Genomic DNA, 70550 nt, shown 5'->3' on the forward strand with positions numbered 1-70550 from the left:
CCCACTTTTGCCCTCTTCTTTTCTTCTCATCATTCCTTGTTTATCATGAATTAAGTATCTCTGGTGCACTTTTGGCTTCGGAAATAAAGAAAAAAACATACGTTTTTTTTTCAAATTTGTGTGTTTCATTATGGAAATAATGTGAATGTTATATTATCCCCTTTTTTTAAACCAGATAATATTGACATTGGTCAGTCAGTTATCAGTAATTGATCAGCTCAGTTGTAAAATACTGGCATCATGGATATCAGCAGAGAAATACAGTACTGCCCATTCATGGTAAATACTAGCAAGTACATTTGCAAGTATTTAGTTTGATTAGTTGAAGCTAAAAAAGCCGAAAACACTGTACAGCAGGTGCAGGGGAAATGGTCTCTATCTCTTTCCACCGTATAATAACTTCTAGAATATTATGAGTTTGAATTTTTGATTATAATTTGTTTCTTGAGAGTTTTTTTTTTTAAATTAGAAGCTGAGTGCTCCAGAGCATTTACAAAAAGAAAGGTTCTAGAATATGTTTCAATCAGCTTTGTTCAAATCAGTTTCAATCACTTCACCATGAGGGCAGATATTTTGAAACTTGTTGTAATAATTTGATCGATTGTGGATTCAGAAACACGTCAAATCAGTGAGAGGGAGATTCTGGCCGTGCGCTGCAGCACTGAGTGCAAAAACCCTCTGCTGTCTGTCATTCTGTTGATAATGATAGATGACTCATAGGTCGAATAGATCCACAGTGTAATTACACATGAGAAGTGTGCTTGTGCATGCACACACACACACACACACACACACACACACACACACACACACACACACACACACACACACACACACACACAGAGTTGCAGAGTAATGCGAGTCCTCATTTATCTGCCCAAGCCATTTAGGGTAATAGAGCTTAATGGAGTATATTAACCCCGTCCCCGCCCCCTGTATGTGTGTGTGTGTGTGTGTGTGTGTGTGTGTGTGTGTGTGTGTGTGTGTGTGTGTGTGTGTGTGTGTGTGTTTTCATGCACAGGAGAGGGAAAACCTGCCAACTGTTTATCTGCAAGGGACACACACACACACACACCCCACACACACACGCACTGGGGGAGCAGAGATCTGGTTTCCCACTGTCACAGATGCTTACCCGCCTCTCCATTAGTGATGTGATTGGAGTGGACATAGAAAACCAGCAGCCTCGTTCCCACAGGGGCAGTCGGAGGAAATGATTGCCCCGCTCCTCTCCAGGGAACACCAGCAAGCAGCACTTAATCGACTGCTATCATATTCAACTCTTATCAATCGCAACAATCCTCCAGCATTTGCTGTGGATTAATACTTTGTGGAATAGTGTTTGATGGTACATGATCAGTCATGGCACACAGTCAGAGGCTCGAGGGAGACGTGGAAGCAGGAGATCAGACGCTCCGCAGCGTTCACTAGGAATGTGACAAATAGATGATCACTGGAGAACGGCGATGAATGGTCCAGATCTTTAGATGGTGTTTCACTTCTTTGATGAGAGAATCCCTCAGTGTGGGACGCTGGGGTGGACACTGCTGGTGGCCGTAAATTCTGGGAGGTCTGGTCAGAAATGTAACATGAAATCAGTAACCACACACACACACACACACACACACACACGCGCACACACGCACACACACACACACACACACACACACACACACGCAGACAAGCGGACCTACTGTGTTTCCTTAGGCTGGTCACAAAATTGTGGGCGACCTCTTCACCTCAGTCAATAACAACAGCAAGTTGAGCCCACTGCAGCCTGAGGCTAACACACACACACACACACACACACACATACACACATACACACACACACACACACACACACACACATACACGGAGTAGATGTATTTTTGTGGGGACCTGTCACTGATTTCTGGGTCATTCCACGATGCCTCCCACCTGGCCAGCTGGCTTTTTTTGTTTTTCACCATAATGGAAGTGTTTAACTTGATAAAGCGGGGACGACCTCATCCAATTGTCAGATATGAAAAATGCATATAATCTCTGTCAAAAAATGCAGTACAGTCAATTTTGCAGCCACTCCAGCGGTCACATGCTACACATCAAAACTTTGTTTTCTGGAATCAACTTTGAGGATCAATATGAAGGTAAAGGTTCCTCAGCAGAACTGCACTGTTTAGTGTCCATGACACAGAGGAACAGAAACAAGCACTGCTGTCTTTGTTTCATCTGTTATAATTACAACAACAATAATACAAATGAATAAAAAGCAGCTGCTTCTGAGGCATCAAGTGGAAACTTTTTAAAAAGTGGTTCATTTTATTTGGAATGACCCTTTAATTCCTGTTTTCTGCCTGAGCCCAAACCCATGGAATGACTACCAGCAGTCATCCATGGCTCTCACCCTACACAGGGAGCCAAACTTTCTCCTTTTAAATTGTGGGAATGGTCCACTCCACAAGTAGAGTGAGACCAGGTTCTCTCCCTCTCTCTCTTGCTCTCTCTCTCTCTGACACACACACGCACACACACACACACACACACACACACACACACACACACACACACACACAAACACACACGCACACACACACACACACACACACACACACACATATGGCTCATGAATGTTGTAGTTGCCTGAACCACCACAGGATGGCACCTGAGGTCTAACTACAGCAGCAGTGACTGCTTGTGGCTGGCAGGGGAGCTGGAAGGGGAGAACTATCCCCGCCTCCAGCTTCTAGGCTATTCCCGGGTCCTGGAATCTCACCTGGACGCTCATGCACTGCAGTGGGATTAAAAATGGTCACAAGATTTGGGATTATTTGTAAACTTGTGTTTTAATGATCTGTTACGTAGGTCTCAGGACACATTGGGAGCCCTGGTCCTCTTTTACAGCTGAATAAAATCTTTAAAAAAAAAACTAAGATTGTTGTTTATGGCTTGGTTGAAGCTATTTTTTTTTTTTCACAAAAGCAAAATATTTGCATTACCTCTGCCATACATCTACAAACACTGAAAGGCGACATCGGTTCTGGTTTTACCAAAGAAGTGGAGAAACAATGACATAAAAGAACAACACAATGTGTTTATTTCAGGGCCTTTGACTTCAAGTTTTTATTGTTCTTCTGTTCCTGCCCTCCTGGGTGTGAAGGTATTTCAAAGCAGATGTGATGAGAAGCAGGTGATGATGAGAGAAGTGCAGTCAAACTGAGAGACAGTAATCAGATATGGTAAGAGAGGGAGGATCATGGGAAGGTAGATTTAAGTGTTTGTTAAAGGCTGTATTGGTCCCTGCAGGCTGAGGCTTAAAGAGCTGAATAATGTATGTTGGCTCCCAGAGTAATGAAGTGGAAGTGATGGAGAGGAATACGGCTGGCCTCCCAGGGCTCAACGCAAACTGTACACACTCTTAAGAGCCGCCTGTAGCCTGAGCCTGTCTCCCTCTCTGCTTCTGTCTGTCCACCTCCTTCGCACACACACACACACACACACACACACACACACACACACACACACACACACACACACACACACACACACACACACACACACCGCGGTAGTTAAGAGGGTTAGCTTGTCTCTGTTCTCATATCCTACATCATTGATGAGGAAGTTCAGGGCATTTAAAGTATCCCACACAGCAGCACATCTCGATCCTCCGTCAAGCCGGTATTAGAGAGGAGCGGGCGTTAGCAGGTAGCCGGCCTGCCACCGCTGCTCGGTGGTCACGCAGCGTTGGCAGCCTTGTTTGTGGATCAGGTCCAGTCCGCTTTGCTCTTGTACTTGGTAGCCGCAACCGGGCCTAACAAGAGGTAGCTGCTGTAGGTCATGTCTTGTGGTGAAAAGCAAGTCCTATTTTCATCCCTCATGTTCCATTTATCGTGCGTCCTTCTCTCAGTGTCCCTCCTCTTCCTTACAGAGCAGATGCTTGAGAAAAAAGTCCCACTGTGTGGGACTGGGATGTCTTCTCTCATTTCTTCTCACTATAAATTTCAGTTTGTAAAATCTCAAAACACCTATTCCATTGTACACGACATCCAAACGTTTCTGCAATATTTTCTGATGCCCGCGCTTGCCTTTGGTTTCAGTACTGATCCAACACGAGTGCGTTAAAGTTCACCCAGAGAAATCTTGGCTTTATCATCGACTGTGGCACTTCCAGACTGCAGCCTTGACACTGGACAGGTCCATGTTTTATTGGTTTGGATTTTAAAATGCAAAAACTATTGACACACTGCTGATATTTGGTTTTCTCAGGCCACTGATGACCCCTACTGATCAGTTCTTTGTAACAGTCGCTGCCAAGAAAAGCTCAGCACAACTTCCAGCGGCCCTCCTGGCTTCAGCTTCGGCTTTGGAGCAATGAGGAAAGCCTGATGCTCTGCATGTCCTTGGCATGTAATGTTGCTAAGTTCATCAGGACTCACGTGTTTCAGTTTTGTTATCAGCCATAACTGAGTAGGTACGCAGACTTGATACCAATCTCACAATGTGAGACATTTCTGATTCTGATATCTGATATAAGGATCCAAACAACTCTAAAATAGTTTTGATGTATATTTTTTTTATTATCAGTACAGTTATTTTTTCTTTCTGAGAAATGAGGAAAATCTAATTTGGACTCAAACGGGGCCCCTATGACCAGTGCTCGCTAGCTGAATGGTTCACTCAGTTCTTGCCCTGTACATCCTGTATAATCCTCCATGTTGCCCATCTGGGCCCTGAAGCCAGCCAAGGTAAAAGCCCACTCTGAGCCCATGCCATGAAGCCCACCTGAGCCAGGTATGAGGGCCACACTTGAACCTGCTGACAATACGGTAACAGCAGCAGCCATTTAGCTTAGCTGAGCTTAGCTTAGCTTAGCGTACAGGGTGAAAGCAGGGGAAACTACCATTCTGGCTCCGTTTGTGGGTTTCTCTGCATGTTCAAACAAATAACCCACCGATCAGCTCCTCCACAGCGAATTAATTAACACACTCTATCTCATCAATAAAGAATAGTCATCACAGTGAGGTTGCTACTCATGGAGGGAACACCAGGAGGGGACTGCACCCAGCGGAGAGACACCCTTGGTTCATGGAAAGAAAGAAGGAGACTCTGCCGCTGAGTGTGTTTCCATCCAGCTCTTATGGGCGTTTGCAATTAGCGTTTGGTGATAAATGTAACGGAAATGGATTAAGAGAATAAACATGTGCTCGCGGTCATCAGGACTACCAGAACCTTCTTAGGACACAACATATGAATCGTTCAAACTATAACTTTCTGTGGTCCATCAATACATTTCGACTCAAACAATGCTTTCTTCATTTGAGGTTTGAGTGGCGCTCTTTAATTACATCATCTCACTGCGCCCTCTCCCTCTCCAGTCCTGGATGAGAGAAGTTAGTGTGACACCTCCTGTTTATCTTGGGGGGAACACCATGGCGGTTTGGAGTGTTTTTTCCAGTGGGATTTGCCCAAATAATGAAGACGTGTAAATAAATATTTGTAGAATTGAAAATGAAAAGCTGACATATTAATTAATAAAAAACAATGCAGGCTATTCAAAATGCACCTCTTCCTGAGATGAAGTGTAGAAGAAGTTATCTTTTTCACACTGTATGAGGCATTGTTGTGTTTTTCTTCCTGAAGGTGTGGGAACTGGGGGTGCGTCAGCCCGGTTGGGATATAGAAGGGGGTGCGCAGCCGAAAAAGTTTGGGAACGGCTGGTTTATGTCCATGACCTGCTGGTGAAGGACAAACAACACCACGCATTTGGAGAACTGGTTGAGGCTGGCACACAATGGCGTCGTGCGGCTCTAGTTGTCAGCTGACATCCAGCCAGCTTCTAAACTGGTAGAAGTAGTAACCCTGTCAGATGATTTGAGCCAATACAAGGCCTTCTGGTCCCTCACTTGCTCACAGTAGCACTGAGCGCAACCAACTGCCACACACGATGCATCTCGGAGTTTGTAACCAGACCCTTCGCTGTTGTTAGCGGTTAGCGTCAAGCTAACTATATGTGGCTGGCTCTTTCTGCATTCAGGTGTCGTTCAAAAAGCAATGAAGGAGGGGAAAAAACATGTTTGTGCGTTCAAGACAGCTGTTTGTGAGTACCTGAGAGGCAAAATATCCTTTTTGGTTGAATAGTCACTTTCAGTAGGAATGTCATCGGACACAAATACTATTTGAAGACTTTTAAGCCAGACTGATGAAGCGGATGTTTTTTTTTGTTGAAGCTGGACGCTGCAGGGACTGATTTCCTCTCTGAGAACAATTGCGCCACACGTTCTTCCCTCAGACCGGTAAAAGCATTCTCACTTCTGTTTGGGCTCCTGAGCACCACCCACTGAGGCCTGTTCTCAAGGTGAAGCAGCTGAAATCAAGATGAAGGCTCAAAAAGCATCTACATGTTAAACAGCGATTAAAATTGCATAGATTTCAGACGTTAAGGTAGGAAATATTCAAATGCTGCGCTTTGTGATTGAAGGAACTTGTGATTGGAGTTGTTTGGTCCGCTCTTCCAAACAACCGCAGAGCCTCGTCCTCCTTCCACTCTCACATTAACATGCTTCTATCATTAACCTCCGTGCCCCACCCACTGCATTATGGCTTGAGCAGGATGCAGGGAGGGTAAAATAGGAATGTGTTTCCCTTCTTTCTTTTTTTCTTGTGGAGCATCTTGAATGAATGATTGATGTAAGGGGAGCAAGATCAGAAAAATATAATCACGGTCTAACGAACGCACAGCCTTAAGAAATATATATACTGGAGGAATGCCATAAATTTATAAACACACCATATATTAATATATAAGTAGTCTATTGAATATTCAAAAAGAGGGAAATAACATAATCCAAGCCCTCCTGTGTGCGGTGCTTTGTGTTCATCCTTTGTGCTGGGAGCCCAGGCTCAGGCCATCTGAACCTCTCAACTTCTCTTCCCTCTAAACTACACCAAACCACTCGTGTTCTCTGTCACGGCCCAAACAAATTGCCGTTCTCTTTGAGTGGCACATGTTTTGTGTGAGGACACGCAATGGCAGCGCATGGAACTGATAACTTCATTTCCCAGCTTTGAGCACAGATGAGGGGGAGACAGTTAGCCCGTGTTCAGTATATGAGCACCTTTCCTGGGACAAATGGAATGTCAATCACGCGACAGTACACAGACGCCGTCCCCACGGTGGGCCAGAGATGCTTTCTGGTGATGCAGCTCTGTTGTTTGAGCCTTACTCTGGGTGCACGGGGAATATTCTGTCCTTGTACCCCTCCACATCCCCTCGCTCCATTTCAGGTCCCCCGACGATGAACAGTTTCTTCTGCTCCCCGTTTGCACCTTGAGGTTTTCCCTCTTCGGCGCACGCACGAGGAGCGTGCACGTTCTCCTCTTGACTTTTGATTCTTTTTCAACCACATAACTTCTGATGTCATTCCCATTTTCAGTCACTTCCTCCAGTTAAAGGGAGAGTATGACCATAGGGGGGGGGTCATCTTTTATCAGTGTTTTGTGATGCAGATTTTGAAATATCGATGGAAATGTTGAGATTTGAAAATAAACTGCTGAATTTTGCAAAAACATGTTTTATGCTCAGGTTGAGGTGAGCACTGCAGTTCACTTTAAATTTACTTTATAATGAAATGCAAATGTAGCAAGACCTTCCCTAAACTCATCTACGTTTCTCTGGTTCCTCTCCCCAACCTTAAAGAACTCCCCCTCCTCCTTAATGTGTATGGTGATGTGCTGCTGGAATGTGCTGAGAGACAGAGACATAGAGAGTCTTGACTTGAGCCCTGAAATGTTTCATGTCCAACTCAAACACCAAATTATGAGAATATGGATGAAACGGACCTGATGCTGATACACAGAAGTTTCCAAAGACAGTCAAATTTCAGTGAGAGCAGCTGCAATGTTGTTTCATATTTTGAAGTAAACGTTGAAATATTCCCCGAAAACAAGCAAGGCAAGGCAAGGCAGTTTTCTTTGTAGCCTGTTTTCACCACCAGTTTGTCTCCAGGCTTCATGGCATCATAACAACATCCTCTGCCCTCAGAGCCTCACATCGACTGAGGAGAAACTCCATAGAAAACCTTGAACAGGGAAAAATCTGAGAAACCTCAGGGTGAGGAGGGGAGGAGGATCCCTCACCAGGAGGGACAGACGGACAGGAGATGTTGGTACAGAGAAGACAACAGTTTATAACACAGAATGGAGGAAACATGGAAAAGAAAACAGTTTATAACACAGAATGGAGGAAACATGGAAATGTTAATAACAGTTGAAGAAGGAAGCTTCTGGAAGGGGAGGCAGGGAGAGCGAGCCAGCTTGATGGGGGACTGGATGGTAGACTGGTTCATGGGAGGGGAGGCAGGGAGAGCGAGCCAGCTTGATGGGGGACTGGATGGTAGACTGGTTCATGGGAGGGGAGGCAGGGAGAGCGAGCCAGCTTGATGGGGGACTGGATGGTAGACTGGTTCATGGGAGGGGAGGCAGGGAGAGCGAGCCAGCTTGATGGGGGACTGGATGGTAGACTGGTTCATGGGAGGGGAGGCAGGGAGAGCGAGCCAGCTTGATGGGGGACTGGATGGTAGACTGGTTCATGGGAGGGGAGGCAGGGAGAGCGAGCCAGCTTGATGGGGGACTGGATGGTAGACTGGTTCATGGGAGGGGAGGCAGGGAGAGCGAGCCAGCTTGATGGGGGACTGGATGGTAGACTGGTTCATGGGAGGGGAGGCAGGGAGAGCGAGCCAGCTTGATGGGGGACTGGATGGTAGACTGGTTCATGGGAGGGGAGGCAGGGAGAGCGAGCCAGCTTGATGGGGGACTGGATGGTAGACTGGTTCATGGAAGGGGAGGCAGGGAGAGCGAGCCAGCTTGATGGGGGACTGGATGGTAGACTGGTTCATGGGAGGGGAGGCAGGGAGAGCGAGCCAGCTTGATGGGGGACTGGATGGCAGACTGGTTCATGGGAGGGGAGGCAGGGAGAGCGAGCCAGCTTGATGGGGGACTGGATGGCAGACTGGTTCATGGGAGGGGAGGCAGAGAGAGCGAGCCAGCTTGATGGGGGACTGGATGGTAGACTGGTTCATGGGAGGGGAGGCAGAGAGAGCGAGCCAGCTTGATGGGGGACTGGATGGCAGACTGGTTCATGGGAGGGGAGGCAGGGAGAGCGAGCCAGCTTGATGGGGGACTGGATGGTAGACTGGTTCATGGAAGGGGAGCGCAGGGAGAGCGAGCCAGCTTGATGGGGGACTGGATGGCAGACTGGTTCATGGGAGGGGAGGCAGGGAGAGCGAGCCAGCTTGATGGGGGACTGGATGGCAGACTGGTTCATGGGAGGGGAGGCAGGGAGAGCAAGCCAGCTTGATGGGGGACTGGATGGCAGACTGGTTCATGGGAGGGGAGGCAGGGAGAGCAAGCCAGCTTGATGGGGGACTGGATGGTATAATAATAATTTGTTTCCAATCCCTAACTCCTCCCCCCTCTCTGTCTCTGTCTCACCCTTCCCTTCCCCAAAATTATATTCCACCATCTTCCTTTTTTGTTGTTGTTGGAGAAACGCATCCAAAGAAACCCAACAGCCGCTCCAACATGTTTAACCATTCCTGAGGTGGATTGAGAGGAAATGAGTCAATTTCCACTTCACCAGGACGGCTTATAAGCCTTTATTATGAAAAACATGACAGGCCATTCAGCTGGTAAAGGTGCTTACTCAGGGGAACGCGGCCAGTGTTTATTCTTTGATTAATTTGCTTGGAGGAGACCTGAAATTTCCCCACTCATGAATATGTGGGTGACAGGGAGATTTCTCCGTGGTGACAAGTTATCTAAACGACAGGGCAAAACGATTATGCTAATATCAGGTTGTAGTCATCAATCATCCCGTGTCAATGGGGTGTCAACGCATCAGATCCCCCCTCTGGCCATGGAGGAGTGTGTGTGTGTGTGTGTGTGTGTGTGTGTGTGTGTGTGTGTGTGTGTGTGTGTGTGTGTGTTTGGAAAGGAGAATTGATCACATTAAGCCTGGGGACTGTTGGGGGGTGGATGAAAAGCTGATAGAAAGTGGAAGGGAATTAATTAGGCGAGTTTCTTCATCTTGATATGAATATCGGGCAGCACGCACGGGGTCCTTCAATGACGTCACGGAGGCGCGCCTTAAAACCAAAGAGCGCATCAGCGTGAGAGTCAAGGTTTGATCCCGCTCGATCGCTTTTGGATCCTATGATCGCGGGAACCCCGTCAGCTGGTGAGCGGGAAGTGCGCGAGGGGGCAGGAAGTTAGTTTCAGCCCTGTCGTGGCGGGGACTGACCTGAAAGCGGTGCGTAAATGTCCCCGCGGTGCGTAAATGTCCGCGACCCGGGTTGGATCAGGTGCTAGGTTATATTATCCGTGGCCAGAGAAGTAGAACTAGTGTCCGAAGCAGGAGCCCAGCTTTGGCACGGATGCTGTTGGACGTCGCTCCCTCGCCTCTCCTCTGAGCCATGGCTTACTCTCAGCTGGGATACTCCTACTCCGCCGCTCCGCAGGTAAACAGTTGTTGGCACGTTGTTTTTAATTCAACATTTGATCTAGAAAGGGAAGGTAAGTTGTTTTTGTTTACGTTCTTGTTTTTTTTTTTTTTGGAAAATAAGGAAGAGTTTAGTTTTGCGAGCATGTTTTATTCATTTTATTTTAAAAAAATAACTGAGGACAGAAGCTCGTCTAGTTCTGTAAATGAAATGTAAATATAAGTAAAGGATTCTTGTTGTTATTTTAGGTTTTTTTCAGTTTTGTGTGTGAAAAAAAAAGTCTCTCTGACGGAGGACGGGTGTTTCCTCTCATGATTGTCTCTCAGTTTCTGATGACCTCAGGACCTCTGGCCGGTTGTCTGGAGCCCGGATCGCCTCAGTCCCACACGGTGCTGCGCTCCCCGGGCCACCAGCTCTCCCCTGGCCCGGGCATGGGTGTCTACAGCAGCGCGTACACCAAGCGTCAAAGTTACTACAACGCCTGCAGCAGCGACGCCGGCGCTCTCTACCCCCGGGTGAGTCCCGCAGTCTACCGTTCTACCGTCGTTGCCCTTTACTCACTCCTTGCGCGCAACTCTGCACGACTCCCCGATGACGCAGAGAGATAGAAAATGATGGGGTTTTGAAACCATAAATAAACTCACAAAGAATCTGTGGGAATATCTTCACCCTGATCATCTTTAATGATGTCAAATATTTCCAGGGGCCACTGGAACCCAAAGCTGCCTCTGTGCCGATGGGGGCATCGCAGGCTCCAGCCTATTATCCCTATGAATATACATTTGGACAGTATTCCTATGACCGCTATGGGTGAGTGTGCAGGTGCCTTTACTTCCCTTAAAATACACCTTATTTATAGATTCAAACCAGTCACATGTTAATATCAGATATCCTTCTCTTATACTGCTTTACGTGCCTGCTTTTCAGTGGAACGATTACTCTGGTAGCTCCTCACACTACAGTGGGGTTTTCTTTCTGCCACCAATGAAATTATTTTACTGTCAATATTCCTCCAGAAATGCTACAAACGGCTTCTTCTGTTTGCAACGACAAGCAGATTATGATGAGCTGCTCTTTTGTTCAGGTATACCTCATCTGAAGGCGCTTCACGCCGTAAAAATGCCACCCGGGAGACTACGGGCACCCTGAAGGCCTGGCTGCAGGAGCACCAGAAGAATCCCTACCCAACCAAGGGGGAGAAGATCATGCTTGCCATCATCACCAGGATGACCCTGACACAAGTAGGTTTCAGAGAAAGAGCCATGAACTTCAGCCAAAAGCTGCCAGTATTTGCTCCTCTGTCCTCTGGTGTGCATTTCCCTCGTCCTCATTACTATGTCTTCACTTCTTTCCTTTGTATCTTCCCTCCGTCTCCCATCTCTTTCATTCCGTCATCCCTCCTGACATCCACTCCCTCGCTCCCTCAGGTGTCGACATGGTTCGCCAATGCCCGCAGGAGGCTAAAGAAGGAGAACAAGGTGACATGGTCACCGCGGACCTGCAAAACCTCAGATGACCGAGGTTGTGATGAGGACAGCGATGAAGCGGAAAAGTCTCTGAAAAGTGACAAAGACATTCCAGGTAGACTTGAGTCCATCTGACCTTGGTTTAAATTAGCCGTGTGTGTTAGCATAGGTAAACTTAATCCTTCGCTCCTCAGATCAACAGTGTGGGGACCTGCAGAGTGATCTGGAAGACTTTGACCTGCTGGATTCTGACGCCTCTGACTGTGAGCCAAAGCCACCTTTTCCTACAGAGGACAATGAACCAAACGCCCCACACAGGCATCTCATGTACAGCTCAGAGCCACTGCGCGGGACAGACAGATTGTCTCCTGACTGCCCCAAACTTACACCGGCTCAAGACCAAAACACCACCTTCTATCCCATCCCAGATGTCCAAAACTCAGACACCAAGCCCAAAATCTGGTCCATTGCTCAAACTGCTGTGTCTTTGGATGCTAGTTTGCAGCCAGAATACCCGCCCTGTATGCTGTCATCAACCGGCACCTCCTCTCCTGGTTACCCATCAAATATGGCACTAACCAAGGCAGACAGGCAGCAGGAGTCACCAGTCGCCACTCTCCGAGAGTGGGTGGATGGAGTTTTCCACGGCCGCCCTTTCCAGCAGCCCAAACCAGCGGTGTTGTGGAAAGGTTTAGATGAAGCAGCGATGGACAGCAGAACGCCGGGACAATCCTTTGAACTGGTTCGGTCGTCTTTGTAGACCGACCAACGCACCGTTAAAGACTGCTGGACTGAGTACTTCAAAGTCTATATTTTGATGTTGACCAACTGACTGTTCACGAAGCCCACCTCCACGCTAGTTACTGTTGCTATCCAGCCTTCCATTCTCAGACCGAAAATGCCCACAGTGCTGATAGCAGTAGCAGGTATTTCACTTTGTAGTAATTAAAAGCATCCTTGGTTACAGAGGTAGACAAAGGGAGGATTTCTTGCTAGCAATTGTCCATTTTTTTCATCTGTAGTGAAAACTGTCGGTGGGAAATTTTATTAGCTCTAGCTAGCATGCTAATTAAGCTAGCACTAATGCCATGAGATTAAAAAAACACTGACTAGCTGTGACTTTTTAAAAAAATGTTTCCAGACTTTTAAAAACAAAAATCCTGTAAAAGGCATTTGATGGCCGCACTCACACGAAGGAACATCACCTAGCATCCCTCTGCACATCCCTGTCCAAACTGTTTGTGGCCCCCTAACCCCCCCCTCCCCCTTGCTTACTTACCATGCACTGACTTGTCCCCCCCCCCACACCTGGACTAGCTGTAGTGTTGACTCAAAGCTGTGTTCCTCCTCACTTCTCAGTCACTTTGGATGAACTCGATGCCAAAAGACGCACCTGTAAAATTGCGCTAAAAGACTGACACTTAAATTTCATGTCTCATGCCAGCAAAAAATGTCAGTAATAATTCTGGGCGAGGATGTGAGGGGTGTTAGGGTGGGGACTGACTCTTCAGCCTTAAAACAACAGCTTTTCCTGCTGGAGTCAACAGGAGGAAGAGAAGGTCCGCCATCTTGGACAGCTACTTTCAGTTTCACCGCAGTGTCAAAATAAAACTACTGTAGGCTGTGGAGTGGAGTAAAGGAGCCGTGGGATTAAGCAGATGTGGTGGTGGGTGGGGGGCATCGGCTGCAAGCTCACCGCTGATCTTGAGCAGCGTAGGAGAGCTGGAGGTGCCCAACGATGGGTTTTTCTGGTACATGTGAGCTGCTTCTACGTCACTGCGGTTCTTCTCTCTGTTGCCAAGCTACAGACGAACATCTGCAAGATGCACGAAAATTTCAGCGCATCATCAGTATCGGCAGATATTGGTTCATTTTTTTAATACGCTACTTTTATTCTGATAGCTGATATTTGCATCGGCCCAGTTTTGCTCAAATCTCTCCATTTTTCACCGTCTTGAGGAAATAATGTGTAACTATGGTTAATGAATTTTTCAACGTTTTCTGAAATAAAGAAAAAAAAATCCTTTTTCAAAGTCTGAATATCAAATAAACATGTTTTTATATCCCGTAGCTTACATCACCAAAAACTCTTCTCTCCTTGCACAGCTGATGAGAGCCAGTTTTATGACATCATAGAAATCCTGACAGTGACGAATACGGCAAACACGGCGGTAAAGCGCTCTCCGAAAAAAAGTGAAACAAATTCAAAGCTCTAACAATGAGGACTGCATAAATACAACAGGAGGAAAATAAAATGGAGACGTAACAGCATAAAAACGTGAAGTGACTCAAAAAATAACCTCAGATAAAAATCAAGAAATGACTTTGGATGAAACGTAGCTCCGAAGGGGAAGTTCATGATTTGCTTTGGAAGCTTGAAATCAAAACAAAGCCCATCATTTTTTGTCCTCCTTTGCTTGCTGCCTTGCATCTTCCAACCCAAAACATCTGCTAATTCGCATGAAAACTAGCTTGAACAGCCAGAACGGAGCGTGGATTTGACTTCTTGTTTGTTTTTGAAGTAATGAGACGTAAGTAAATCTTTTATGACATTCGCATCATTGACACTTTCACAAGAACATCAGCGCACTGTCCACTCGTGTCACTTCTAACTTCTGTTGCTGGTTCCAGTATCAGGGACATTAAAACACGAGCATCCACCCAATAGCAATATCATTTTTGAAATAAGCCTTCAAATTTAGTTATCAAATGACAAAAATACGTAATGAAGGTGGGATTTTTTTTGTTTGGAGTGAAATAAAAAAACCCAGTTTGGATATTAAGAGTGGAACTGGGTGCTGGCATCTTCTTCTGAATTACGTTTCCTGAAAAAAGTTGTCCTATCAGCAGGTAGGCGTGTGGCTTCTAGCCGATACTGCTACCGACGTGAAAAGCAAATATGGACTGACGTGTGCGCGATATGTCAGTCCAGCTCCACTCAGTTTCTAAACTGCCGGACAGACTTCCTCGCTGACTTGCCTAACATCACCGATGTCTTACTTCCGAGGTTCACGCCCTTAGAGATGATATTTGCCTCCATGCTGAGAGCAGAAGTCGTCAGTCTCGATGGCGGGTCTTCCTTTGTGCATGCAGACCCACAATTTGCTATATTCAGCAAAGATGGAACTAAAAATGCCTGCTCCAAACTCTTCAATGAGGGGGTCACTGGCGGTGGAAGTCTGTGGGGATCACGACAGGCAGCAGGGTACTCTCCCGTTTGAGACGCTGATTTTCAACTGGAGAGAAAAACGCTGTTTAATCGTTTGCCTACATTTTGTTGTGTGTTTGGTTTTGACTTCACCTCCATGTTGTTGAAATGCTGAGTAAAGCTCCATGGTGAAAATGGTCTGTTGTGCCTTGTTACGGTTCAGAAACTATGACAGGACAATTGGGTTTTTTTTGGGAGTGTGTCAATGAAGAGTCAGCTATTGATGTAATGATGATGCTATTTGTCACATTTTGGGCGACTCCCACTCTCTCTGAGAGTCGAAGGAAACTATCACCACACTCTTCCCTGCTGCAATGTTGTAGACGTAAAATGTTGCACTATAGCCCCCGCGCGTGCGCATGCACACACGCTCACACACACACACACACACACACACACACACACACACACACACACACACAGTCACACACACACACAGTCACAATAATAAAAAGTGTATTTCTCCCCTTCCCCTCTCTTTCATTACATTAGAAACCCTTTGTTCTGAGCCATTAGCGATATCAGTTCAATTGATGAAAATCCTGTTCAGAAATAGTGGAATAAAGCCTTGGATGGGTGTGTGTGTGTGTTTGTGTGTGTGTGTGTGTGTGTGTGTGTGTGGTTTAAGGGAGTGAAAGGGGGGAAGTGGGTTGTATTCAGCCGTGACTAATGGAAACACACAGAGGAGGGTGCTGCTAAATTGTTAAATCGATGCCACTTCCACCCCGGCTCCAGATATAGCTGCAATCAGCCATGCGTCCCCTTTCATTAGGCAGCTTGTGACTTTGTCAACCTGGGAATGCAAGAAAAAAACACCTCGCGCAAAACGCTCCATAAAACCTCTTAAGTCATTTTAAGCGAGCGCCACTCTGTGCTCAAAGGCATACCTGGAACAGAAACAAAGAGAGAAAGAAAGCCTGGCATCATTAGCCCTAAACCGTGTCTAAAAAATAAACTTCCATCAGCTTCAATTATCAAAGAAACTTGAGAAATTTAGCACTCGAAGTATTTAAACTGACACTTTCTGAAAGTAAGCACAACAAGAGACAGTGACTTTTTTTCAACAGCCTTCTCCTGTTTTCGATTTAGGAACAGTGATAAAGTATTTATCAGAACAGAGGAGGGATCTTCCCGGGCTTTGTATGGAATTAACCATTTCAGATTAAATAATTCAGGATGAATTCAAGCGAGAATTTCATTCTCTTTCTGCCTCATAAATAAGTAAGATTTAAGATGATAAATAATGACATCTGACTTCTTATTTTGGTAAAGTTTTCTTCCCCCCACTCGCTGTCAGAAAGTATCTCGTTGTGGACGGATGTCGTTTTTTTTATATTTGAGTCTTTCTGTAAATTTTATGTTATAGAAATAATACAATGTTGTTTTCTGTTTAAACACGTCAAGCTGACTTTGACTTCAAAAGTGGAGATAGTCGTGCCGTGACGGCTAAGAGGCTGACCCGGTGCTGAGTGGGGCTTGAACCTCACGGTTGTCGTCACCCTTCGTTGGTGCAGAGTTAAGCTAAAAATACAGTCCAGCATGTCTTCAGAAAAGGGAAACCATGTCAACGGGTAAAACGTCCATTGTAAATTAAGAGTCAGTCCAACGCGCCGACCTTCTCTGGTGTTGTGAGATACTGGTGCTGGATTAATTGGGGTCCTTAGAACATGTAAACCTAGACTGTCCAATAGTTCAGTGAATTGAAATTGATGGTTTCTCAACCAAGTTCTGTATTTCTACCGAAGTGAATCGAGATCCGTCCCACATTTTGTGAGGTAAAAAAGGAAGCTGAGGAGGCCGATTCCACTGTGGAGCGGATGGGAACTGCAGCATGGGTTACTCATTCTCCCCGGCCTTGACCTAAAGTTAGGCCAGGTCTAATCCAGCTCTGTAACACATTTAAAACAGCAGTGCCCACAGCACTTTGCAAACGTACAACAGACGCAGATCATTGCAAATAGGACTGTGTGAGCACAGAACACACGAGAGAAGAACGAGCATTACCTGAGCAATCAAAATACAATGGCTGACTAAACCAGGAACAAAGACTTCCTGGAGAGAGACAACCCTCCGAAGGCAGCTGGCGATGAAGCAGGCTAGTTGGACTTCTGGTGGTGGAACTCCACCACCTCGTGGTGTAGACTCACAGTATGAATACTATCTGACAAATTATTTGTCACACTGCTACATCACTCAGACGTGGGCAATTGTGGATTTGAGCCCTATTCACACTGCAGTCGTATTACCCGGGGGAGGTCATGTGATTTAGGAGCGACCCCCCCAGCGTCTGTGTCCTGTGAGGTACATTCACAGGATTCTTACTCGACTGCGCTAGCTGTTTTTGACACAGAAAATGGATACGATAATGACAGAAGACCTTCATGGTGTGATTTATTTTGAAGGACTTCTTTTGCAAAGTTTCCACGAAGACACTGAGGTTCCAGAAGTGTATCAATGGCACCGGAGCTCGCTGGCGTACCTTAGCGTCGGATCTGATTCCTGAGTCCGCCGTTGCTCTCAGCTCCTTCTTCACTCTGGTGACCCTGGCCAAGGAGGTCTAGTCCTTGGTGGTGTTCGTTTGTCTGTGTGTCAGCAGGATTGTGTAAAATCTACGCCGGATTTTCCCCAACTTGGTGGAGGGGTGGTAGAAGAACCCATTCAACTTCGGAGCAGATGATTAATTGTGGCGATAGGAAATGAGATATTTGAGGCTTATTTCACACCTTGATGTACTCCTCCTAGTGGGCCGACCTCATCCATCGTCCCCTCACACACACCGGGTCATCAGGAGTCATTATGGCCTCAGCATCTTGTTCAAGAACACTTGAGGCTTGACCTACTGTGCTCACTTGCTGTGTGTGCTCGTGCTGTCTAGGTGTGCAAGTGCGTCCCACTCCTACAGTTAGGGACAGTCCACACTGACAATGAGGCCACTCCAGAGTGACGTGTGGCCTTGAATACAACCCACAATGCATCACTGCTTTGTGAGCCACAGGAATTCAGGGATTAAAATTGGAGACAATAGATACATGACACAATATCAGCCATGTTTCACGTTCAAGTCCGTCCATGAAAATGTATTGTAGATATTTGTAAGTGGAGAAAGTTTGTCATTTTTCCACTCGTTCTTTCTTTTTTTCATTGATGTCAATAAACACACAGCCTGAGAAGGATTCAGTTCTCTATCCAAAAGCTTCTCCAGACTGTTGCAGTGACAGAGACGGACGCTCCTCTGGTCTGGACTACTGCGTTTAAGTAGAGTGTGTGTGTGTGTGTGTGTGTGTGTGTGTGTGTGTGTGTGTTGGGTGATGGGGAAAGTGAAGAGAAGAACAATGAAAGTGCTATAAAAACCAAGCAAGTCTGATGCAGTGAAAACGAAACCCTCCAGTTGCAGAAGTGTGTGTGTCACTCTCCACGATGAAGACGTATCCAGTTCGTCTCTGTGGCCGCTCAGATACTTTAACGCTGCGTCTGAGAGGACATTGCACCGAGGAACGCAGCACTAAACTTTGCTGAGCGTCCCGGTCTGACGACGTCCACCAGCTGAACCTCACTGATAGCACCACCTAGTGGTTAGAGAATCTAAGTATCATAATACCTATGCTGTACATAGTCTGTGTGTGTTCTCTAGCGCCCCCTAGATGACACAGGAAGTGATGTTTGCATGAGAGTGCACGCGTTTGTCTGTTCCATGCAGAATCCAAGGATCAGGGTTCACCTCCCTCTGACGTGGCGCTCTGACGTGAGCAGGCCGGCTCGTCACTCCCGGCTTCACCTGAGGCCTGAGCACCAAAGCGCCGGGGGCTGACCGAGGCACTGGGGCAGAGCTTTGTGCTTTCGGAGTGATTTGTAGTTTGCAAAAAGTTGACAAAGGCATGTAGGTCCAAGCCAAAAAAAAGATCCAGGTGGTGGACAGAGTAACACGTTAGAATAAAGACTTTGCAATTTCCCTGGCGGAACGTCCAAAAGGGATTAATAAAGTAATCTGTCTGTCTGTCTGTCTGTCTGTAGACACGGAACACCGGATGCGGCTCCCACAAAAAGTTTTATTGTCACCAACACTGATTTGCTCCACTGACCTCTCACACGTTTCCTCCTCAACTCCAGCCATCACCTAACTCCTCGTCCTCTTCCCTAACTCACATGCCTCTCTCCTTCCTTTCCCATCCGGCGTATTCTCCCTCTCTCTCCCTCCCCTCCCCTCCCTCCACTACTGGTCTCACCTCACCCTCTGTCTGCTCCAGACACACATGCGAGGCGCTCAACAGCCCGTCTGACACGAAGGCCTGCTCCCTGGGCCATATAATGTGATTAAGCCACAGTGAATTGCTGTATAGGTCAGGGAATGTTAGACCCACTGTTTACTTGTCTGGCTCACACCAGGAGTTATTTGCTCCTTTGTGTATTACGAGAGAATTGACACATCTGTGATCGCAATTACCGAACACTGAGGTGTTGTTTAAAATGTCATATGCATTTTCCATATCATCCACTGACTCATCTCCTGAGTTGCAGTTGGAATGTCTGCACAGGAAAGTATTGATAACTTCAAATTACTCCTCTCTGCACTTTCTGTCTGACACCTATTTCCTTTCAACAGTGAGTATCACATACCTAAACACACACACACACACACACACACACACACACACACACACACACACACACACACACACACACACACACACACACACACACACACACTTACACACCCACAGATCTAAGTCTCTTGCGTCTTGTCACACACACTTTGGTTTTCCGGGGCTATCAAAGTGCTGAGTGCAAACTCTCTCCTCCAAAAACTGTCACATGTCGCCAGAGGTGTCTCGCTCCCAGCGGTAACCCTCTGAGCTCCTGGCACAGGAACAAGTCATTATTTCCATGGTAAAGGTCAGACGCTCTGTCACCTGACTCCAGAGTGGCGCTCAGTGAAGTCGCCTCCAGACAATGACCAGAGGTCAGTTTTCTGTTTTGCCTGCTTGAAGAGTAAGTATGAATTCGAGGGAGACAGGCTGCTCCCAGATCTGCCTAAAGCCCCTTTTGGTCACAGTGGCTTCCAGACATAGAGGTTCAGATAATTGGCTGCAGGCAGCTCCATAATGAGCCTGGGGGTCTGAAATATGACACATCTTCAAGGAAAAATATTCTAATGGGGCAATTACAGCAATGAGGAGGATGTTTTTCTACAGAGTGAGTGATTGTTGTGAAGGAAGGGGTACTGTGCTCAAGAATTCACTGGCATTTAACTCAATTATCCATCCAGGAACTGTTGGGTATGATTAATCTCATTTGAGTGGGTGGCCCGACCTAATCGTGCAGGTCACATTATGCTTCAGACTTGTATTTGCAATTATTATCTAATATCATGCAGAGAAAGTGGATAACTGGATGCAGCTTTGGACTCACCTGCTGGTTTGACAGTTCAAGGTTGAAGCCCCCTTCATTATCTGGAGTTACTCACTATATATGATGTCAACGGTTATTCTACTATGCTGCTTGATGCATTTAGGAACAGTGAATAATTTAAGAGTGCAGTTAAATCCAGTGCGGTTTAATTCAGCATAGTTCATATGCTCAGTTTCATGCGAAGCTCTTGCCCCTGGCAACGCCTACAACTGCACCAACCGCCACCTCGAGCCACTCACTTACCAACCGCAGCACCGACCCAGCAACCAGCTCTCTGACACAGACTCGGCTTCAACAATGAACACCTCTCCCCTTCAATCATCCGAAGTGCTCCGACTATAGATGAGGTTAACTACAAGCCAAGCCGCACTTCCAGAAGTCACCGGGGCCAATTATATCAGCCTGGCTAGCCTTCCCAACCTGAGCTCTATGGTGTGGAAAATGCAGTTCCACTGGCTGCATCACTGGGGACAGAACAGGCTAGTAGGGCTGTCTGGAGTGCAGGAGCAAGCGCAAGCCAATTTGGCATGCAGAGGTCTATGGAGAATAAGCCTGATGAAATATATATATGATCTTCTTCAAACATGTATTGTTCCGTGCTGCTGTATCTTATCAGGCTGACTCCTCCTAACATCCTCCAGCTTTAGCAGAGCAAGACCACAGCGCTGACTGTTGGGCGCCAGCGCAGAAGGAATACTACGGTGCTCTGTGCTCGTCACAGTAAAAACTACAAGAATGCCGTATCTCAACGAAGTCCTGATGAAACCAAACTCACTGCTCTGTTATGATCCAGTTACTGATGGCTCATGGAGAAAAAGACAAATCATGCTGAAAGAAGAACGTGATGAAGGTGAAGGGCATCGCTGAGTAACAAGTTGAATGTTTGTCAGATTTGAAGGTTGGTTGTTGTTTACTTTCAGACAGATCCTTCACGGTCATATTTTCAGCAGCCTGCTCTGCACACTTCAATTGGAAATCAAGTCAGAAACTATTTATTAGATCTGCTAGAAAGAACTTCTCCAGCTGCAAGGCACTGCTGACATCTGCTGGTCATATGGGGGAAGTGCAAGCCACCGCCACGACACCAGAACTTACTGAAGTCTCACTAAATTTGACACAGATCTTTCCAAAACATTTGTACATATTTGAAAAAATACAAATTCAAATAATTACTGGTTGAAATCCATACCAACAGATAACCAGTGCACCCTCAGGCAGTCAGATATAATTTATTATCCAATAAAGTGATTCATACAGAGGAGAAGAGACAGGGATTGTGTCAGTGATGATGCTGCTGCTTGAACTGTAATCCACAGTAGCCACACGTACCCACTTTCGTGTCCTTATCCTAGAAAGACAAAGACATAAATATTAAGTATATTTGGGACCTTTGCATAACTTGTTGTCAGGTGACTATGTCACAAGTTTATCATAGAGCCTTGAAGAACAGCAAAACAGCTTCCCATTTTGCTATGTAAGCACTGGAAGCCGAGTTGGTTTTGGTAAAGAAGGTGTAAATAAGGCGGTACATTTTAACAGCGTTTACAGGACATTGTTAGGAGGCATCTTGTTTCAGCAATGAAAGTAAATGAGAGTCCTTGTTTTCTGATGTTATGTGTCAGGGAGATTATTTCTGCTGCGTCATGGGCAGAGCTGGACTGCTAATTAAAACAATTACATTTACAACTCATTACTCTTCTCAAACGTTATTACTCCCCACCACAGTAATTGCTAACTTGTTAAGTTACGTTCTTGTCACAACACTCAAAATCGGTAACTGCATCATTTAATGTCAGACTTGTGCCTCTGTTCACCAGCAGCGTGAGAAGCACACGTGGCTGAGCAGGCTTCATCTTTGGGGGCGTGTATTTCCGTGAGCTTCCTGTTGTCAACAGCAGATGTTTCAGCCCGCCCACAAAACAACACAATCCAAAACTTCCTGAACCAAAATGGGGTAAGCAATTTTTTCCAAAGCTCTCTGATTAAAGGGTCTGAAACTGCTGGAGTTGTGTGGGTGTGAAGTGTACACGTGGCAAAATGTGTTGGTGTGCATGTGGCTTTAGTACCACAACAGGTACGTGTCTAACAAGGACCTGCCATCTTCCTCCCACCACTGACGCAGCGAGACTCCTTCCTGCTGCTGAGTGTCAGCGGACCCATCGTCTATGCTAGCAAGCTGCTCTGGTGACGTGAAAATGAATCCATCCGTGATTGAATCCATCAGGTGGATGTGTCAGTAAGAGCTGACAACGTTAGTAGCAAGGTGTAAAAGATACAGTATTTTTGTGAATGTTGCCAAAATAATGATATTTGCATTATTTTTTAAGCCAATAATATAAAATTACCATGACTATACAGAGGTGATGGTCAAGATTTTGCAACTGCAAACAACAGCATTAAACCATATTCGCATTGCTGTCTCTTACCAGGTTGATGTAGACTTTGGGGTGTCCCAGGGCCCCCCCACCTCCATCACAGGACACCACTCTGGCCCCTATGTCAGTCACTGGCTCCTCCGCCACCAGCTTGATAGCAAAGCTCTTATTCACCTGAACACAAAATGTTCATTTCTGGTGTCGTCCAATCAGTAAGGTGGCGTGTGGACTGGCAACAGTTCCATGACTCACATTGTCATGATGGTTTTGTTCATTTTATTCTGATTTCCACGCAGTGAATGGCGACTAGTTATTCAAGCACACATCCAGATTTGAACCAGGAAAGAGTAAAGATGAAGGATGTTTCCACCATAACATTCCATAGTATATACAGTTATTTTCTACTTCATGGCATATTTGTTGTCACGTGTAATTGGGAAAGAAAACACTCTGATTTGAGAACAAGATATTGGCAAGTTGAAGTGTGATGGACATCCGAGCACAAACCTCGTCAATATGACGAACAGGAGTCAGTTCTTTCTTACCTCTTTCTGTCTGCCAACGAACCTGGCTCTCCTTGGATCCTTCTCATCATACACCTGCGGGCAGAACACACCGTTGACACTGGGCACATTCTTCCGCTCGGCTGATTTCATATCGAGTCACTGTTCTTGTTAGCATTATGTTAAATGTCACACACAAATGCGAGTGGCTGACGGTCAGATTTGACCGGCTAACTTCCCATTATAATGGACAAAAACTGTCCTATTAGAAGACACGTACTGTCAGGAGCTGCGCTACACTGGACGCAGTTAGCAAACAACTGTGCCACCTGAAGCTAATGATTAGCTAACGAGGACGGTGGAGAAGGACGGCTCTGAGACTCGCCTGGCCGGTGTGAGTGATGACCTCGCCGGTGCTGGAAGCATCCAGGCTGTAGCGGCGTGCTGGTACAGCAGAAAGCCTCAAAGGTGCAACAAACAAATTAGCATTTTTAATGAAGGACAGGATCCTTCCTATAGTTGCCGCCATGTTTACAACCTTACATACCCAAACTCCCTTGCGAGAAGAATCAACTACCTAATTTCAACTGTCCCTGAGTTCTGCCTTTCAGGCGGCCCGTAGGAAGCTTTTCAACGAAGTGAACATGTTTTGGTTTAAGTTACAAGAATTTCATGTTGCACTTATACTTATCATGGGTCTGCTAGGCGACGATGATTCGTAAAGAGGGAGTGTTCGACCGATTTGCATAAGTAAATCTCCTGAAATGCTAAACTCGGGGCTAAAGTTGAATCAAATTTACACCGGAAACAGTATATTTCTCACTAGCAAGACTAGCATCGTTGCGGCATTGTCGTGACTAAAACGTTACATTTAGTCACGTAGCCCCTGCTGTGAACTGTAGAAGCACTTCGAAAGGTTAGTTGGCATTATCTCGTTTTGTCCTATAGAGCACTGCCCCGGGAGGGACTTGGATTAAGGACGTTTTCATGTCCGGCATTGGAGTCAGTTAGCAGGTCACCGCTCGTCTCCTTGGCATGCTGCGCAGCGAGCTGTTCCTCGACGGGTCGTCTAAATGTTGGTGTTGATCACATATCAGGCTGATCAGGAATCTGGCCTCGTAGACGTACCATGCTATTCAAGGGAATTCTGAGCAGTCGAGTGCGGGCAGCGTTGTTGAAGAGGCAATATATTGTGTACGAGTGAATTTACACAGTCGCTTCATGTAGTGGCAATGCTTAAGAGTTGATGAATGTTTAGCATGTTACGATTAAGCATTTTAAAGCATTCACTGAAGTCTCTCAACTTTGCAAAAAGATTCGAGAATGTTCCACGCGACCTTTCGGAACCAAGAATATGAAATAGGAGTTTGACGACATAATCAGACAATATTTGATTAACTTTATATTGATTCTGGTATTTTGCAGCCAAAAGCGATTGCGAACCGTGGTCTCCAGGCCTTGACACGATGGCATCCCTCCTCTTAAAGCAGCTGGGAACCTCCCTGACCCGCAGGGTGGCCCAGTTGAACTGGGTCACTCTGACCTCTTCGCTCTCAGCGAATGCTTCCAGATGCCTGTACCCCCGGAACACGGCTCCCTGCACGCTTCTCCTGACATCAGCCAGGGTCTGCTCCACCCAGTCGCCCTCGTCTTGCTGCTCCGCTCACTTTGGGCCGTCTGTGTTGGGACGGTGTCAGCACCTGCCCTGCATCCAGCCCTCTGCAGGAATGAAAACCAAGACTTCCCTGCGCCGGCGCTGCAAAGACTGTTTCTTCGTCTTACGGCGGGGACGCTTGTTTGTGTTCTGTAAGACGAACCCAAGACACAAGCAGAGACAAGGCTGAAACATGTCATGCTGAAAGTGTATTGGCAATATTGCTTTGACAATACAGAGACTGATATTTACAAGAGCTGTGATGCGTCAATAAACTGTGTGCTTGCTACGCTTCCAAGCTCTTACCACTCTTGTTTCCCTTTAGTAAGGATGCATGAAGTTGTGATGAATTGGAGAATACAAACAAACTGTGAATTCTGGCTTTTTGAAATTTTACAACTTTTTTTTTTTTTTTTAAAGAAATAGCTTTAATATTTGAGTTACGTCCTTAGAGGAACATACCAACTTTTTGGGAAATCTACTTATTTACTGGGCGGCACAGTGGTGCAGTGGTCAGTGCTGTCACCTCACAGCTAGAAGGTTCAGGGTTCGAGCCCTGGCTCGGGCGCAGGATCTTTCTGTGGTGTCTCCGTGTTCTCCCTGTTCCTGCTGGGTTCTCTCTGGTACTCCAGCTTCCTCCACAGTCCAAAGACATCAAGAGGGGACCAGGTTAATCCAGACTCTAAATTGACCGTAGGTGTGGCTGGAGAGCCAATGGTTGTCAGTCTCTATGTGTTGGCCCTGTGATGGACTGGCGACCTGTCCAGGGTGAACCCCACTTCTTGCCCGTAGCCGCTGGGTTAGGCTCCAGGCCCCCCACGACCTTTAATAGGAATAAGCGGAAGACGATGGATGGATGGATGGACTTCTTTATTATATTCCCCCAGAGCTAAACCAGAGGTTGGACCCCCTTCTCTCCTCTTGGCTGTGCATTAGGGAGCTGAGATCCACAGAGACCAGCCCACTGCTAGTTAGCTTAGTGCAATTAATTGAAGTGGATGGGGAGGTTAGCATCTGTCTTGCTCACTCAGCTTCCAAAACCTGAACTTCCCCCTCTCAAACCCAACCTCTAATAATCCAGCTAGAGTCTTTCTGATGAAAGTGTTTTGGGTAACTAAAGACAGGCACGCTAACCAGCTCACCTGCTACCATTCATGTAGTTGCTAAGCTAACTAGCAGTCAGTGTGTTTCTGTGGGTTTCAGCTCCTCATGCAGCACAGAGGAGAGAGGTGCATCTATCTTCTCGTCTGGTTCTGGACTTTAGAGTGAACTTTTTTTTTTAAGTGACTCCAAGTAATATTTCAGCATAATGCACAAATACTGGATTTGTGTAGGCCTCTTCCAACCAAACCAGGAGCTGTGGGCATGCGTAATGAATTTTCTGTTTTTGAGCCATTTCAATATTTAACCAAGAAGAATAGCCTGAACTCTTCATGCATAGACGTTGCAAAATTACCGGACACAAACGATCTTAAAACACCTTCATTGACTCGAGGTCCACAACAGAAATCTATAATCTCCACCCGTCGTTCACTGTTCCTCCACATGGGGGCGCTCGAGTCCAACCTCCACACGAGGGACCAGCCAAGACACCGCCATCATCTTCGTGCGCTTTTCGCCTCATCAGGCCTTATCCGTGGTGCTAAAATACTGACTCAAATATGCACCTTGACAGAAAGTCGACTGGTCTAAGGCCTGCAAAGCATTTAAATCAAATACTTGTTTATCTTCACAAAATGTTTTTCTGACAGTCGAAGGAACACGACAGTATTGACGGACTCTAATATGTAAAGTGTGCAGCCAAGGAGGAAGCCTGACTGGTTTAAAAGTGTTGGGCAACAAACAGAAAGGTAACCTGCCTGATTAGTTTTCCTGAAGGTTAATATTTACTGATGGAGGGACAATGAGTGGCGGGCCCTTGTCAGCCGACCTTTTCTTATTTCAGAAGTCTGAATATTTCATGCACAAATAGCACAGCGGGATGTGGTTTGCTTCTTTTCTCTAGGATTTCATTATGTTCTCACAAACCTGTCTGTCTTTGGATTCTGACACGTTATGCATATTACACCCCCCTCCAGGTAGTGACATACAGGAATGGAGTTTTACAAGGCCACAAAGAAGAGCCCATACAAAGATGGGTGGCAGATTAAAGTAAGAACAAAACTCCAATAAATAATCTTAGAAGCTCAATTACTGTGGGCCTCATTCATGACATGGTTTTTACACACATTGGGACTTAGCCCTCAGTTTGGTCTTACAGATAGGAGGCAAACCTGATGGCCATTTGTCACTTCCTTCCTTTTATTGTATGCCAACATGGTAGTTAGCATTTGCATGGGTTCCATTGACCAGAAGCCATTGGACTTTTACATTTTCTTTGAGTTTTGCCAAAAAAAAAAAAAAAGATCTGTGGCAAGAAGCACTTTTTGAGATTTACATATTTTTTCCATAACAATCCTAACAAATGTACTCAACCTTTAATTTTTTAAGTATAATCCTTTGAATACCCCCCCCCCCCGCGACCCTTATCAGGAATAAGCAGAAGAAAATGGATGGATGGATGGAATCTTTAGAATTTATACACCAACGCATTGTCTTCCCTTTGAAACATTTCAGTTGTGTAGCTTTCAGAATGATTCTGAAGGTCATCTACAAATGCACAACTCTCAGCACAAACGGAAGGGTGGATCAGTAAAGAGGAAACCCAACTTCCAAACGCGTCGTTCCTCCAGGCTCATCACCCAAACCCCCTCTCACACGCTCCCCAGACAGCCTCGGACCTCTCATCCTCAGAGCTCGAGACCTCGCAATACTCCATGTGTCCCGGTGGCTCCGTGCAAATCAACGAAATGCGCATTGAAAAGAAGAAGAAGAAGAAGAAATTAAACACGATAACAAATGAATTTTGCAGCCGGGGAGGCCGGTCAGACGGCAGGGGTGGCAGGTACAACCCCTCGGCCTCCGCTGCTGGAGTGATTTATAGGGACAGCAACATTCACAACACGCTTCACGTCAGGATGTGAACATACTCGCTGAATCTATTAATTTTTTTATTCTGGGATTTTTAAAGCCACTGTAGGTGACACCAGGCTTGGTTGCTTTGCCTTCAAAATAAAAGCTGGAATCCGAACGATGCCATCTGCTTTTAATATCCTTCTCTCCATTTGGGTCATTCAGCCTGCTGGCAGTTACTGACATTCTGGTTTATAGTGAGACTGGCTGTGGGCAACTGCTCCCGCCACTAACAAGTCCTTCTCACGTCTGCCTTTTCATGCCATGCCATTCTAGGGCACATTCAGACTTAATTAGAGCCTCAGTTATTTTATAACATTTAGTTCTTCTTTGGAATGTCAGTGCTTATTTGCAAAGGGGCAATGTGCATGAATCATGAACCATTCCAGAGTCTTTGATAATCTTAATAATACATAAACAATAGTATAGCAACGTATTAACATTGGTTCAGAACATGCCGGAATAGTATACAAAAGAAGCTGCTTGATGTCGTGTCTGATGTGGAAAGGGTTTATTGAATGTGGAGCACTTCATATCAGGTGTACACATTTTTCTATCAGGGCTTTTATTTTTTATAACCGGAAGTCCATCGGTGTAACGCTGCTAGCTTGTTGTAGCAGAGCCGTACTTAATCTCAGCTCTAGCCAGAGAAGTACCCACGGACGCCGAGAGACACTCCGCTAGTTCCCCTCTAAACAACCGCCTCAGCTGACGTTACGGAACATTCTGAACCCCGTTCGGTTTTCGTTCACGGTGGTCTGAAACAATGAACTCGTCGGGCCGTCGCTCCTCCACCATGCGTAAAAACCCCTTCGTCCACAAGATGAATTTCACCTGGACAGACAAAGTAAAGGTAGGTCTGGAAACTTGACTCTCGAGCAATTACAGCTCCCCTGTTGTTGTTCATGATTGTAATGAAAGTGCTGACAATTCTTTGTGTCCTTTAGGGGCTCAAACAAAACTGTAACAAAGTAAAAAAAAAAAAAAAAGAGAAAAAAAAGGCATATTTTGCCCAGTTTACCACGTTGAAGGATCTCAAACAGATCCACGATGGCTGAGGGAGTTTGGGAGTGCAGAGAGAGAAAGGTGATGCCTTCACCTGGGCTTTGCGTCGGTTTCTTTCTGGAGTTTCTTTCTGTCACTTCTTTTTGAGTGTTTTGTGAAACAGCATTTATCTCCTCGAGTGGACAAGCAAAGTGCACCTGCCGAGAGCTGAATCCAGATGAATGCCATTTGTGTTTGTGTTGCGTTTTTAGCACACAACAGGACTACACGCCTGCTGACATTCCAAAGGGCGTATCAAATTCCCTCCCGCCAGCTTTTAACACTGCATCTTCGTAGGAATCCCCGTTGAATACATGTCAGTACCAGTTGATGGTCATTTTTAATCATGTGCTTGTGTGTAATGTGCAGTGTGTATGTGTGTAACCTACAGTATGTATGTGTTTAGTTGTATAGTGAGAATACAGCCGGGCAAGTTTTACTATTTTTCACTCACCATATTTCCTTATTATGAAAAAAAATCTTATTAGGATTTTAGTTTGTGACTAATTTTTTTTTAAGAAAACTGTATTTTCGTGAAGTTATTCCACTCATGCTACGGGCTGTAGAGGCTGCCTGAAGCACTGAGAACTGTTTTTTTTTTTTTTAATGTTGGCGCTGTAACGTGTTGAAATGAAACAGTCAGTAAATATCCAACACCAGCCGTGACATCGATATCAGTTATGGTCACCGGTATCTGCCGAAATGTTCATGTCAGTCCATCATTGTTGCAGGATTTGGTGAAAAAAAGCAACATTGCAATTGTTATGTATAATTTTGCGAGTACAGATGTATGAGTGAGTATCCAAGCAAACACTGGAGGATATGACATGTACGTGGAGGAGTCAGTGAATAAGACATGAAGCAAATGTGAGTGTGGATAAGTGCGGGTCCTCTTTCTATGTTCCTTTTTTAAAACAGGTGTGTAGTTAGTCTACATGCTTCGGACGCATCCATGCTACATGGTTGTGTGACCAGAGGTGTAACTGTAGCATTGTGGTTGCTACATGATAACAACATAGACGTGTAAAATGTCGACATCTCCCAGCCACACCTACGGTCAATTTAGAGTCTGGATTAACCTGGTCCCTCTTGATGTCTTTGGACTGTGGAGGAAGCTGGAGTACCAGAGAGAACCCAGCAGGAACAGGGAGAACATGGAGACTCACCCAGAAAGACCCCGTGCTCCAGCCGGGGCTCCACCCACAACCTTCTTGCTGGGGGCCCACAGTGACGACCACTGCACCACCGTGCTGCCCAAAATTACACTATTATGAAATGAAATAAATACCATAAAAATATTGTTTACAAGGGTAGAGAAATTTCCACAACATTTGTGCAGTGCTCTTCAAACTATCCACCCATCCAACCTAGGGCTGGGCGATGTGGCCTACAATTCCTATTGCGGTATAATCGGAACCATAGACAGTAGACTGTATTATTGCGCTATACTGTATGTTTTTGTATGTTTAATAAACACAAAATAGTCGAGAATGGTACTTCCAGAAGATTTATTGTGCTAACTGAAACCTTTGTGTCGTGCAAAACACTGCCTTGCCTTTCCCCCCTCACTTTTCTTAAAAAACACAAAATATAATAATAGAAAAAAATACAGGAAACTTTTGAAGTAACCTGAAACTTGGCGTGAGGAGCCAACCTTTCTCTTCCCACTTGTGCTCAAAGATTGACTCGGCAGAGTACAGATTCTTTGGCTTTCCTCGTATTCAACAACGTGCTTCATCTTAAGGTGGTAGAACAGATTGCTCGTCTTACGTCTGTGCAATCACGTCCGCCCGGCATTTTTTGCAGGTATTATTTTTCTGCTCAGACTCTGACCCTTTAAATCCACACCACGTCCACACCATTGATGCCGCAGCGGTCTTTTTAACGATCCCCTCATCCTCCATGCTCTCGCTGCTCTCAGCCATTTTGCCAAACAAATGCGCAGTTCGATGACGTCATAAACTTTCACGGTAGGCTGGTTCTGCCATTGGCCACATTTATATTGCATACCGCTTGTACCATTTATACCACCCACCCATTGTCTATACTGCTTATCTGTTAAGGGTTAAGGGGGGTGGAGCCTATCCCAGCTTACATTGGGTGAGAGGCAGTGTTCCGTCGCAGGGCCATCGGGAGCAAGTAGGGGTTCAGTATCTTGCTCAAGGACACTTGGACATGGTCACCGGGGGAAGTGGGGATTGAACCAGGGACCCTTCGGTTGCTCCCACTCTACTTCCAAGCCATGCTGCCCCTCTGTTCAAACTAATTGCAGTTTTTGCAATTATTCAAATGTAAATGCTGATTGTCAGTTGAATAATTGTGCAGCCATACAGTGATACAGTGTATCCTTGATTTTTTCCTTTATTGTATATTTTATGCACATACCAATGGGGGTTACACCCACCTGACATTTGGCCACATTCTCCTTGAATGCGTCTATGTTTTGAACTGCTACAGATTGGCAGCTGTCAGTAGTGTCGATACCTGTTGTCCACAGGACTTGCGTAAGCAGGTAGAGAAACCAGTCGATGGGTATGGCAGTGTCACATATGCTAAAGGTTTAGGGTAGAATAGAGTCAATGTTCCGGTCTGTACAGTTGGGGCCTAGCTGATGGTCGTCCTGCATGACTGCTACTTAAACACTGCCGTAGCTTATTCAAACAAACCCTTCAAGTAAATGCACTAAACAAGAGCAGGGTGCTTCAGGCCAAACGTGCAAGGCGTAGGTGGGTGGAATACTCTGCTGCTTTTGTTCCACATGAACAGCTGCGGCTGCATCCTAAATCAACCATGCAAATGGAATCTGTCTACTGGAGGTTAGCAGTCAGGTTGAAACACTCCCCATTAGTCAAACTATGGATTAGTGGATGAGTCTTGCTCAGGGATTGGTGGCTTCTGCTGACATGCTCTACTGATATGGCAGCGTGACCAACTGAACTAGCTATTTAAAATCTCCCCCACGGAGGTCATGTGATCGCTGGTGTTTGATTGCCGGTCTATGAGCAGGATAGCATGATTTTTATATTTGTTTTGATCAGGAACAAATGACATCATATTGTTTTGGTGGAGTTAAACACAGACCCTCTCCAGTTGAGGGTGAAGAACCTGCTAATTTGAGCTACGCTGTTAGCTCGACTGGTTACGCGCTCATGATGGCTGAGTGTCATTTAGTCCAGACTAAAATGAGGTTTGAAAAATAAATCGACATTTTATAGATCTTTGAGAGAGATTTTTTGGACATCAGTACATCGTTGCTCTGCACACTGGGATGTTGACCTGGTCGTAAAGGCTACATTATAGTAAAATGATATAATGGTTACAACAGTCTGCTCTTCTAGTGTGTTAATATCTTTTTAGAAGTACAAATAGTCATTTCTACAACATTGGTAGTTGAACAACAATATATTTGGTCAGAAATATTGTGATATTTGATTTAATCCATATTTCCCTACCCTATCTGAAGTACGAAGGGACCCAAAGCACGAAGGCTTTGGTGACCATCTACCAGCATGTCAAATGCATATTGAGATAATCCTCAAGAGGTAGTCATGCTTCCCAAATGAAGTGGACTGTAAGTCCAGTTTAGAGAGAAATCATGTTCCCAATGTGCTGCCACATAATTAGACAGGAGGAGGAAGTGCAGTCTCTTCTCCACCCCAGCATCAGGTTTATCAGTTGAGCCTTCCTGTTCTGTATCCCCGGGGTCTGGGGGTGCCTGCTTTCATTCAGATCAGAAAAAAGCACAAGACTCAGGAAATGGACTCCGATGTGACCAGCAGTGTGGTTCCACTTAGACGCAAGGTCAAACCAGGTCTTCTGCAGCAGCACAGCAAAGCATGCTTTTATTTGTCAGTGAATGAGGTGACTACATTTTTCCCCAGTATAGTTCTTGGTGCAGGAATGTCTTTATTGGCGATTGTGAGGTTTTCCATTGGTAGTTGCAGGAGAGTGTTAAAACAGTTGGGGGTGGGGTGGGGTTGTGCTGTATAATGGCAACAGTCTGGTGAATGTAAGTTAACCATATGTGTCTCTGTGTCTTCCTCTAATTAAGTGTAACGTGAGTTGTGTTTCCACTTCAGACGCGTGTTTGCACTCACTGCGTCACTCATGAACAAACACCAGCTCTGCCTGAACAAAAACTTCCATGAAGCCAGAGGATGATACAGGCGTCCCTCTAGTCTGCCCGACTGGCGGAGTGTCTGTGTGTTTGATGTAAAGAGAAGAAAAATGCTACATGTGCATTAGTACATTCCCCCTCAGTGGGCGTCCTGGAAAATCTTTTTTTGACCTGACTTCCAGAACAGCAGCAGCAGTATACAGCAGACCAGCGAAGTCAGGAAGTGAAACAGACCGACTGACTGTAGCAGCACTCATTCCAGCTGAGTCACACATTACTGGGCCGAGAACATCGTGAATGGCTGCCAGCTCTGCAGCTCGCACACAAAATACCTGTGACTTCTGACAGGGTCGGGATGTCCAAAGACTGGAATCAGTCCCAGCATGGCTCAGAGGTAGAGTGGCCATCTGGTAACTAAAGGGTTGTTAGTTTGATCCCTGCTTCCCCCGGTGACTGTGTATCCTGCAGCAAGACACTGAACCCCCAATTGCTCCTGATGATGTGTGTGTTTCTTTCCACCATCAATCTGAATTATAAAGAAGTTAGAGCACCGCTAAGTAGGGAGGCTCTGATTGATTGGCCACCAATCACTGCTGATTGATTTTCATTAGAAATATGTGGTGGTCAGATGAGCTTAATGCTTCTAGTCATGATGACCTGAGGGGAATACTCTGGTGCCTGTAGTGAGAGTGTAGTTCAGTCCCGGGAATGACAGGGCCGCGGTGGAAGGGGTTTCCAGTGTCTTTTATCTATTTCTAATCTAATTTATTCAGTGGTGGGGTGCTGAATAGTGTTGGTGCGGCCAAGCACTGATTCTGGAGCACATCTGGGTGAGAGTAGAAAAAATAGAGGAAGTGAGGGAGAAAGAGACACCATGAGGATGTTACTCCTGCAACATGTCCAAGTCCAGTGTACGGTCAGGGCAATGGTGCGCTGAGAGTGGTCTCAGGATAGGATTGTCTCAGGATAATGTCATGCTGCTTCTGACCACACAAACCACAGTGAAAACCTCCTTCGTTGAGCTGATGTGGGAAAAAAAAGGCAGCCATCTTTTTGCGTTCTCTGACACTCCTGAAAGTCTTTGGCTCTTTATGTGATTCCCTGAAAGCACTGAAATTCTACTCTGCGTGGCAACAGCATCTGGTAATTGCACATTTACTGAGACCCATCCTGTCTGATGAATTTTTACCCACATCTCTCCAACTCATGATCAACTTGTCATGCAAGTATTCCTTATCAATTTGAAGTCTCAAGCCCAAACTGAAGGGAGAAGTAGAACATGACTGTGAAAATTACATCAGTGGGGTACTTTTCTCAAAATTTTGAAAAGCGTCCTTTATAGCAACAGAAGACTTTGTACTGCAGTTTCTTCTAGGCTGAGTAGTTCACCTCATGTCAAGTAAACAGAGCATCCCTTTGATAAATGTGTCACAGGATTTAGAAACAGACTGAGCACAAAACCAACACCTGTAGACAGAAATGAACCTCAGGAAGCAAAAGCACCAAAGTGACGACTCGGGTGTGTGTGTGTGTGTGTGTGTGTGTGTGTGTGTGTGTGTGCGTGTGTGTGTGTGATAAACACACCTCAGGTTGCTATGTGGGATAGTGGTGTTCTTGAGCAGATACACTTAAAAGCATTACAATTAGAGGTTGGAAATGCTTTTAAATATCATCACATTTGAGGTAGAGCAGCTGATTATTTGGCATTTTGAGATCATCTGCATACTGTACACGCTGATAAAGAAAGAAATAATGTCTGTAGACACCTGAGTCTGCAGGCAGCTTCATCAGTGTGGCTGCATTGGAACAATGTTGGTGTTCCCACTTGTGTCCGTCTCACCTTCCTGTAGTCTACAGGCAGATGATGCCAGGTGCTGCTGGACGTTACCTGAGAGAAAATAGTAAGTGGACATTTATTCACGGGTGCAACCAGGAAATGTGCAAAACAAACAAAAATAAACTAGTAAAAAAGAAAACTATTCACACAAGAAACGGAGGATGAATCAACTGATAACAATGCAGAACAAAATAACAGCACAAGCCCAGGCATCTGCTGAGCTTCACCTTCCCATCTGGCAACAACTGAGATTATACACTGGCATACCTCTCAGTGTGCTGTATCAGGCCCTCACCATCCTCACTGCAGGGGCGGGCTCCATAAATATCTCAGAACCAGAAAATAAGAACAGATTATTTCTGATTGGATCCCCAATCTCCCACTGCACTTGAATGCATCGCAAAATGCGCTATTCTCCGCTCTGTACCAAAACATACATGAAAACCCATCTTGATACTATTGGCAGCTTCCCCCTCAGACATGGTAGTGCCCTCGACATCCTCACTGATGTCACAGAATGCTTAATCGACAGGGAATTGTGGGCGGCCCCCTCCCACACTGGGAAGACAAGGGAAACTTTCTTAAACAAATAACTTTGCTAAGGTGTGTAACGGAAATAACAATAAAAGTAACTGAAATAACAACGTTTATTGGATGTTCCTGTGTCAACCCAAGAGTAAGAATGATGGAAATCTCAACAAAATAGAACGCTAAACACAAACAGGTGCAGGATAGTAATGTGTATTGACTCTATCAGGAGAATTCAAGGTGAACGAAACAGGGAAAGAAACCAAACAAACAAAAGGTGTGGTAAAGAAATGGCTAGAAATAAACAAATGCATAAGTGACCAAAGACAATTAAGTCCACTTTGTTACAGTGTTCAAGTGAAAAAGGCATTGATTTGAAATAACGGTCATAATAATGTCCTTATAACGCTGCTGGCTGGTGCCACTGTGCACACCAACATTGCTCATATATGTGTGTGTGTGTGTGTGTGTGTGTGTGTATAATAAGTCGGCTTCAGCCCTTGAAAAACCTCTGCACCACTTAGCTTGTTACAGGATAGGAACGGACCAGTGCCAAGTGATAGTTACAGATCTTCTGCAAAGACATGCCCGTACACCACCTCCGACTGGCTATTGTTATTTTTTTACAGTAATGGTCAGATGAGCCCTGATGATCTACAGAGGTGGCTGAGAAGCTTTTCTCAAGCCAAAAAACCCCACATCAGCTATAAGATCATACTCTGTTTTTCTTTTTTTTACCAAACTTGCCCATTTCTGGAGGCCTTTGAGGGCTCATCAATGCACTCAGAGGATGCAAGCTTGAAGTCACTTTCCCAGCGGAGTTGAGGGTTTTAGTACTTGTGATAAATGTCTTGGACTAGCAAGCGCAGCACTGCAGAGGTGTTTTTCTTACCGTAGATTTTCAGTTGCCAGTAAGACAACCACTAGTGTTTTATGAGAGTACCATAAAACACTAGAAATTGCTCCCCACTACTCCGCCTCAACTCATTCTCATACCACCTCCTGAGGAAAAGTCAGCGGAGCCTCCCAGATGGATTCGTTAGGCTCTGATGAGTCCACTGAGCATCAGGTGCAGAGGTGGGGAGGCAGGAAGAGGTGTTAGAGCATCATAAATCACCCCCACTACTGTTTATTTATTAATCCAGCCCTGCAGTGAGCGCCTGGGCTCCTCCAGAGAGAGATGTGACAGAAAGGGGCGGGGTTTGGGGTTGGGGGGGGTTAGATATGATTCCCCAGAGAGGTGACAAAATGCACATCAATGCAAAGGCGGATGAAAACAGTTGAAGAGAGAGCAGCATGATGAATGAAGGTGCAGCTGCGCAAATAGATTTGAGGAGTGAGAGATTGATAGCTGCATGGATGGATGGTAAAGGAGGGAGATTCCTCAGGGACAGGAGATCAGTGTAGAGCAGGCCAGGGCGTTGATGGCTGAGGCTGCGGGGGGAATGCTCAAAATTGCGGGACGAAGCGATTGCATGGATATCAGACAAGGGAGAAGGGGCATAAAATGTCACTGAATTTCATCCGTCAGCTGTGACTTTGTGACCCTGTTAGTTGCACACTTAGTCACAAACGCATCACACAGCAGCAGAAAGGGAATGACGGCTCGGTCAGCTGACCTCTCATCTACTGTGGCACTTCGGCTTCAGTGAACTTTATTTGACCCACAAGGAATAAACCATGGAGGTTTGCGTTTGTTTGATTCCCAAAGGGTCAGCAAATATCTCTAAATCAGTGGTTTTGGAATTTGTTTTTTAAATTAGTTAATTACTTCTTTGAGCAATGCCTTGCTGCTAGAAGTGGCCTACCTTCCTTGACTAACTCAAGGCTACGTGGATGCTACCGGCACCAGCAGCTCACTGCTGGGGCTAAGAAGGCAGGCTGCTCCAGGATGAGCTTCTTCCTCAGCAGCCAGCTGTGCTGCTGTGGCTGCAGTCTGTGGGTCTGGCTGGATAACGTGCAGGCGCTCGTTCCTTGGGTTAAGTTGACTTTTTCTAGTAACTGTACACGCCCAACCAACTGTTGGAAGCAAGTCACTTAAAACTGCACTTAGATTTATGCAATGGAAAGTTATGAGGCCTGTGAGTTACTGGTAAGTCACCTAGTTAATGTGATGGTCATGTCATCTTCACACAGTTCATTTTTAATGTCTTGCACAGCTGCAATTCTTATAACGGTTGCTGGCCTTGCTCATTGTGGAGTCATGGCAGTGTGCATGTGCACCGACTGTATTTATGTTAAGAGTTATAGTCAGTCTGCAGTCTCAGCTACCTCATTGTCGACAGCAGATACTTCATCGCCCTCCATCTGTTATTTCAGCCGTTGTGTCTATGCCTCACTGTGTTCTACATGTGACGTGATCATTCTCATATATATTGGAGGTAAAAATTGAGTCAACTTTTGTGGAAGACCTTTTTTTTTTATTATTACCATAAGCATTCTTAAAGCCCCCCTTGCCCCCATCCATTATTCACAGTGTGTCCATCTGTTTGGGTGGAGAGGACTGCTGCGCCCCCCCCCCCCCCCCCCCCACATCCCTGGATGTCCTCCTCCTCTTCTGTGGCAGCAGTGACACGGGGGAGGCTCGTAGCTTCAAGCTGGTCATGTCAATGTGCGAGAATCAGCTTCAAAATATTTGTAATGCTGGCAAATTCTGTTCCAATTTTCAATAAAAATGTACTTACATTTACACTTGTTTCTGCCTGAAAGTGTGAGGTTGTCACATTAAAATCTGACTGCAGACAGGCTACCTTTGCTACCTTCTGGAGAGGAACATTTGTTTGCAGCTCTGTGAGAAGTTTTACATGGCAATGCTTGAATCATCTGATTAAATGCACTCTTCGTAAATGGTTGCATTCTATAGGCAAGTTTACTGATTTTCTTTCAGTAAATGAATAACACACAATAATAATATCCATGTGCATAATATCAGTCAATAATATCCCAGCAGTCACAGTGTTGTAGGTAAATGAAACCTCCAATGGGGCATCACAAACGTCAGTGTTGGTCCTTTAAATCCACAATGGAAGCATAGTTAGCACATTGAATATTAAAAATTCTTCATCTGGAAATGGCCAAATGTAAGTTTAATGTCAACATCCTCTTTTGATTGTTTGTCAACTACGATCCGGTCAAACATTTTGTAAATGCTGGTGGGACATCTAAGTGATCACCAGCATCAAATTGTTTTTAGGAAATTAACGAATGACATCTTTTCAGAATGTTGTGTCAATTCACAAGTGGACCAGCCAATGATGTTGAGGCATGTTGTAATTTGGGGCTGAATCAATAGCTGTCAGCTAATATGCTAGCTAGCTACTGGGCTGAAGTTTTAAAATAACAGGTCAGGTTGCTGAGTACAGACGTGGGGCATAGATTATATGTTATTATGACGAATAGTACAGAAACCACAAGGGCAACCATTGATGAGAGACAGTTGAGTGCTGGAGAGGTGGCTGGTCTTTGGCCGACCAAAAGCCAGCAGGACTTTTATGAGGGATTTTGGATTCTAGTCAGATAACCTCTGTGGCATCCAAATGTTTAGGAGACTTCTTTTTAACAGGTTTTCATGATGAAATTCAATGTGTGCAACACCATGTGCAGTCTCATTTCGCCACTTGTTCGAAACCACCACCACCACTACTGCAGTATTTTATGCCATAAACCAAAGGTATCTTTGGCTTGTGTTAACCAAATGCCTTATTTCAGGTATTTAAAAGAACAAAGCTTGCATATTTCTTCAAAGATTAAACTTCAAATCATCTCTGTGTTTCCGTGTCACCCACATTCACCATGAACGCCATGGTTAAAATGCATTTGAAATTACAGAACCAGAAACAGCACACGTGAAAGGAGACGGTTATAGAGGCTTGTCAGTGTGTAAAACTAAAGTAGGAGTATAACATGTCACCTTTCAAGAGTGTGTTGGACGTGTAAGCTCCCAGAATCCAAACTAGGAAATCTGATCAGAACGTGACTTGTAATGTGTCGTTGAATCGGCAGGTGGTTGGTTGTTCCTTGCTGAGAGAACAGGTGGAATGTATGTCGTGCCCCCCCCCCCCCCAACAATGCGGTACATAAAGGCCTATCTTTCTGGCATGAAGGAATGTACAGTATGTTAAAGACTTTGAGAAATGATTGTTTGCTCTCTCTCTCTCTCTCTCTCTCTCTCTCTGTCTGTCTCTCTCTCTCTGTCTGTCTCTCTCTCTCTCTCTCTCTCTCAGATAGGTCTGATGTCTGTCACCGTATTTCCAGTGCGGCTGCTGCTGGGGACCTTCTTCATGCTGCTGGCGTGGGTCTTCGTCCTCACAGGCTTACTGGGGCGCTCTGAGTCTGTTGTTGAGCCACGGTCATGGTGGAGATGGTGTGTATGTGTGCGATATGTGTGTAGAATAGTGTGAATGCATTTATGTGTGACAGAAACACCACTGGGTTTCAACCACAGGGGTTTGTGTGTATGTATATAGACAAATCCTATACGTGTACATTTTCAAGATGAAAAGGCCATTCACAGACTGCATGGTGGCCGTCATGGAGGAAGTGACAAATGATGGCTGCTGTTATAAATGTACCCGTCTCACACTTTAAACATTGGCAGGGTTGAAATTGTAGCTACGGATGTGTTGGAAACGCTGACAGAGGAACTGAAGAAAGCTGTTGTCATGTCTATGGCAGAAGATGAGTCCATAGACAGAACTTAACAGCGCACAGTTGGGCCTGTTTGTCTGTTACTTTGAGGGCGAATGCTCCAGACCGCTCACTGCCATTAGCAAGACACACACTGGCAAAATGTCGGGGTGTTTGTTGCAAAGATGAAAAAACTGCCTCATGTTCTGTCAGTTATAGTTTTATATTTGCATTGTCTTTTTGATGCGCTGTTCGATGTGCCTGTGTCAGATATTATCAAATTTAAAATGGAAATAACGAAGCAACATTGTTTGTTTTTCATGACATTCATTTCTTTTGGTTTAAAATTTGGTATTACCTGCTGCTGAAAATGCCTGGCCCGGCTAAATTTCTTGCGTTATAAATGTGGTACGAGTGAATTTGTAATTGAATTGTCCTGCATAAAGGCAAGCGGGTCCACCTATGATGGGGATGATGTGGATGCTCCGAGAAACAGAGTTTTTGACCAGTGTCACCAGAGACTGGAGGCTAAAGAAGAGCCTCGCTATAGAGGAGCATGCGTGGTCAGCGTCCTCGGACACTGAGCGTGGCTGAGTGAACTGTGTCTATGTCCTTTTGACCTTTATCAGGCTCATACACCTTTGTGTGCGCGGGGCCTTTCGAGCCATGTGGTTCTGCGTAGGTTTCCATTGGATCAAGGTGAAAGGGGTTCGGGCAGCACCCTCTGAAGTTCCCATCTTCACCGTGGCGCCACACTCCTCCTACTTTGATGCCATCCCAGTCACAGAGACCATGTGCTCCATAGTGACCAAGCTGGAGAGTCAGAACATTCCTATCTGGGGCAGTGAGTAATGCTTATCCATCACCCCTACAGCACTTAGACTGCACCAATGCCATCCCTCCCTGAACACGGGCAGTTTCGATGTGTAGAATGGCTCTGATGTCATCCCAATTTGCATGCCGACATAAATCCCCCTTCCACCACCCACCCAAACAAATTATTTTCTTAGATTTATTACCCACATGCAGACGTCACGCTCCCTCTATATTGCCTGTTAAATTATGCAGAGCAGCTCATGTGAGTCTAGTCAGCTTGCTGCGTGTGGCTCTCAGCAGAAGTAGACATCCGAAGGTAGAGTTCAGCATGTACATCAGTCAGATATAAATAAACGTGTACCGGTGAAGGGCAGTGTTTCCCCAGAGCGCACGCACGCACACAGACACACACACACACACACACACACACACACACACACACACACACACACACTCCTACTCTCTCTCTCTCTCTCTTATCGGCCATGTTTCTTTCATGTGTCCTTTTCTCTTGTTTTACTCTTTTTCTATCAAAGCACATAAAATTGTTTTCCAAGAGTTCTCCTTTCTTCAGAGACCTGGAGTGGCTATCGAGAGATTTTTACATTCAATGTTTTTGTGTGTGAATATGTACCTTGTAACGATGTATTTTGAGGCCAAGAACTTGTTATAAATACTGTAGCTTGTTCCCCTTAATGCAATTAATTAGCCACCATGTTTTCTAACTCGTTCCCTCAAATATAAAACTACTACATTGAGGGAATACGTTATATTATAGCTCTTGTTCTAGAGTATATCATAATGTATATAATAGTACCCCCCCACTGGCCACTCTAGGGCTCTGTTCATCCCTGTGTTTCACTGCACTCTTCACTAAAAATATGCATCGCAATTCCAAGATGTAATTGCGAGCCTGATTTGAATCTGATGCTTTTATGCTTCATTGTTTTTCATTAAACTGCTGTCTCTACTGCAGCAGGACGCACGCTTTGTTTGGAAGTATTTGCACGTAACAGTAAAATGAAATCCTGCACATTGGTGAACCTCTATGGTGGACGTTGTCTAGTTTAGTTTTATTAAAGAAGTCAATATCTCTTCACTCTATGTAGGTCTGATAATGTCATGCTAAAAAACACCCGATCACATTGTTAAAATGAAAAGGACCGGACTTACTTGAACATTGTGTACTTGACTTGTGCTACCACACAAAAGTTCTAAAAATGAACTCTGTTTATGTTTTCCTCTTCATCGTCATCGTCATCGTCATCATCATCCTCATCATCATCCTCCCCTCAGCTCTGATCAGCTACATCAGGCCAGTTAATGTGTTTCGCTCAGACCAGGAGTCCAGGAGAAATACCGTCAAGGAGATCAAGAGGAGAGCCCAGTCTGGAGGGGAATGGCCTCAGGTAGCACACAGGAGAAGGAGGCGTGTGTATATGCACACACAGTGCTATGTCCCCACAACATGAGCTATACATATCGCACACACACAGCTCACAGCACATGGTAACTGAAAGGCGATAGCGTAAACACAGTGTGAGTCACTCTTGGTTCACATGATTTAAGTCTCATTTATAACACTGGAGAAGAAGCGAATGCATTTGTTTGTGTGTGTTTGTGTCCTAATGAGCGTTGGTTGTTTCTCTCCAGATCATGATATTCCCGGAGGGGACGTGCACCAACAGGTCCAGCCTCATCTTGTTTAAGGCTGGTATGTGAACATGAAACCAGGTGGAATGTGGCCCTGTTCCATGCACATATTAGTTCTTGTAGACAGCTAGGTTCTATTTTCTCTACTCTTTGAACCAAACAGTGATGGCCCTTAAAAACCCCGCCAAAAACCATTTGTTCTGTGTTATGCAGTAATAATGATATTGTTCATTAATATGGTGATACATCCTCTTGGAACACAGTGTTGATACTCTGGTGCCAAATATCAGGATTTTATTAATACAACCGTGAGCAGATTCCCCAGTGCTAAGCTGGTATGATGTACTTTGATGTACATTATTTTATCTCAAGAGTCAAATTGTGTGACATTGACGATACAGTGCGATGTGACCTGTGTTTGAGTGCCACAGAGATGACGTATCGCCAGCCAACCCAGGAGTTTGCTTTGCCATGGATTCTCTCACCGAAACCCGACTGACATTTTACGTTGGATTTTGGATTATTGCTGAAAATAAGGTCTGCTAAGAAAGATGATCCTCACAAATAAAAATTGCAGTCACGAGAAGTTTAAAGGGAACATGAGTGCCATCATGGATTCGGTCAATTTTCAAAATAAAACACTGTGCAGACTCTTTATCACCAAAGCAGACAGATTAGAACCATCTATCCATCCATCCATCTATCCATCCATCCATCCATCCATCCTTCAATTTTCTACTATTTATCCTGTTAGGGTGGTGGGGGTGGAGCCTATCCCAGCAGCCTTCCCCCTGGACAGGTCACCAGTCCATGGCAGGACCAACACATAGAGACAGACAACCATTGGCTCTCCCAGCCACGCCTACGGTCAATTTAGAGTCTGGATTAACCTGGTCCCTCTTGATGTCTTTGGACTGTGGAGGAAGCTGGAGTACCAGAGAGAACCCAGCAGGAACAGGGAGAACATGGAGACTCACCCAGAAAGACCCCGTGCTCCAGCCGGGGCTCCACCCACAAACCTCTTGCTATGAGGCGACAGTGATGACCACTGCTCCACCGTGCCACCCCAGATTAGTGAAACTGAGCCAGATTGATAGAATGTGAGCATGTGTCTGACACACTGACAGTGAAAACTACCACTGTACGGAGTACGGGGGTAAATAGCGTAGCAGGCAGAACACGGGGAGCTGTGGCCCTGTCGATAAGGACAGTGTAGAAAGGCCTCCTCTTGCCACCACTCCTCATCTGCATGTTTTGCATGTTGGCTGACCTTCCTCCTCAGACTGGTCTGACTGGGGGGTGGGGTGGGGGGGGGGGGGGGGGGGTGGTGGCTTCTTCAGCTTCTTCAGGCATTTTCATGTGAACAGCACAGGGCAGTCAGCTGCACTGCAGATGCTATAAGCCAGTTCAGGTATGCAGCCATGCTGAGGGGCCATGAGCTGCACAAGCGGCAGAAGCAAAGGTATGAGGGAAAATCCTTGTGGTTTCGATACAACGATACAATGATGTTTTCAAATGCCAGCATACCGTGAGTCTGACATGCCGCGCATCCCTCAATGGCAAATGATTTTGGCCATGTTGCTCTGTGGGTGCTTCAAGTTGAAGTTGGGATAAATGAGTTTCATGTTGACTCTGCATGTTTACAGGTTTATTTTGCTACTTAAGTACACCACAGCAGAACATAAAACAGTGGCGCTCGTCTCTGTCCACGGCTTGTGTTTTCCTGCCTATTGTGCTCTAGTTACCTCCTGTGTGTTGTTTCTGTGTGTGTCTGTCTCGCATTAACTGAGTTATGCTGTTCGCCATTGTCCTCCGTCTGCACTGTCTAATCCCCTTTCTTCCAGTCTGTAATTCTGTCATTTTTAGTAAGCCCTATTGGTCACACTTTGTCCTGCTTTTTGTGTTTGTGTGTGTGTGGGGGTGGACCAGGTATTCCTCATGTTGTGGGGACTTTTTACATTGTCACATTGTGGGAATTTGCGTCCCTTTTTGGAAACCCAACTGTGCGTCTTTGCTCGGTCAATAACCTCTGTGTCTAGTTTGGATGGCTCTCCTCTGCTTACGTCTCTTCATGGGCTCCCAACTGCGTGCTTTTTTGGTTCAAATGTGTATGTGCTGAGAACCCTCTCTGTAGATACCACCAATCCTTTCCTCATTTTTAAAAGACCTCTGAGTAGAATCATCACCGTCTTGCCTACCTTGCCTACGCGTCTGTGTTCTTGTAGCAGTTATTGTTCCCCTGCACCTCAACCAGTTTATGGAGCCCATGAAATCCTATGACTGTCTGTCATGGTATCTTTTTCATATTCATCACCAGGTTGTTGTCTGGTGTAGTAGCTTTGTACTGCACCACCTTCACTGGTGTCATGTGAAATTTGTCATGAAACTGGTGTCGCACTGCCATTAGGACATTCTCACATATTCACACATATATCCATGCTGGAGACAAACCACATATTGAACACTGAATAAAGCAAGATGTCTTGATGAATATAGAGTTTGTATGAGACACATCCCTTCTCGTCCCCTGATCAAGTGCAGAAGCATTTAAAATATATCAACTCAATCAAGTGTTCGTCATTGTCAGGCTCACAGGAACGAGCACCAGCACACAGAGTTGAATATGGACAATATTTGACAAAACCCCACCAAAAAATACTGTCAAGTAAATCAGAGCCTGCTGTTCCTCTGACAAACTAAGCTGAAATTCAGATTATTCTGAGGTCAAATATGGGCTCTGACACTGAATATGTCAGTCTCTTGATGGTGCATGTTGCCAAATGAATCTAATATTTCAGTTATTTCCATTAAAGTCCAAACTTAATTTTTGTTTTCAAAATCTTCTAGAGCATAAATATCTTCTTTGGACATTGCTGGTCATGTGCTGAAATTTTAGTCTCTCATTTTTTTTGGTTTCATGATGAATGAGCTGTAATACCCCCTCTTCTTCAACTGATTAGCATGAGCACTTCTAGCCCTGTAGCTTGTTGGACGAGCCCACAACCAACGATTCATCCCAGAAAAATGCACCACGGACCTTAGCTGTCGAGCCAGCGAGTGGAACCGCCACTGCACGTGAAACAACATCAATTAACTGATTTCAGTGGTACTACAATACACCCATCATGTAGTAGTATTTTGTTTACCTTTTTTCATTGAAGTCAGTAAATAGAAAATAATTACAAGATGACATTCAAAAACAAAAATGACATGATGTCATAAGCTGTTTGGAAAGAAAATAGTTTGTACTCTTTCAGAGTAACTGAACAATGAAATTCTGCTTGTTTCATGATCTGAATGAATGTGAATAGTTATTAGGAATAATTCTCAGTTGTCAGCTGTCCCTTCTGCTCTCTTTTAGGTGCTTTCATCCCAGGACTCCCAGTGCAGCCAGTGGTGCTACGCTACCCAAACAAACTGGTACCCACTCCCCCATCCATTCTCACCCTTCCTGTGTCACACATCCTTTCAATATCTGTGACTTTTGCTCCTAATTCAACATTAGCTCCGCTAGTACATTCAGCATGGGCACAAACCCACTCTTAGTGACACACACCAGTGATGTAATGGCTTCTTTCCCTCACCTTTTGTTGAATGACTTCACTCTCTAGTGGGATGATATTTCATCCTCTTCTTTCTTCTGTCTTACACACCCCTGCGCGCGCGCACACATACACACACGCACACACACACACACACACACACACACACACACACACACAGGGGTCCTGTCTCTCCCCGTGCTTCTCGTCGATCCCTCATGAAATATTTATTTCTTGTAACCTGGGTTTCTTGTGTGTTTCCCTAGCTTTTGTCTCTTTTTCAACTTCAGCCGCCGCTCATTTTAGTCGCAAACAAGCAGCATAATGTGGTAAAAAGAGCAAATATGCAAATAAACCACATTTATATGGTGACTTGTCCCTGCATGGTCCATTTCAACACCGCAAAAAGTGCTGATGGCATCATTCCAGGTGCCAGGGTGTCCTGTGTGGACCTGTCTTAAATGTGACTTCAGGCAGTTTAGTGTTCTGCCCAATTTGCTCTGTTACATAAATCAAAAGAGTGCATAGACTCTCATTGAGGATCCATAGTTCTGTTTTTCCCTCTTTTAGCTTCACTTAATTTCACTTGGAGGTCACTTGGAGTGATGTGCATTTGACCTGCAGCAGCAAGGTTCAGGCTCTAAAACCCATCGTGAAACCTTTCTTATAATGCAGCTTGTGTGTGTGTTTGTTGTGTGTCATTTCCTGTCTCCCCTTCCTGTCCATAGGATACTGTTACATGGACGTGGCAAGGTCCTGGCGCGTGAGTGTTACACACACACACACACACACTTACAACACAAACACACAGCATCTAATTCTCCCTGCTAACTCCGTTAAGACACTCGTGAACTCTCCCCATTAAATATTAAAGCTCTGCTAACTTCGGATTTCATTGATGGACAAATCAAACTCTTGTTCTTGTCATCTAGGTTCAAGATTCTCTGGCTCACTCTGTGCCAACCTCATAACCCTATAGAGATAGAGGTGAACATTTTAATCAGGCATATTTGATTATGAAGGCGGATCACATGGAAATGTAACAGGATTCTCTCTCCTCTTAGTACTTGCCTATTTACACACCCTCCGACGAGGAGAAGGAGAACCCTGCTCTGTTTGCCAACAATGTCAGAAAGCTGATGGCCAAGTAAGTTTGTGTTTTCATTTCAAGCCAACACGCACGCACACACGTGCGCGCACACACACACACACACACACACACACACACACACACATACATACACACACACCATCCTGCAGGTGCTTATACAATGAAATCTGCCTCCGTCCCGGCAGAGCGTTGGAGGTGCCTCTGGTTGACCTGTCCTTTGACGACCGGGACATAAGCACGTCACAGGGACCGCTGTGCATCTATGACCACAGCAGCCTGCTGGAGTTCAACTGGCTGCTGTGCCGCTTGGGGTGAGTGAGGGGAGTTGGACTTGGTGGGTTTGATTCAAAACTAAGAAATGCTGACATCTAATGGTGGGAGGATGGAAACACAGTGGTGTTTGTTTGAGTTGAGAGTATTATCCCTCCCTCTGTCTTATCCTAGGCTCTGTCACCATCTCCTGTGCAATGTAATCCATCTTCATCAGGGATTTCTGCTCTGTTCCACATTGTATCTCCAGGCTGAGGTCACAGACAACAGACAAGGTTCTGGAGGAGCAGGCCAGTAGAGCCAGAGAACTGCAGGGCGACCGCCTCAGTTTAGAGGGCTTTGCCCAGTTCCTCAACCTGCCAGTGACAGATGCACTCACACAGGTGCACAGCCTCTTTGACCAGGTAAATGAATGGTTCCATGACCTTTATTAGTCTGATATTTATACATTTAAAGGGACATATATCAAAAAGGTTTCAAACTGGTGATGGCAGAAAAAGTAGGAGGTGCCTTACATGACTCACACACTGGTACGCCCCGATGCCCACAGCAAGACACTCGGTGTAGGACATGGGTCTACAACGCACAAAAACTTGATTTTGACAGCAGTATCAAAGAACCAGACCTGTCATCACACAACGTCAAACTCAAGATGTTTAAAATCTTGGAAGTTTAAACAGAAAAGGACACCAGTTATCAGCCACATCCTCCTTGAAACAACTACTGGCTAAACTGCCTGGTAGAATGAACATTATCCTCTATATTCACAGTTTTGGACCTAAAATCATCTTTCTTGAAGTCCTGTTGTTTAGATCAACTTTAAACATCCATCCATCCATTTTCACGCAGGCACAGGGAGAACATGCAGACTCCACACAGAAAGACCTCGTACTCAAGCCAGGGCTTGAACCTGGAAACTTCTTGCTGGGAGGCCACAGTGCTGACCACTGCACCGCCGTGCCACCCAACTTTAAACAAAAAAGAAAATCTCTCTTGATGCCTGTGCAGCAAAATATGAAACTAAATTCAAAAAGGTCTCAAACAGTCAGAATGTAAGAGTGAGTGTTCAGTATGGGTTCTCAGAAACTGTTAAATATGAGGCAGCTGGCAGGGAGATAGAACCAGCAGCACACGACAGGTTCCTGACTGTCACAAGTCAGGAGAAGATGATGGCTGATCAACTCCCTCTTGTGGAGACTTTTTTTGCTGAATTTGAATTTGTGATGTACAGTAAAAATGTACGTGATGTTTTTTTTTTTTTTTAATTGGGCGGCACGGTGGTGCAGTGGTCAGCACTGTGGCCTCACAGCAAGAAGGTTCCGGGTTCAAATCCCCGGCTGCAGCACGGGGTCTTTCTGGGTGAGTCTCCATGTTCTCCCTGTTCCTGCTGGGTTCTCTCTGGTACTCCAGCTTCCTCCACAGTCCAAAGACATCAAGAGGGACCAGGTTAATCCAGACTCTAAATTGACCGTAGGCATGGCTGGGAGAGCCAATGGTTGTCTGTCTCTATGTGTTGGTCCTGTCATGGACTGGTGACCTGTCCAGGGTGAACCCCGCCTCTTGCCTGTAGCCGCTGGGAAAGGCTCCAGCCCCCCGCGACACTTAATAGGAACAAGTGGCAGAAAATGGACGGGTGGATGTACTTTTTTAATTGCAGTTCTGTTTCTTGTCGCGCCATGATGACTGTGTTGCAGCATGACATTTAAGGTCACATTTGTTTCCTCGCAATTGTCCTCTGTGAGATATTTCTTTCCTAGTATGATGGACAGGTAGACATCAGGCACTACGTCATTGCACTGTCTACTGTGTACCGACCGTCACAGTCAATGGAGACTCTCCGACTGGCCTTCAGGGTGAGCACATTAACACTAAAACTACTTTGATCGATTGTACTACTAACTGGCAGGACTAAAAACACATTTTGGCGTGCAGATGTATGAGAGCAACGACCACGGGGAAGTCCAAGAACAAGAACTCGCCGCAATCTTGGAAATCATGTTGGGCGTGAAGGAAGTGGAACTTTCCATGCTGTTTTTACAGCTCGACAGAACTGACACTGAGAAAATCACATATGGTAAGACCCCCAAGATTTAGTTGTGGTAACTTTTGGGCGGGTTTTGCTAGTTGGGTATTTTCATCATTGTTGGAAAACATGTCTGCCATCTTGGACAGATTTGTACGACACAACCACTGGGGGCCCTATTGAAACAATCTATGATGTATGTCCACGCTGAGCATTTGGGGCGTGTTCAGCCTCATTCTGATCAGAGAGCCTCGTGTCTCTCCCTCTAAAGCCCAGGGTGCACCGGGAGTTAGTGGGTTGTTGCTTCCATGGCTCATGCATCTCAACTCCTGAGAAGTGAACATTTCTCATCCAGAGAAACTGACCTGCTCGTGCACCAGGTGAAGGTGCTTCAACACATCTGACATTGATATAAATGAGCAGGAGGAGTTGAATGAGGCCTGGGAGGAGGTGGAGCAGGCCTGGTAGGGGTGGAGGAGGCCTGGGAGGGGGTGAATGAGGCCTGGGAGGGGGTGGAGCAGGCCTGGGAGGGGGTGGAGGAGGCCTGAGAGGAGGTGAATGAGGCCTGGGAGGAGGTGAATGAGGCCTGGGAGGAGGTGAATGAGGCCTGGGAGGGGGTGGAGCAGGCCTGGGAGGAGGTAAATGAAGCCTGGGAGGAGGTGGAGGAGGCCTGGGAGGAGGTGAATGAGGCCTGGGAGGGGATGGAGCAGGCCTGGGAGGAGGTGGAGGAGGCCTGGGAGGAGGTGAAGGAGGTCTAGGAGGAGGTGAAGGAGGCCTGGGAGCAGGTGAATGAAGCCTGGGAGGAGGTGGAGGAAGCCTGGGAGGAGGTGGAGGAGGCCTGGGAGGAGGTGGAGGAGGCCTGGGAGGAGGTGAATGAGGCCTGGGAGGAGGTGGAGGAGGCCTGGGAGGAGGTGAATGAGGCCTGGGAAGAGGTGAAGGAGGCCTGGGAGCAGGTGAATGAAGCCTGGGAGGAGGTGAATGAGGCCTGGGAAGAGGTGAATGAGGCCTGGGAGGAGGTGAAGGAGGCCTGGGAGCAGGTGAATGAAGCCTGGGAGGAGGTGAATGAGGCCAGGGAGGAGGTGAATGAGGCCTGGGAGGAGGTGGAGGAGGCCTGGGAGGAGGTGGAGGAGGCCTGGGAGGAGGTGAATGAGGCCTGGGAAGAGGTGAAGGAGGCCTGGGAGAAGGTGAATGAAGCCTGGGAGCAGGTGAATGAAGCCTGGGAGGAGGTGAATGAGGCCTGGGAGGAGGTGAAGGAGGCCTGGGAGCAGGTGAATGAGGCCTGGGAGGAGGTGAAGGAGGCCTGGGAGCAGGTGAATGAAGCCTGGGAGGAGGTGGAGGAGGCCTGGGAGGAGGTGGAGGAGGCCTGGGAGGAGGTGAATGAGGCCTGGGAGGAGGTGGAGGAGGCCTGGGAGGAGGTGAATGAGGCCTGGGAAGAGGTGAAGGAGGCCTGGGAGCAGGTGAATGAAGCCTGGGAGGAGGTGAATGAGGCCTGGGAGGAGGTGAAGGAGGCCTGGGAGCAGGTGAATGAGGCCTGGGAGGAGGTGAAGGAGGCCTGGGAGCAGGTGAATGAAGCCTGGGAGGAGGTGGAGGAGGCCTGGGAGGAGGTGGAGGAGGCCTGGGAGGAGGTGAATGAGGCCTGGGAGGAGGTGGAGGAGGCCTGGGAGGAGGTGAATGAGGCCTGGGAAGAGGTGAAGGAGGCCTGGGAGCAGGTGAATGAAGCCTGGGAGGAGGTGAATGAGGCCTGGGAGGAGGTGAAGGAGGCCTGGGAGCAGGTGAATGAGGCCTGGGAGGAGGTGAAGGAGGCCTGGGAGCAGGTGAATGAAGCCTGGGAGGAGGTGGAGGAGGCCTGGGAGGAGGTGGAGGAGGCCTGGGAGGAGGTGAATGAGGCCTGGGAGGAGGTGGAGGAGGCCTGGGAGCAGGTGAATGAAACCTGGGAGGAGGTGAATGAAACCTGGGAGGAGGTGGAGGAGGTGGTTAAAGAGCGAAGGCACTTACCATGACTTCTGGCTTCATGCTGGCTTGAAACAAGAAATGGTGTTTGTACTTGACCGGCTTGTGCCATTCCTACGATGGAGCGTAGCTGCTTATCAGCTACAGGTTATTGTGGTAGCTAACTGCCTTTTTCTAAAGATGTACTTTAGAATAACAACTCTGAACAGAGATACCACCACCCAAGGTAGAGTAAAATTCTATTAACAAAAATGTTTTGACCTATAGGAATAAAAAGCATAAGCATTTCAGGCACGTGACTAAATCATGAGTGCTTATGCTGCTCAGTCACATCCTGATTCCCTGCGAGCTCATGCTAATGTGCACATGCATAGTGGCTGATACTGATCTCTAGCATAATTCGCCCATATTTGGCAGATACACAGTGATTAGCTTCATGTCTCCTGACAGATGCGGATTTTAGGGTCTTTGAAAGTTAACATTTTTCTTGAATACAGGCAGTAAGCCAGCCAAGTATGACCCGAGCCCGTGGTTAGTCCGTAGCTATCCAAGATGGCAGACCCGCTTGTGCACGTGTGCAGTAGAGGGTAATCTGGGGTTTCATCTGGACTTCCAGTGTTCCCTGTACTTTTCTGTTGTACTACCAATGATTTGTTTGCTAAGAAACAGACTTGCAGTCTGCAAACAGGATGTAGACTTGAAAAGGTTGTAGATCTTTGTTTGTACTGCTGGTCTTCAGTCATCACAGTAATTATACTCATGTCTTATAACTAACAAGACCTCGATTCTTTGAATATTTTTGGAATGTCCGAGGGAAAGAAGAACAAGACATTTGTATCTCATGCTTCAAAGCCAGAGCAGTTCCAGACTGTAATCACAGCCTGCTTCTCTCTCCTTTGACCAGACGAACTTCGTCACTTTGTAGAGCAGCATCCCAGCTTCGTTCTGGACTACCTCAACTTTAAAAACCATCCACGCAGGTTCTGCATCGGCCGTCCTCAGAGCTGCAACGGCCAGAGCCACAACAAGGACAACTGAAGGACTGCTGTGTTTGTCTGTCTGTCTGTCTGTCAGAACAGCTTCAGGTGCAGCAGCTTGCCCATCACCTTTGTGCCTTTAAGAGCAGAGGGGAAGAGAGAAAGTGGATGGAAGGAGAACATCCAAGTAGGTAGGACGGAAGAGCAGCGACAGATGATGGAAACAAGACAACTCCATCTTTGATCTTGGTCTCTACTCAGCATGGTTTAGGGAAACACGTTGTAAATGATCTGCAAAGGTATTATTTATTGTAAGACTATTTCCTTGTGTACCGAATACTTGTATTTATGTACTTGGCGGATGAAAGGATTTTACTTTTTTATCTTATTCTAACTCTTTCTTGAAGGTTATCACTGTTGTTGATCTCAGGCTAATGGACACTAGCACACTGTCCTCTCCTGCTGCCTCATGTACAAACTTAGAAACACCTCATTTCAGGTTAAACAAGAATCGGGGTGCTGCCGTTCAGATAGTGTAAACGATCAGATCAGCTGGAAGAAGCTAAATCTCCCTCTTAATCCAGTGGGGTTATCCTGATGTCAAGTTACCACCGCAGAAACAGAGCAAGAGACATTAAGACAGATTAGTGTTTGGGACGATTGGTGAAGCCAGAGCTGACCCTTAAATATTTCTGGCTCGTCCAAATGTTCTCATCCTCTCAGAACAACGTTGATTAGCAGAACAAAGACGACACACGCTCAGTGGTCATTACATCAGCTAGTGCACCACCCTTCCTGAGGGTTAGGTCTCCACCAACAGGGTGGAGAGGTGTTTGAACGGTCATTTCGGAGGCTGTGGTTTGGATGTGCTTTAGAATTGTTCAGGGTGGTGGTCCTGATCCTTCCTCCATCCCATCCTTATTCGGGAGCTTGGACAGAATACCAGAACATTACAGGTGGACTGCATTGCAAATTAAAATGAGCTGTAGAACTCACCGTCTCTCTGGAACAGACGGGTTAGAGCTGGATATGTTAGGAGGTGAATGTCTTTTCATCACTTTTCGCCGTTTTAGCAGCACGGCTTCCTACGGATGGCAGTTTCAGGCCATCACAACGGTCCATTGTTTTAATTTCTTCTCAGGTTTCAACTTTTTATGTACCCTAATGCATTTAATATCCTGACTGCATTGGTTTTCAGATTCACATTTCTCAGTAAGTGTCTTCAAGAATGAATACAGATCTACAAAACCATGAACGTTTGCTTTCATTTTTGTGACGCACGCTCTGTTTTGTCCACTGGGTGGAGCTGTGTTGTTATGCTTTTGCCTGAAGGGGACCCCTTCAAGCCCACTTACAGTACTTATCTGAATTGAGTCAGAGCCTCTGACTCATCATTGTTGGAGTTTGAACTGGATCACAGCGTCGTATCTCTGCTGTGATTCTCTCTTCCCCTCCTTTGATCATTTTTGTGATCGCACATCGAGCGGCTGCATCAACCTGCTGCTGCTTCCAGAACTACTGGTCTTGTTGGAGGCCACATGGTGGTGCTAGCTCCATGGTGGTGCTGCCCATGCACCGCTGCCCACCTGATGGACAGGAAAAGCATTACCTCATCCTTTCCTTTCATTCCTTCAGGTAAAAATAGACAGATTAAGCCTGGGCTTTGATGAGAGAAACCTACAGAGGAGGTGTGGAAGCTGGGAGAGAAGTATAGAGATGGAGGAGAGAGACTAAATGGATCGTTCTGCTCCAAATCCAATTCCTAATAGCTGGAGGGAGGGAGGGTGGGTGGGAGGAGGGTGAAGAAAACAGTCAAAGTAAGAAGAGGAAGAGGGGGGTGGAGATATCACGTCTAACAATTAAGACCTGCCTTCGGGGTCTAAAGAAGAAGCTTTGATGAGAACATATAAATTGCTCACTGAGCAGCGCCTCTCTGGAGTCTCTCTCAGATACTCCTGCCTCAAAGGAATCTGCCATAAAAGACAGCAGCCTGCAGCCCACCACATAGGAGGCCTGGAATCTGTTCACAGTATTCGGGGATCCATCTCCGGCAGTCATCCCGGCCAAGCAAAATCCCCTTACAGTAAACACAAACCTGAATGTAATCCCAGGGAATGTACTTAAGAAAACACCACAGTACATCCACTGTAGATCCTCTGTGGTTACTGGAGTCTCTGGGTCAAAGATCCAGCTCAGTTAACGCTCCTCTTATTTATTTTATTTGCGCAGGCCAAGTGGACGAGCCTCTTGATGGTCAATGCCTGGAAATTAGCCTGTTTGCTTTTCTGCGCGCCGGGTTGTGAAGGTCTTTCAGGACTGAATGGTGAAGCCAGTGGAAAATGTCTTAAGGGGGAAATGTAACATATGTTGGGCTCTGATGGTGGCCAAATATTACAACAAACAGCTTGTGTAAAATCCGACTCACAAGTTCAGTTGTACTCAAGAGATGTGTCTGCTCCTAGTTATCTAGCGAGGAGTTTCACATTTGACATTTGTAGTCCACCCCAGAAACGATCTTCGCTGCGGGTCTCCTCGGCTAAAAGCCAATGCGATGCTTACAGTGGATTATTTTGGATTATTGTTGTCAAAGACAGATTTTATTCTGCACTATCGCCTTCACAAATGAACACCACCTACATCACTTTTGAAGTGCAAAGCAAATCCTTAGGAGCTGGGAGCAGACGGCAAGCCTTTCGGTACCCAGTGTCAGAAACTAAGAGAGTCAGGTGCTGGTTTTTGTACGCCATGTTCCAGAAAACTAACTGATGGAAGCAGGGGAAAGAAGTCTTGGTTCGTCGTGCGTCAGACCCGGGTCACAAAGCTTCTGTCCGTGCACTCTCCCACACAATGACCTTAGCGGGATCGACAGCTGCAGGTACTGCCACTAATACATCTATGACCGACTGTGTTTGACCACCGAAAATACGCACTTGTGCATTTGTAGCTGAGCACGATCGCTGGTTCGCAGTGGCCCAGCCACTGGTGGATCTGTGCGAGAAGCTCGCGGGAGACAAAACGGCGCTGTCTAAGTTATCTGTTTCCAACAACCCCGCCACGGCCCTGCCCCCGCGTTCAAGAAACAGCAGTCTGAAAACTATGAACTGACACATGTCAGATTTTGTATTTAATTCATAGCTCTTCATTAAAAACTATGAAAGATTGGTATGCTAGCTTCTTGATTTGACGCGCGATTGGTACTCAAAGTACAACCAAAAATAACGTTCAGGCACAGGGTTTTTTCCTGCTTCAAGCCATGGTTTCTTCCTGTATGACTTGATGGTCTCTAGCTGTCACGCAGGCATGTGTTCTGATGCTGAACCGGCGCTGTGACACGCCCTCTACAGATGTGCGGTGGATGAGTTATCACCAAACTGCTGGAACCAACTTCAGAGGCCCCTCGCTCCGCTGCAGCCGTCTGCAGGGCTGACATGCCTGCTCGCTACGTCCCAACTGTCCCCTCCCTGTTGACTCGTGACATCTGTGGCATCGCGATGTGACAGATCTGGAGGATTTGCGACCTTTTATTGCCCCCCCCCCATGAAGACCATGACTTTTAATCAGCATTTTTGCATGCAATACCTGTGCAAGGGATGGAAGCGATAAAATCTCCTTGTGGTGGATGAGGCAGAACGAAGAGGCAGCAGAACCGGACGAGAACTTGATCGTCGACAAAAAAACCAAAACACAACACGGCTCTGGGAACAAGGCTGCGGCTGAGGAACAGACATCACTCAAAACAGCAGGAATCACACAAAGACAAAAACTGAGGAAGACCAAGGAATGCAAATGATCAGAATTTATTGAGAAGTCCATGATCAAAATCCAAATTCCAAAACTGAAAATAGGGTCCAGTTGGACCAGTGACACACACAAGGTTTTTTTTGGGGCAAAATTTGAGAGAAATCAGATCTTTGAGCACAAATGATTAAAAAAAAAAAAAAAGGACAAAAAACAAATGCCTTTAAAAATAAAAGTGATGTTCATATTTCTATTCGATATATATTTTCCAAAGTCATGGATCTGCTGCTATCCGTAAAAAAAACCCAACAGAACTTACAGATAAAGGCAACAGATTCATGAGCAAAGTTTTTGTGCAGATGAAAAGTCTTCGATTTGTTCTCATGAGAAGCGTTGGGATCTTATTTTTGTCAAATCCACAGATGGTAACGGCCAAAATGTGGAACTTCGCAAACCCATGCTTGATGTGTCAGTGGGCACGTCCACCCGCTCCTACATTCTGGCCCTCGCAGAGGTTTAGGCTCTTGAAGCTCACAATGATTGACAGACCGAAGGGTTCGCCAGAGTCCCAATCAGATCAGCAGCATAAATTTGTTGCTTAAAAAAAAGAAAATTCTTGCTAAAATGAGCAAAATCAACTGTTTAGCTGTCAAAATTGTAGTGGAGAAGTCTTTGATTTCAGCGGCGATGAAATGTTCAGCCCCATCATTCAGCTCCGCTTCCTCTCAGTGGCTTCTAGCTGTGACCTTGTTCTGCGCAACTGTTCGCTGCCAGTGTGAAATGTATTTTAGGAGGTGAGATTGATGACACATCTATGCAAATGCGACAGCTTCTGCTGCCACTCGGCAGCTGCGAGTGTGCTGTTGTGGTTTTATCAGCCCACAGACTTCATTGATAAAATATTTCAGATCATCAGTAGTAAACTGATCCAGCCGACCTGTGACGTCCACTCAGACAGTTGTTAGTTGGTCAGAAGAAGAAAGGCCTCATTTGATTCCTCATTTCTGTTCTGGAAACTGAAGTTTGACCCCAACTGGGATCGTTAGAACGTCACAGGCAAGAAGAGCCTTGAATCAGAGCAGATACATTCGATGCAAGGCTGGAGCAGTCATGTGACTGGCGCTCCAGTTGTGATGTCAGATGTTTTCTACATAAACTAGTCTTTAGTTTGTTGTTGCAGATGCAGCAGTTACACTTACTGAGAGTTTTCTTGTCACCCTGTTCAGAACAAGTCACTCTGGCTGTTCCCAGAGAGAGAACGGTTCCCATAGACAGAGAACAGTTCCCACAGACAGAGAAAGGTTCCCACAGACAGAGAACGGTTCCCACAGACAGAGAACGGTTCCCACACACACAGGAAGGTTCTCACAGAAAGTGAACGATTCCCACCGACAGAGAACGATTCCCACCGACAGAGAACGATTCCCACAGACAGAGAACGGTTCCCACACACAGAGGAAGGTTCTCACAGACAGAGAACGGTTCCCACACACAGAGGAAGGTTCTCACAGACAGAGAACGATTCCCACAGACAGAGAACGGTTCTCACAGACAGAGAACCGTTCCCACAGACAGAAAACGATTCCCACAGACAGAGAACGGTTCTCACAGACAGAGAACGGTTCCCACAGACAGAGAACGATTCCCACAGACAGAGAACGGTTCCCACAGACAGAGAACGATTCCCACGCACAGAGAACAGTTCCCACAGAGAATGCCTTCATTTACTCAGATCCTGAAGGAGGTGTGGCGTTCCTCCCTTCATCCACCCGTCCTGATGGAGGTGAGGCGTTCCTCCCTTCATCCACCCGTCCCGATGGAGTTGTGTCCTTCCTCCCTTCATCCACCCACCCTGATGGAGGTGTGGGCTTCCTCCCTCACAGCTTTCCCCTCCGATGCATCACAGTGTTTGTAGCTCCGTCTCATTTCCACGGTGGTCCTCAGTAGACGAGACAGGGCCCAGTCACAGAGAGTTAAACTGAGTGCTTTACTTTGTTGACCTTATAAACCTCACAAACCTCCACTGTGTGCTTGCGCTGGAGGAACTGGAGGGATCATCATCATCATCATCATCATCATCATCCAGGAGTGGCCTCAAGTTTGTGGTTCAAGGTCATTTCATAGAGATTTTCTGAAAGAATGAGAGTTCTTCCTCTCCTCCATCTCGTACTTTATCAATGGTGAACGCTGCATGAGCAGCTCAAGCCAACATGGCTTCTTTTATGTGGTTGACTGCTGCTTCGTCCTGCTTCGCTTCAGTTGGCAGCACGATAGCGACTGTGGGCGCCCGCCGAGGTTTTACACTCGATTCTAGTTTGAGATTTTGGCTTCACACCACAGACAGTAGTCTTCCTCCTCTGGAGAGCTTTTGTGCACTGAGTGATGGATGTGTTGAAAGAAGGAACGTGTGCTGATATTAGATTCTTCTGAGTTACACTCCATCTTCCCTCCCTGCTCACATGTACACATCCCTTGCCCCCCCCCCTCATTTCACTCAGATCAAATATGAGATGAAAACAGTAAAATAATTCCTGAAAAGTCACTTCATTACACCAACCTCACGCCGGGAAGCCAATGAGGAACAGTAATTCTGCCTTCGATGCCGCTCTTTCAGACATGGATGGAACCATGACAGAAACTCACAATACCACAATAAGCAGTACACAACACAGTATTTACTAAAAAGGACAGAAAAAAACGAGATGAAAATCAGTTGGACGAAAATGTCCTTCATGAAACAAGACTATGGCTCTTTAACGTTGCTTTCACTCGAGGTGCTTCTGCTGGGATTTACCAGCCATGACTCCGCTGTGCAGTTATTAACCAGAATCACCTTTGGCGATGAATTCTGATATCATCAACAGATCAGGTGGGACTGTGCGGTGGTGCGGCGCGGCGATGGAACCCTACACCTGGACTCCAGCGTGTCGTCAGTGGCTGTGACCACAGCGTTGTGTCGTTCCTGCGGTTCTCGGGCTGTGGTGGGCAGCTGCTGGGCTCGCACCAGTCTATTGCGAATTCCCCCACATCGACGCATCCCTTCGTTTTTCATCCAGACGAGATCAACAAGCTCTTCATTTTTAAAGGAATCTGTCTGGGTCGAACACGAACTGGGTGAGCCTGTCGGACATACAGACATGAATGAGATTTGACACCAGTGTCTTGTTGGTGGCGGCGCTGCAGGCATGCAAGCGGGTCAGCTAAACTACGGACGGGGACGAGGGGCTAAACAACAAGACTGACTGAATCCATCTTTGACGCCTGTCCGGAGAGAAAGGATGATTTGAGCCACTGGGCCCCTTTCACCGGCCGTTTCTCTTTTTCTGCTGTAAGATGAGGCTGAATTACATTTAAGAATCAGTGCATTTTTTTGCAGGATCTTTATTTAAATAAATTTAGTTGGAAATGGCAGACAAAACATGTTTTTCTGCCTCTGCACTGGTAAACGCCAAAGACCGGAGGCATCGTGAATCCAGGTCGTCCGTCTGTCTCATTGTTGCCATGCCTCTGCAAAGTTGGCTCAAGTGTCCACTGGGGCTCGAGGATGAGCAGTGACTGTGGTGGTCAAAGGTCACACCTTGAGAACGTTCCTTCAGAAATAGTACAGTCGTCAAAGCTCCGCAAAGGTCATCACATTTGTATCAACTCCAAGGAGCGTGACAGTGAAAGAGAGGGTCCGCCCACCACTGTGCTGACTGAGTGGATTTAAAAACATGTTGTCAAGCGGCAAACCTTTTCAACTCACTACTATTTCAAAAGGTATCTAAGTAAAAAGCTGTTGAAAATGGAAATGTTCCTGCTCCCTGAGTGCAGCATACTGATGCTTGATGAGGTGAACCCATAGAATATTGTTTTACAACTATATTTTATCCTTTATGTTCCTCCTATATGTTGCAGAGGGGATGTGTGGCATGGAAACATGCACTTGATCAAGAAAGCCTCATCATAAAAGCCACACTTCGCTCTATAGTCCATTAGCCGTAGAGACAAGCAGGCAGGGAACACTTGCATTCAGAGATGGAGAGATGTAAAGAGGGCGAGATTGGTTGAAAGGTTCAAGGCGAGTACCAAGAAAATAAATCAGAACATGGCTGGTGCAGTTGTCAGGGTGCAAACAGGATGTAGAGCCTATCATGTAGAACAGCCTGTCAGCAGCATGAGACGGCGGGCCGGAGCTTCCCGCGCAGGAGAAGCTGTACAAGGACAAATATAGCGATGAAAAATGTTCTCAGTGGAGATGAAGCGGCACGGCTGCTGAGAGAGCCTTTGGGTAGGGCTGTTAGAGGACTGCTCGAGTGATTCTGCACGCTTCTACCCGTTTACTACCCATCGTGAAAAGATCTCTGCTTTTAGACCATCGGGCTCATCCTCTACTCTGCAGGCATCCTTTCACCTCCGTAGATATTCATTCAATAAAATGACAAAATTAGCTTGATTTGAGAAATATTACTCAATTATTTGTCAGATTTTGAATTTGAACACTTGAGGACATGGTGACCAATAAGCTACAATGTAATTTGCTGCTGAAGCCGCTATGATGAGGACTGAAGCAAACGTTTTTGGTTGAAGGAGTTCAATCTGAACTCTGCTCTCAAAGCCATTTAGGGCTGAGGGAGTCACAGACGAGTCGACGCGTGCTGGATTTGAAGCGTACGATAGCGCTGCATCTATTCAGAGAGCCTGCATCGGTACAACATGTCAACTGGAGAAAAAGGAGCTGAGCAGCTGGTGCACCGATGCATCTCAGTGCGACCCTTATACTTTTCATTTTTCGCATTAACTGTAGTTGTTATTCTGTCTTTGTTTCTGTGGCAAAGGGTATCGTAGTAAATCGTTAGCTGTTTAAATGGGATGGGACGTGTCAGGACAGGACATGTTGAGATGTGGACTGACTGCCTCAGTGGGTGAGACGCACACGTAACACGCAACTCTACGTGTGAGCTACGCGACTGCATCAACAGTGAGGCTCTGCAGCGGTGTGGAGGAGCAGCGGCTCCGCCCAGACAGATTTCTCAACTCTCACAACTTCTTGTGTCCTGCCTGTGTTTACTCGCTTGAGTTGACCTCAGAATAATTTGTTTTTAATTGCATTAATTGCACAGTTTTGGCCACGGGATTATTTATGTTTATTCACACCCCAGGAATCCCTGAATATTCCCCTCTAGCGAAGTGTTGTTGCGCTAGTTCTACTCGTGTACATTCTGGTAGCCTCCTCCAGGAGAAAGTTCCTTCTTCTATGCTTCGTCTAAATAATAATAATTTAAAAAAAGCTTAATGTCACAAATTGCTGACCTAGGTTTTTTGGGGCGGTCGACCATTAGCTTGCTGGCTAACTGCCCTTGCAGCTCACGTCTTTGACATCACGTGTCCGACAGTGAAACGCAACACGAGTTCCTCATGTACCATAAGGTTACTCTCAGCTGTTCATCAGCTATGACAGACGACTGGCGGCCCCCGCTAGCGTGGCGAGTGGCAAGGCATGCTCCCCTGCGCCCCATCAACAGCCCCGTTTCGTTGCCAGCGTGGATGTCCCTGCTCTGCTTGGATACCAGCTGTGTCAACAGACTTTGGTCCTCAAACTGTGGTTCTACAAGTCGTCTCTCTCTAGCGGTGCGCAGAGGAATCCCAGGAATATTTCTTTTTTAAAAAAATGAAACAAGTCAAAGCATTTAAAAATGAAGAACGCTATCAAACAGTAAATAGTTTTGAAATAAAATGCTTAAACCGAATTGTAATTCAGTCAATTTTGCGCGGCTACATGGTCGCGTGCATTCACATCATGCACCTGCAAGCAGCGCAGCCGGAGCACGAGCACCTGCCTCTGCTAACGTTAGCAACAAATGACACGAGACGGGACGGAGCCACGACTCCAGATGTTCTAGACGTTTGGATTCAGCTGGACTCAGGAAGGCTGTGATATGCAGAGAAGTTCTAAGCAGTAAATTCATGAAACTGGATTTTTTTCCAAAGTGCACTTTTCAAAGTCAATGAGAGGAGGAAGATTTTTTCAATATTTTGTATTTTGAGAATACCACTAATACTCATGCTAACCTAATACTCCGTATTTTGTAGAGGCTGTCGTCTACGCTGTTTGATGTCATCTCAAAGAGCCAAATTCAATTTCAAAATGTCAACTTTATTCTCAGAATTTAGTCTTTGTTCTAGAAATGCTCATCCCTGGCCTCAATACCCTGCTGTTGCTTTCTTATATGGAATACAAGGAAACAGGAAGTAGCTGAACCATTCTGGTGAGCAGCTAAATCGGAGTCAGCCGTGATACTAGAGGCCTCCGTTTCAGAGGCAGCTTCTCTCCCGTTTCATGACAAAAACGTGCTTTTCAGTCCAGCTTTTCTTCCAGACTCTTTATCGCTTTGCGTTGACGTGACATTATTGTGGCTGTCCTGGACGTCCTGTCTCCGTCTGCTGTGGAATATAATACCAGGCCGGTTTGTGAAGCTGATTGTAAAATGGATGCAAGTCTAATTTATCATATCCCGTTTGCAGCCTCCTGGTGCTAAACGGACAGGCCGTCATCTTGCCTTCAGCAGCAGCCTGTCAGAGGGACGGAGGCCTGCGTGGGGTTGAATTTGTTAGCATGTGAGCGTCCGTCCAGCATCCGTCCTTTTCACTACAGCCATAATTACCACTGTCTGAGGGTAACCAACAGTGGCGGATCTCATTATGCCATGATATGGGTCGCGTCTGCATATACGGGCACACATACACACTGCTCATTTACATATGAATGGATCCAGTTCTGCACACACACCCACCAGCAGCCACTGAATCCACCCACCCACATCTGCACACACAAACACAGCATTTACATATAAAAGCGCTAATGTGTGACACACACGCTACACAGTACACACACCCAGCAGCCTATTCATACATGCACCTCGCTCATACGGGCTACTCATAAATTTAGACACTTCTGTCAGAAGGCTCTCGCCAGCCGACAGGGATATGAACCCAATATAGCATACCAGAGATAAGCCAGTGACTCTGGAAGCAGAACTAATATTATTTGCACGGTGTCGAACGTTTATCTGGCGCTGCCTGCAAAGTGATGGTTCGGTGTCACTTTTGTTTAATAATGATGTGCCAATAGTAATATGCCTGCTGGCTGGAAACCTATTACAGTTCAAAAGATTATCCAAATACAATCTAATTTGGAATATTGCATTTTGACAGGCTGTGACTGGAGGAGGTGGGATGGTAATGCGATATTTTCTTTCCTTTTTAAAAATTCCAATTAACATTTTTAATGCTCAACAAACCGATGGTGACTGCAAATATGCAGAGGTGTTTGACTGTGCCAAATCTCCTGATGGCTTTCAGACAAAGGAGAGGGAGAAAAATAACTTTTGTACAATGCAAACTTTTGATTAGGTGAGCGGTGTGTTTGGGCTCTCTTGCTAGGTGACTTTAAATTGACATTGTGAAGCAAAAGATAATCTTTAAACACACCGTCAGAGAGGAAACACTGTCAAAGTGTTAAAAATCATTTTCCACTCATCAGTCTTATCAGGGGTTGTCTTTTGTTATCACCCCAAGTGGAGTAACACCACCTGCCACATATATGATCCTTTAGTCATGTTCAAATAGAGCGCGCTGAGCTCACCACCCACCATCGACATAAAACTAGAAACACCACATCACGCTTGTGTGCATTGGTGACCTGTGCCTGTCCCTGTGACCTTGACCTTTGACCACAGAGTCTCTCCAGTTCATCTTGGACGTCAGGGTAATGGTCCAAACGCACGCACGTGCAGAGGACCAGACCGCCCCTGTCCAACGTCACCATAATCTCACAAATTCTTACCACTAATTGCACTTAAAAAAAAAAAAAAAGTCTTCACCCTGCAGCCTTGAATTTAACTACCTTATTATCATCCTTCTTATAAATACTTAAGCAAGATAGAGCAACACAGTAGATTAAGACTTATTAAAATTAAGTTATTAAAATTAAAACCTATCTTCTGACATTGGTATATATCATCAATATCTAATGTTTCAACCTATTTTGTGATGAAGCGTTTTCATTTATTTTCTTCTTCACGCTCTTCCTCTCATCTTCTCCATCAGTTCAGGGCTCTCAGTGTTGCTATGAGTGACTTGACCTGACAGGCGCCCTCGCAGCTCTGAATTGTTGCCTCAATAAAAGTGACTGTACAGGCACTGTAATATCACAGCCGCTGCAGAATTATACGCTTTCATCTCGACTGCTGGGAGATTTCCAGATATTGAGTTTGGAAGTTCCAACTTTGCGCCAACTGCTTTGATTTCTTGTCCTACTTGTCTTTATTTAAAATAGCTGGTGAAGAGAGAACGGATGACCCACCGGCACAGGAAGAGAGAAACACAACTAAAACACAAAGGTGGGAGAACAGGAGAGCAGCGAAGGGTCTGACTGGATGAGACGGACTGGGAATCAGTCAGTAAGGTTAAGAGGCAAACAAAGACGGGAAGTGAAATAAGAAAAGACACACGGGGACGTTCATATTAAAAATCCAGACTGATAACGGGATCGGCCTTCAAACGACACGTCTTCTGTTGAGTCGTGTTCTTACACTCTTCGTTTTCCCAACAATGTCAAAACCCCGAGAAAAGCGTCGCTCAAGCTAATCTACGATCTAAATATCTAAATTTAAAAGAACCCTTTCTGCTGGGTGAGAGGAGCACTCAGCATCAAATTAGCTTGGCATCCCTTGACATAAGAATTCCTGTACTCGGTGATCATACGGAGTTGAGGCGCTGCTGAGATGAGAGTGAGCCTTTCACTCTCTTTTTGGAACTAAAGTGAATGATTGAAGACACGTCGGCTGTAAATATCTGCGTTTTGATGTGGGAGGATGTGCTGGTGTAATGAGGCTGATGAAGCAGGGCGCTGCTCTGCCCACCACATCTCCACTCATCTTCAGAGCATCAAACATCAACTCATCAAAGCTCGATTAGTTGTGGGACGCAGAGAACTTCATCTGGAGTACAAGCGAGGGCCGATACTATCTAGAATACTGCATGTGCGCTGGTCTTTGTTTTTCCTTTTCCTGTGAGCACAGAAGGACTCGCATGATAGAAACAAAGCAGAGAAAGATGTTGGTTGACGTGACGTTCGTCCCGCTGCTGTCAGATCTCCGTGAGCTCAGGACACACTTAGGAGTACCTGAAGAGGCACGAAGCACCTTCAGAACCATCACTGAACGCGCTAGATGAGGACAGTAAACATCTGAAGTCAAATGTGTGAAGACGACTCAATAAATGCCCAAACATACAGAACTGCTGCTGTTGCTATGTCTGATTTTCTGCTTTGTATCTGGACTGTGGATGTGTCAGCGGTGTCGCTATCATCCTTTGCAGGACAAATTAAACTGCATCAACAACAAAGCATCCCTGCACAGCAGACATTCACAGTGTTGAAGATGTTTCCCTTCAGAACAGTCTGGCTTTGTGGCCTCTCATAGGAAGTTGCCTGTTTGCAAACTTATTTTTTCTCTGCAAATCAAAGTGCGTAAATATCTTGACCTTTTTTTTTTTCCAAATTGACTGGCAAGAGTCTTTGTCCCAGGAGTTTCCCACCAAGCAGTACAGTCGTACTTCCTACCTTCTTCCACATCAGATGAGATGTTACAGTACCATATCAGTGCAGCAGACTTGCACACACACACACACACACACACACACACACACACACACTGGGATGGATGGGTCTGCCAATCAGTAAAGCAGACGGCCGTTCAGTCCCAGGCTGTGGATTCTTTCCCACAGCAGTGTGACTCACACTCAGCTCTGCAGGCTGTGGAGCGTATCAGCCTCCATCTTCACAGGAAACCCTGCCACTGCTTCCACTTTTCTACTGCATTATGAACTGGTACAAACACTTGCTAATAAACCCAGCATGCTCAAATCAACCATAAAAACATGCACTTCGAGTGGGAGAAGAGACTGACAAGGATCCTAAATTGTGTCTGCCATGGTCGTGGGTCACATGCAGGTGTGACGTGTGGAGGCTTTGGCCCAGACGTTATTGAAGCATGGAATAAAGACTTCAAACCAGCCATGAAGGGTAAAAACCCAAATACAGTGACATCAGTAACATTCCCTGTGGTGTTCAAGGGACTGACATTATAGGAGTGTGTCAAGATATCAAATACTTCCTCAAAGGCCATGATCGGCTTTACACTGACGATACGGATTGATGATGACATCAGAAAGCTGCAGAATTACATAAACTGACTTGGAAAAAAAACTGCAGAGACAAAAAAAGCAACAGAGATGATTGTGAGGTGAAGTTGTGACCTGGAATACGTGCGTGTGTTCTGTACCGTTGGTGATGTTTTGTAGGCCTCCTGTTAGACTGCGACTTGGAAGACAAGACGAATGAGTCACACTCACAGCTGTGACTCATTTCACCAAAGTAACATGATGTACAGACACAAACGCACGTGCCCACGCACACGCACACGCGCACACACACACACGAACACTGCAGCCTGCAGACGAGGCTGCTCCTAACATATCACATCTCAAATGCAAATTTCATGAATACATTTGAACTGCACATGTATTTCTGACTTCTGTGTGCGCTGCTGTTTGACCTGTTTAAAAACCTTGACTGAACCCAAACCTTTTCTTTCTTTAACAAATGTTGTAGAAAAAACAAGACAGACACTCTGGGAGTGAGGGGGGAGGGGTATTTGTCTGAGTTTTAAACTCATGTCAGGTCAGGTTTATTTGTTTGGCACCAAACCCCAACCAAAGTTCTGTCCTGACTCTGTCCAAGTAGAGCAGGTCCAGCACCTCCCTCCTTCAATGAACCTCCACCCAACAATTCTCCATCAGCAAGCACATCCTGCAACAGCAGCCACCAGAACCTTCCTTTACCAGCAGGAAGGTGGAGCAGATCCAGGATCAGTGGGGACGGAGAGAGAGCAGGAGAGCAGGGCAGAGACAAAGACAGAGAATGGAGGAAGACAGAGAGACAGAAGGAAAGAGAGGGACAGAGAGAAAGAGAGAGAGAAAGGAGGAGAGACTGATGGACAGAGACAAAGACAGAGAATGGAGGAAGACAGAGAGACAGGAGGAAAGAGAGGGACAGAGATAAAGAGAGAGAAAGGAGGAGAGACTGATGGATAGAGACAAAGACAGAGAATGGAGAAAGACAGAGACAGAAGGAAAGAGAGGGACAGAGATTAAGAGAGAGGGAAAGGGGAAGAGAGTGATGGACAGAGACAAAGACAGAGAATGGCGGAAGACAGAGAGACAGAAGGAAAGAGAGGGACAGAGATTAAGAGAGAGGGAAAGGAGGAGAGACTGATGGACAGAGACAAAGACAGAGAATGGAGGAAGACAGAGAGACAGAAGGAAAGAGAGGGACAGAGATGAAGAGAGACAGAAAGGAGGAGAGACTGATGGACAGAGACAAAGACAGAGAATGGAGGAAGACAGAGAGACAGAAGGAAAGAGAGGGACAGAGATAAAGAGGGAGAGAAAGGAGGAGCGACTGATGGACAGAGACAAAGACAGAGAATGGAGGAAGACAGAGAGACAGAAGGAAAGAGAGGGACAGAGATAAAGAGGGAGAGAAAGGAGGAGAGACTGATGGACAGAGACAAAGACAGAGAATGGAGGAAGACAGAGAGACAGAAGGAAAGAGAGGGACAGAGATGAAGAGAGACAGAAAGGAGGAGAGACTGATGGACAGAGACAAAGACAGAGAATGGAGGAAGACAGAGAGACAGAAGGAAAGAGAGGGACAGAGATAAAGAGGGAGAGAAAGGAGGAGCGACTGATGGACAGAGACAAAGACAGAGAATGGAGGAAGACAGATATACAGAAGGAAAGAGAGGGACAGAGATAAAGAGGGAGAGAAAGGAGGAGAGACTGATGGACAGAGACAAAGACAGAGAATGGAGGAAGACAGATATACAGAAGGAAAGAGAGGGACAGAGATAAAGAGAGAGAGACAGGAGGAGAGACTGATGGACAGAGACAAAGACAGAGAATGGAGGAAGACAGAGAGACAGAAGGAGAGAGAGGGACAGAGATAAAGAGAGAGAAAGGAGGAGAGACTGATGGACAGACGGGGACGTGAGCTGGTGGAGCTACGGGTGGCAGCTGGAGCCTCTTCAGGTCTGGAGCCTCCTCCAGCAGCACCAGGATCTGGGATGAGGGGAGAGAAGAGGAGTTAGTAACATGTATGAGGACAGGAGGAGGAGAGAGGAGCCCAGTGCATCATGGGAGATCCCAGCAGTCTGAGCCTATAGCAGCAGATCTAAGGGCCAGCCTAAGCAGTCCTGACTATAAGCCTGATCAACAAGGAGGTCTTTAGTCTGCTCTTAAACATGTACCCTTTTCACACTGAAAAACAGGTTTTTGGACCCACGTTTGCTCGGCATCAGGGTGCATTCAAGCTTCCAGAAGACCCGGGTCTGAACTCCCGCTGTGAGGCTGCATGCCTGTGTTTTTCTCTCTTGTACGTCGTCGTGCTGACAACGTCATCATTTCACATAAACGTGCGCCGGAACACTGAGAGGTAAATAAACGTCAACATGGACGTCGTCGAGTCGAACGTTAGCGTTGTCGTTGCGTGCATCGCAATGTTGTCCTAAGGCCACTCAGACCGGCCCACGCCGCTCCTGTTCATCCTGTGGTTTATTAAGAAGAACTGTTTTTTAAGGGCCTCCCGCATGTTGATGACCTGCCTGGTGGTCCAGTCAAAACCGCGCTGCCTCAAAATGCCAGCGATGTTCCCATAAATCAGCGTGTCCCGTACAGTTCCAGATATCTATTGCCGGATCTCCTCTTCACTGCTGCTCGCCGACTTCACGATCTTGCCAGTGCGCTGCCATGATCCATAAAAATGTGCAGGATCGCGATGCAAGTTGTTTACAATCACGGTCGCACTTGCTCAGTTCACGTTAGGGTTCCCGGTTGGTGGGAGTTCCCAAGCAGAGATTAATTCACCAAAGATCATCCACATGTAAATTGTTTGAGAAAAGGAGTGAAACAGAGTCTTGGGGACATCAACAGGAAGACTGATCTGATGGCAGAGGCCAAAACTTTATTGAGAGATGAGTGAGCAGCTCTCAGTGCAGCCCAGTTTTTTTTCCATTTATTTATTTTTTTTCGGAGCTTCCACAATGACAGCCTGACAGGCGGCACAGTGACAAAATCAGGATGCGACAGGAACGTCGCGTGAAACCTGGGACGACGCGGGTTGCGTTTTTCACACTGCAGGTGAGCCAAGCAGAGCTGAGCCGAGCCGACCCGGTCAACGCAGGTCGAAATGCCGAGTCGACCCTTTCAGAGTCCTTAAACATCTGTGTTTTGGTGCAGTGTGAAAGGGGCTACAGAGAGGGGGTGAAACTGGGAGATGGTTCCACAGGAGGGGAGCCTGATAGCTAAAGGTTCTGGCTCCATTCTACTGTTAGAACTCTAGGAACCAGCAGGAACCCTGCATCCTGGGAGTGAAGGGTTCTAGCTGGATCATAGGGGACTAGGAGCTCTGTCAGGGATGAAGGAGCCTGACTGTTGAGGACTTTGATGGTAGAAGAAGAAATTTAAACTCTATTCTGAATTTTCAACTTTTAAACTCACAACTTTGCAAGATAAACAAGAATATTTGTCAAATAAAAACAGTCTTGCATGTTAAAAACTCAAAGGCTTGTGGGTTTTTGTTTGTATCAAGGAGTAAAACGTTTTAATTCTTCGAGCAGTCGGACAGATGAAGCTTGTTTTGGATTTGGATTTGAAGTCATCGACTTTTATTTTGAAATGGATCACGTGTGTCTGACCATTGTTGCTCAGACACGTCCTCTCTGCTCACCTCCACAGAATCAGCAGAGCCAGCGCTTCCACTGATTGGTCTGTTACATTCTGATGTGTGTGATTCTGAAACTTTCTGGTGCGTCTTGGTTGCATAGCAACCGTGTGTGTGTGTGTGTTTCAGCAGAGCTTGGCTGGCCCCGTGTCATGTGTTGGACCCTGCAGCAGCGACCACTGCGTCTTGTACTGGCTGTGTACTGAGTGTGTAGTACGGTGAAAGTACTCCATCAGAGCTTCTGATGATTTCACACATGGCGCTCTCACTGACTCTATCCAAGCCAGTGCGGCCCTCTGAGGAGCCATGTTGGCCCCCTGCAGGAGCTGAAGAGCCGCTTTGCTCCTGCAGTTTAACTTTGGTCATAATGGAGGTACTTGTCGTGCTTAATTCTTTC

At 46.1% G+C, this 70550-nt stretch overlaps 4 protein-coding genes across 8 annotated transcripts; 3 read left to right on the forward strand and 1 right to left on the reverse strand.

The window, feature by feature from the left end:
- The first annotated feature begins 10169 nt into the window (after positions 1–10169).
- Positions 10170–13889, forward strand: irx4b (iroquois homeobox 4b). Its single transcript, XM_086193144.1, has 6 exons — positions 10170–10493; positions 10802–10990; positions 11179–11285; positions 11560–11716; positions 11903–12056; positions 12136–13889. The coding sequence occupies exons 1-6, from the start codon at positions 10449–10451 to the stop codon at positions 12699–12701; spliced, it is 1218 nt and encodes a 405-aa protein (XP_086049270.1). The 5' UTR covers positions 10170–10448; the 3' UTR covers positions 12702–13889.
- Positions 13890–21759: 7870 nt separating this feature from the next.
- Positions 21760–24005, reverse strand: ndufs6 (NADH:ubiquinone oxidoreductase subunit S6). The gene is made up of 4 exons (XM_086194017.1): positions 23819–24005; positions 23476–23529; positions 22982–23104; positions 21760–21903 (listed from the first exon to the last, which is right to left on the reverse strand). The coding sequence occupies exons 1-4, from the start codon at positions 23960–23962 to the stop codon at positions 21835–21837; spliced, it is 390 nt and encodes a 129-aa protein (XP_086050143.1). The 5' UTR covers positions 23963–24005; the 3' UTR covers positions 21760–21834.
- Positions 24006–24080: 75 nt separating this feature from the next.
- Positions 24081–28152, forward strand: mrpl36 (mitochondrial ribosomal protein L36). Of its 3 annotated transcripts, none has more exons than XM_086194018.1 (2): positions 24081–24349; positions 24859–28152. In XM_086194018.1, exon 2 carries the CDS (start codon positions 24900–24902, stop codon positions 25275–25277), a length of 378 nt encoding a protein of 125 aa, XP_086050144.1. In that variant the 5' UTR covers positions 24081–24349; positions 24859–24899; the 3' UTR covers positions 25278–28152. The 3 variants fall into 3 exon arrangements, with proteins under 3 accessions (XP_086050144.1, XP_086050145.1, XP_086050146.1); XM_086194019.1 differs by lacking the exon at positions 24081–24349 and adding an exon at positions 24356–24627; XM_086194020.1 differs by lacking the exon at positions 24081–24349 and adding an exon at positions 24356–24557.
- Positions 28153–28703: 551 nt separating this feature from the next.
- Positions 28704–53838, forward strand: lpcat1 (lysophosphatidylcholine acyltransferase 1). 3 transcript variants are annotated; one of them, XM_086193825.1, is made up of 14 exons: positions 28704–28952; positions 39849–39988; positions 40881–41095; positions 42364–42476; positions 42721–42781; positions 46082–46140; positions 46991–47025; positions 47195–47249; positions 47327–47409; positions 47559–47684; positions 47894–48047; positions 49413–49496; positions 49576–49717; positions 52521–53838. In XM_086193825.1, the coding sequence occupies exons 1-14, from the start codon at positions 28866–28868 to the stop codon at positions 52652–52654; spliced, it is 1488 nt and encodes a 495-aa protein (XP_086049951.1). In that variant the 5' UTR covers positions 28704–28865; the 3' UTR covers positions 52655–53838. The 3 variants fall into 3 exon arrangements, with proteins under 3 accessions (XP_086049951.1, XP_086049950.1, XP_086049952.1); XM_086193824.1 differs by having other exon boundaries at positions 28706–28952; positions 49401–49496; XM_086193826.1 differs by having other exon boundaries at positions 28709–28952; positions 39853–39988; positions 49401–49496.
- The last annotated feature ends 16712 nt before the right edge of the window (positions 53839–70550 follow it).

The sequence above is a fragment of the Aulostomus chinensis genome, chromosome 22 (assembly GCF_037954235.1).
Source record: "Aulostomus chinensis isolate RoL2024-O1b breed Wild chromosome 22, RoL_Achi_v1.0, whole genome shotgun sequence".
Lineage (NCBI taxonomy): Eukaryota > Metazoa > Chordata > Actinopteri > Syngnathiformes > Aulostomidae > Aulostomus > Aulostomus chinensis.

Coding starts and splice junctions, on each gene's coding strand:
- irx4b (XM_086193144.1), top strand. CDS start 10,449: ATGGCTTACTCTCAGCTGGGATACTCCTACTCCGCCGCTCCGCAG. Junction 10,494..10,801: donor CCTACTCCGCCGCTCCGCAG/GTAAACAGTTGT, acceptor ATTGTCTCTCAG/TTTCTGATGACCTCAGGACC. Junction 11,286..11,559: donor TATTCCTATGACCGCTATGG/GTGAGTGTGCAG, acceptor TCTTTTGTTCAG/GTATACCTCATCTGAAGGCG.
- ndufs6 (XM_086194017.1), bottom strand. CDS start 23,962: ATGGCGGCAACTATAGGAAGGATCCTGTCCTTCATTAAAAATGCTAAT. Junction 23,530..23,818: donor TCATCACTCACACCGGCCAG/GCGAGTCTCAGA, acceptor TTCTGCCCGCAG/GTGTATGATGAGAAGGATCC. Junction 21,904..22,981: donor CCAAAGTCTACATCAACCTG/GTAAGAGACAGC, acceptor TTGTCTTTCTAG/GATAAGGACACGAAAGTGGG.
- mrpl36 (XM_086194018.1), top strand. CDS start 24,900: ATGGCATCCCTCCTCTTAAAGCAGCTGGGAACCTCCCTGACCCGCAGG.
- lpcat1 (XM_086193824.1), top strand. CDS start 28,866: ATGAACTCGTCGGGCCGTCGCTCCTCCACCATGCGTAAAAACCCCTTC. Junction 47,026..47,194: donor ACGTGGCAAGGTCCTGGCGC/GTGAGTGTTACA, acceptor CTTGTCATCTAG/GTTCAAGATTCTCTGGCTCA. Junction 47,410..47,558: donor GTCAGAAAGCTGATGGCCAA/GTAAGTTTGTGT, acceptor CCGTCCCGGCAG/AGCGTTGGAGGTGCCTCTGG.